Here is a 60,948-nt window from a genome sequence, read left to right as displayed (position 1 = left end):
TTTGTGTTGCATTGTGATAGTCAAAGTGCAATCCATCTCAGTAAGCATCCTACTTTTCACTCTCGGTCAAAGCACATTGAAGTTAGATATCAATGGATTCGAGATGCTATGGAGATGAAGTCATTTGTTGTTGAGAAGATCCATACTGATGACAACGTGTCAGATATGATGACCAAACCTCTACCGAGAGAGAAGTTTGAGTTTTGTAGAAGGGAAGCAGGCTTATCAGAGCCTCCTAAATTGAAGCTTACATGTTGATCGCCAGTATGGCGAATTCCTCACATGGTGCGTGAGGGGGAGATTTGTTGTGTGTGGTCCCGCACCATGTGATGGTGGGACCACCACATTAATTAGTAAGAGACAGCAAGGCAAGGCTGTCTCTTTGAATTAATAGAGGAGCTGCCACTGTAGAGGCAGTAGCAAAAACGGGAGAAAAACAAGAGAAAAGAGAAGAAGAGGCAGCAGAGCAGCCTGTGTTCTTTCTTCGATTTCCAGCTCGTTCACCGTTGGATCGGGCTGAGATTTTGACAGCAGCTTTTAGACACATTCCTCTTCATTCTGGACGGTTGGATCGAAGATTGGTGGTGTGGAAGCTGGCCGTTTTGACAGAAAACGGGGCTGTCAGTTTTGTGAGTTTTTCTCAAATAATTCTCCTTTAATCTTGTTGTAATCCGAGAATAAGTAGTTCTTGATGATATATATGTTGTATCCCTTAGTTGAATCTGAGGAAGAACAGTTGTGAACCCATTATTTGTGATAGTGGAAGTTTTTAGGTGGACTCCGGTCCCGTGGTTTTTCCCGCATCGGGTTTTCCACGTAAAAATCTTGGTGTTAATTTGTGTGATTATTTGCATTATATTTGATCATTGTTTGAATCTGTTTTTACTGCACAAAGAGGGAAAAAGGATTGGGACTTGTGAATTGTATTCCGCTGAATTGATCTGGTTAGTTGTCCCGAGTTTTCCCAACAAAATAACCCTGTCGAGAGGAGGTTACTTGCCAAGTTGGAAGCTGGAAAGAGTCTAGCTGCTAAAACTATTAAGGATTCCATCCTACCTGCTAGAGATGATAATGAGGACGATGTCAGCAGTGAGGAAATAGAAAGCAAAACCAATGCATTTGCAAAGAAGAGACCAGGTCCTCTGGTTCCAACTCTACAGGTAAAGAAGAAACAGGAGTAAGGTGTTACCTTATCAAAGAGCAAATATAACACTTATGTTTTTTATCTGCTAAATCATTTGTTATGTGCAAAGTTAATGATTGCATACTTTTTTCAATGCAAAATATATTTCAGGAATTTAGATGCTTTCACTGAGCGATCAAGTTATATAGTTTGTGAGCTAATTAGGCATGCACAATATAGCTTCTATATGATGTTTCCCCTTTAAATTTTCTTAACTGTCTTCTTAATAATTGTTGAGTCCTTCGGAAATCTCAGGCTCTTTGAATAGCCTAACAAGCCATCAGACTTGGTGGGTGGTAATCCTAAATAGCATAACATGGTCATAGACACTAGAATGTGTATAGCAGCTTGATGGGTATTGCTGTCACACATGTAGACAATTTAAGAGGAATGCTCTACTTTGATAGAAAATGAAACTTGGTGATTCTCTAATGACAAAACAAGAATATCATTACGCTCATTCCTAACATTGTATTTCCCTACCTAGTGACAAAGGAGAAAATATGGACTAGCTTACGGAGGCTGTTCAAGGAAAAGAAAGAAAGAAAAAGAATAGTCCCTCAAATAGCCCAAATCCACCAAGTTCAGCAGCTTTTAAAGGATTATAATGATACCTTCTTTAATACTTGGGGAATAGGATTTTGCTGCAACCTCATTTAGTTTCATGGAGTCCTCCTCTTAAAGGTGCTGCTTGTCAGTGAACCTAAGGCATGGGGTGGGAGGTTTGGTAAGAGGTCGTGTAAGGAAATCTGGATTCAGGGTTTTCTCAGTCTGCTAGGGATAACTTCAAAAGGGCAGGGCTATCTCTGTCTAGGCATCTGGGATTTTGGTTTCTAGATCAAGTTAGATTCAGTGGAGGAAGGTATTGGATGCATATCTAGTGACACTGATCCGTGCTACCTCCATCTCTCTTTCATTCATGACTTCTTTCCTCTATTGCACACGGACTTTCTGCATAGAGTTCTACATAAGGGACGGCAACCAGTGTATTGATTTTCTAGCTTGTATTTGATTTAGCAATCTGAATATCGTGCAGGTTTGGGATTGTGCTCACTTAGCGTACAAGTTCATCCTTGTTGCGGACAGCCCTTGCCCCTTGGATGTATAGCCAGTTTCCGTTTTTGTTTATCTTCTTTAATTTCCATTAAAAAAAAAATTAAAAAAAAGCGCACGGTGGCTGCTATCACTGCGCAGCCACCGTGAATCTTTAATGTCCGCCCTTAAACATCCTCTAATCTTGCAACAAGGATTGAGAGCACTTTGGACATTGTATTCCCTGATGCCTGGCCTCTCTTAATGGTTCGTCCACAGTCAGACTTACCAGTAGTTAAAGCCACATGGTCTCTGTAGGCAGTATGACTGGGTTCGCTTCTTTGCCCTTTTTCATCATAGTACTTGCACCCACGGATAAAGAATTATTTGAAATCCTTTTCCTCATGACAGATTCTTACATCGCTCCCCCATGACCACAAATGGCCAACAACTAGAAGAGTCGCTCATAAATTTCCAATAATATCAATGATACATGTATAAACTGGACTAGAGCCTGATAAGTTAATTAGTATAGTTTGAGAAGAGCAGGGATTGGATTCTTGACAGAAGCAAACCTAAATCCTGCTCTTATTCCTTTATCTCTGAAATCTTTAAGTTTAGGCACAAGACATCTCAAGGACGTGAAACGAGCTTTGAATATTACTTAAAAATCGGAATCTGGATCTTTGGAAGACTTGGAGTTTGCAAGTAAAAATGCATACGAATTTAGGAAAGGCATAAAGAAACAGAAGGCAGAGTTATAAAGAAAAGAAAAAAGACGAGTAAATCATCTTGCGTTATTGTTTAATCTTCTAATGTCACTGCTTATTGATATTAATAATTTGATCCTCTGACGGACCTTTCCAGTGTGAAGACTCCCTTTAGCTAATTATGCTTTTCGCCTTTCCCTGGGTCTTCGCAGTTCCTGATTCTGCTCATCTTGCTAGTTCCTACTGATCTAAAAATTCCACCACCTTGCTGCCTGCTTAATCAACATTTCTTTCACCCTATCAGTGTCCTATCTTCAAAATTCTCCTTCAGTCTTTTCCATTCAACGAGTTGCTTTTCAAATTGTGTACCTGTCCATTAAACAAGCTTTTTTTAAAGAAAAACTGTACATCCATGGAAGATTAAAGCATATTAAGATATAAAATGAATTTCTTAATCTAGTATTTCGGTTAAGCACAAGTTAACAGCTATGATGCTACTGTAGCATTTACAGCTTCTGATCGTGGTTGCAAATTCATTAGATTTCAAATTTGATAAATTTCTGGTGTCCCGGGTCTCAAGTAGCATTCTTGTAACGTCATATACTAAAATCCTTGGATTTCTAACTAAAAATATAGTTTTTATGAAATCTACAAGGTTTACATGATCCGAGGAGCACATGATCCAAGAGATCCTTTTTAACTTACTAAATATAACTAGTATCTCCTGCTAGACATTCCTCCTTCAAGACACACAACCTCATTAAGCTTATGCTACTCTCGTGTCATATATTGTTAGTTTAATGTTTTGTATCTAATTAGTTGGTTATTTATGGTATTATTATATTTATATAAATATATATTTATGATTAATAAAGTTTTAATTTATTTTTAATATTTATAAAATTAAATTAATAAATCTAAAGTATAAATAAAATTCATGAAAAAATACTTGCAAAATAAATTATAAAGTTGTTATAATTATGAGATTCTTATTGCATTAAAATATTGTTACTAAAATATTCCTGGTCGATACTCTTTTAAATACTAGACATTCATTAGAGTTGTACAAACTAATATATTTTATGTTCTTTCTTTTATGAAAGGAAGCAATCGTTCTTATAAGCTGATGTATAAATAATACTTAGAACTAATATAAAGGTTCTTGTCATAAGACAAGTACACTGAACTAACATGCATGGGAATTTCATATGGAGAGCTCATATATGTCTATGGAAAGGCTCACATTATGATTAAATAAGTGATCCTTAGACTTGTGATTACTAAGTTATCTTATATAAAGAATGTTATGTTTTGATCATGTTACATGCTATCTTAATAGAGATAACAAAATGATATCTTAATAGAGATAACAAAATGACATATATTGGATATAACATGAATTATATAAAAGTACTTGAGTGATCAAGAGAGAATTCATTACCTTAAATAAATTAGAAAAAATATTTCATCTGTTTTCAAATAGTATTGACTAAGAAATCCTTGACCAATACGGAATGAGATTTGAAAAGAGTTTCAAATATTATTCAAACGATCAATGACTATTATATAAAGAACAAATATAATTTAACATGACATACATACTCCATGCTTTGATATTAAATTAGAGCATTATTAATAAAAGAATATTAATTATAATGAGAAACTGGTCACTGAAAGGTTAAGTCAAATTACTAATGACTTTTCAAATATCTGAAGATCATGTCATGCTACTAGATGATATTCAAATATAAATTAATCGATTGTTTAATTGATAATAAATTAAATTATTTAATTTATTTAATTATAATTATAATTTATATTTGAGTCAACATATTAGAAACCTAATGGGCCCCGCATATTAAGAATCGTTTGTCAGAAATAAAACTGGGATGATTTAATTAAGCATGACTTGATTAAAATAGTTTTTAGAAATCAAGGACTAGAATATAATTAATACAGAAATTATATTTCTAAAACTAAAAAAATTAAGTAAGGATTTGATTGAGTTAATTTTTAAAATTATCATGAATTAATATATGGATATTATTTAGATGACAAATTAATATTTTGCCAACTTATATGGTTTTTCAAATTTTTTCTATAAATATTAAGTTATGTCTTTAGAGGTTTTCTTTTAGATAGACAACTATGTAAATATAAAATTAGAGCTAACATTATAGACATATTAATTTATCTTTTTTAAATATGAATTTAGAAGATTTATTAATGGTGATTTGTGTGAATTACTGTTGAAGACGGATAATTGAATAACTTTTAATTTACAACAATTAAATTTTTAAAGAATTATTTAAAATAAAAAAAATAAAAACTAATATATAGGATTAGATCCAGCTCATACAGGGATGGGCTAAAATGATCAAAAAGGGAAAAATCTAGTGATATCCAGCCTTGTACACACAGCTCTTTTCTATACAATATGTGAATATCCCTATTTACAAGGAGAGGTTATACTTGAGAGGAGGACATTAACATGTACAGGATTAGACGGTGGAGAAACACTTCGAGTGTCAGGTTGCCAAGTTGGTGTTTTTTTAATATAGGATGCCTGCTCCTCTAAGAAATATAAGTCAGTCTCTCGAGGCATTTGCTTCCTCTACCACCCTCATTCCCTCCAATACAATTCTGCCACATGTAACAAACAGCGACACTGAGTATTAGCCTCCGGGGCTGTTACACACCACCCAAATCGTCCTTAACGGCACCGGAACCCCTAAACCTGCCTGTCTCATGTGCATGGGCGCAAACACATTTCCAAGACTTCCACTTCCTTAACAGTCGTGCACCTGAAACAAACGTGAGCCTGCATTCTTGCTCTTGGGGTACACACACGTTTCCAATATTTCATGATTATAATTACTCTAGTTTCTGCGTTCTGAATTGCTTCCAAACTCTACAAAAGAGAGAACCAGTGAGCGGTCAGGCAGTTTTATTAAGCCTATGAAGTTTGAAGCGATCTGGTATGGAGACAGGATGGAAGGGAAATTCTGAGATATCACCAAGTTGTCCTCGGTGTGGTTCCTCAAATACTAAATTTTGTTACTACAACAACTACAGCTTAACACAACCGAGATACTTTTGCAAGGGTTGTAGAAGGTATTGGACTAAAGGAGGATCCCTACGAAATGTGCCTGTAGGCGGCGGGTGCAGGAAGAATAGAAGAGGAAAGTCGTTGAGGCTATCTTCTAATGACCACTCTAAGAGTATCGGTTGTGGAGGCTTGCCTAATAACTCTATTAGGCATCCACATAGCCATAAAGGAAATTCCTCCATAGAGTCCTCTAGCTCGCCAATGATTCCTGATGGTTCTCATATTGATCTTGCACTTGTTTATGCAAAGTTCCTGAATCCACAGCAAGATTCCAAGAGTGGTTGTGAAGTTCCAGAATTTACCAGTGAGTTTGATCCCTCTCTAATATTCACTAACATCTCGAACACAAATTTGGAACCAAGTTCTCGGTTGTCAGAAGAAAATGGTCTTGCTGGATGCCTCACTGTCTCCGACTTCTCGACGAAAGCTCCTTTGAGCGACAATGACCACTTGATGTACTACTATAGTTTAGACTCGGCACACAAGCATCAAGATCACCAAGATAGGACTAAACAATGTACAAGTAATGACACAAGCAGCTTCAACTTGCCAGTGTTGCCAGGGCAAGACACATCCTCTCAAGAGATACTTTGGTCGAATTCTCACCTGATGGGTAATCATAACCTGGAAATGTCTCAACAGCCAGTGCTTGGACCTGAAACTCAAGATCCTAATCTATTGTTTGGTAACTGGAGTCCCTTTGATTTGTCTAGTGATGATACTTTCTCAAGGTCTTGATGAAATTAATGTGTTACTTCATTGTTTCTTTTCCCTTGCTATACATGCATATCACTGTATATGACCTGAAATAATCTACACATAAACAAGTATATGCTACCCGTGTTTATAATAATGGCACCTTTAACTGGGCTTTATTTACTGCACCCACGAAAGTAATTATATATCAAGCTTCAAAATTTTGCTCCAATTAGAGATGTTTCCTTTTTTTTTTTTTTAATAATTCAAAATTTTATGCTCGTTTTATTAGCCCAACTCAATTTTACCTTGATTATACTGAACTAAACATACGTTAATATCAAACTACCTGAGGTAGACTACCTGGGTTCATTTTCTCTCGTAATTCTTTTCGAAGGTTGAACTAGGCACGTGTATATTGATGTGATGCTAAATGATTGTTTACCTCTTTGATTGAGTTTGTATAGCAATAAGATCACACTAATGGAGGTGGTTTTTCAAGAGGAAACCAAACGTGTATCATTTTCAATTTTCTGACAGGAAAATTTGTTTAAAAATATGGTTAATGTATATATTTGATGTCAATTTAAAAATAGAATTCATTCACTTTTTAAATTAAAACTTTTTTAGAATTTAATTTTTAATATAAGCTTTCTAACACTAAACATTAACAGAATATAAACAAATTATAAATAAATAAAAATTAATATCAAAATTTTATCATATTATAAATTACATGATTATAAACTAAACATATACGCTCACTTATCTTAATTATTATTTGCTAATAATTTTGTACAACAATCAATAACTTCCATTAGATGTTTGGCATTGCTTTATTAATGACACGTTGCATTGATTTACTTTTTTAGGTGATCATGTTTACCCTTGTAAGTTTTGAATTTCATGCTTTGAAGTTAATGAAATCCTTAGTTGAAGATAAAGAGTTCAGAGAAAAATTATACATTTATTATAGAAAATTTTTCTATCACTACTAGAAAATTATAAAATACAAATGGAAACACTGACAAAAAAAATTGTCGGTAAATTATGGTGACATTTATTGTTGGAACATAACATTGTTGTTTTCGTTGGTATTCATTGATGAAAAATTTTCTGTTGATGAACACTGAGGGAATTACATGTGGAAATCAAAGAATGAAAAAAATTAGACATGTATTCCCTTGTTATTTCTATTGAAAAATATGACGTGTCAGTATTACTGATAAAATTACCTATAAAATATAACCATTACTAATATTCATTGGTGAGTCTCTTAATAAATTTAAGTTATAACCTTCGCGATCCCTTATTCTCTTTCCCCATCTCTTCTTCTTCTTCTTAGAAAATAGCACCACCACCCTAATTTTATCCCAAATCAAGCTCTCATCATCACAAATCCAGCCACCCTAACACTTAGTATGTCAGTATCCTTATTCTATTTTTTTTTAAAAGATTGATCACCATATTAAGTAAAAAAACCAACTCATTTTTTGTTGTAACCTATTTTTTTATGTTAGTTTTTTTGGATTGTTTATGTGTTTACTTGTTTGATAACTTTTTTCTATAGAAATTTATTGTATGAATGTATGATTTATACATGTTAAGGTTGTTTAAGATTTTAAAAAGGTGTATTTATTTGTCATTTGATGAAATTGAGTTTGATTTTGTAATTTAGTTGTTTTATAATGGAATAAATAATGAGTTATTTAATGAGTACGTTTCATACTTTGTAAATTTTATTATTAAATTGAAAATTTAGGTAAACTTGAAGGAATTTCATTTTTTATGGAGAAAATTGATAATTATTAACTGGTTCTATTAAAATAGATTGAATAATTTTGAATTCAACCAATGATAGTTAAATAATTAGGTATAAATAATTTATTTAGATAACATTATTAATTAATACACGTTGTCATTAATATTTTATATAGGTTTTATTTGAGTAATGGATGATCGTTCATGAATGTATTGAGTTTTACCCAAAGAGTTGTGCATGATGAAATATTGTAATGATATTGAAGGTTTTATTAATGAACTTTATCCAATCCAAAAAATGTTAGTGAAGGTGGTATTAGATGTGCACGTAAGAGATGTAAAAATAAAAAAGTTTCTCGATCTAGATATTGTTACAATGCATCTTCTATTAAAAAAGCCCATGAAAAAATATTTGTGTTGGTTTGCACCTGGAGAATCATATGCTACTTATGAGACCATGATAAAAAGAATGGTTGGGTTAACTTCTAATTCTAGCAATGTGCATGAAATTATAGATGATAATAATATTCGTTATATGAGTATGATTATGGATGCAATGAGAATGAATTAAGGTTATGTAAATGCATGTTTAACTGTAGATGAAGAATCAAATGCACATGCAATTAAATTTTTTAAACTTTTAAAAGATTATGATGAACCAGTATGGGATAGGTGCACAAACCATAGTAAATTATCAGTCATTATTTCCTAAGGGATGAGAACCATTATGTTTAATTTCAAATGGTGGAACCCATTGTGTTGTCGTTCTAAAGGAAAGAAACTATTGTGTTGTCGATTTCAAGTGATGAAACCTATTCAACTGTTGCTCCAAATAGGTAAGGAGCAATGATGTTATTATTCCTAGATAGATAAGTATGATTATACATGTCTTCACCTTGAATGGATGCCGTGGGTTTGAAAATGATTCAGGTCTATAAGAATTCGACATGTGTCTATTATGTATATATTAGGTTTGAAGAGATATCATAAGCTGCTCTCCTAATTATGAGGAAATTCTACCATTGTTTTTTTTAAAACAATTCCCAAAAATTAGAACATGAAATAAAATTGGTTAGGGTGTTACAAACCTTAAGAAAGAGTTTAAAAACAAGACGCATGATGAAGTTTTAATATGTAAGGCTTATATTGTTGAAGATATCTCAACATTTATTTCATACTATTTTGAGTCTCACTTAAAAACAAAAATCAACTGCATCCCAAGACATGATGAAGGTGAGAAAGTGCCTTTGAGTGGAAATTTATCAATATTTTCCTATCCTGGATGGTTTTTCTAAAACAAAATGCAGTAAAAGAAAGATATTTGATAGAAATCGAATTCAGGACATGCATATAGTTATGTGTTATTTAACTGTGATCGATAAATTAAGACCTTTTTATTTAGTGAGTATAATATTAACATGTTATTTTAAACAATTTTTCTCTTATACTCTCATAAAGTGATAAATTGAGTAATCTTTGTAAGTAACGTCGTCAATTTTTACTATCTCAGAATTCACATCTGACTGAATCTTATATTTTCTAATTACAAGATAAACAATTTGCCACATGGTTCAGAACACTTGTAAGCAGTACTTAATAATTCTTGACTCTCATAATATTTAATTTCATTATATATTTCTCTTTAATTGTTAATGGTTGTAATCTTGTATTAGGTTTATTAAATGAAAGAGAATACTAGTGACAATTTTAATTTATTGTGTTTGGGTCTTGAAAGAAATGTCAAGAATTATAACAAATATTTCGTCAATGAATATGTCTTTCATACTACAAAGTATGGTTAGGGTAGAAAGACTTATAATAGTGGAGTTTGTGTTAAGCGATCAACTTTTAATGAGTTTGAAGTTGATTATTATGAGAAGTTTGAAGATGTGATTGAATTGTAATATCATAGCGAGTATAATAAAGTATTTTTATTCAAATGCTATTAGTATGATACCACTAATAGAGGAATAAAAGTAGATCTTCATCATGGTTTGATCGAAGTTAATACAAAGGCTAGATTTTGCAACGTCGATGATGTCTTTATTTTTGCCGAACAATGCTAATAAGTTTATTACACATACACTCCTTCTTATATAAAAGATTGTTCTAGGGTTAACTAGTTAGCCATAGTGAAAACCAAACCTAGTAGTTGTGTTCAAGTTGTTCAGGATGGTAATGATGAAGTAGTACGACAAAAAATATCTCTTAACTTGATGATCTAGTTGATGCATATCGAGTCGCTCCATCTATCGACTTAGAAAAAAAATCAAATTTTTGTGTGGTTGAGAATATTTTTATTGATGTTGACGCCAAAGAGTTAAATTATATGTTGAGAACCAGTGGACATACATAAGTAGATGAAGATGATGATATCGATAAACTTCAATTCAATAAAGATGATTATGATAGACATGACGATGATGCAATTAACGATGAAGAAAAAGAGAAAAAGAAAAAGAAGACAATTTTAATTAAAAAGATTTCAAACTGATTTTAAATGTAAAACATCAATATGTAATGGAATTGATTTTAAAGTAATATTTCTTGTTATTGGTCTACAATAAACTATTGCTAACACAATTGAAATGTTTATTGTTTTCATTTTATTATTATGCTATTAAACATAAATGGTGTTATTGTGTTATGATTTTACTATATTTGCAGGTTACATAAATAGGAAATGCAAAAATATTAGGGAAAAAAAATTGTTTTATACCAATGGAATTACTAAAGGAATGTAAAATATCAAAAAAATTATCATAGACTAAGTGCCTCGAAAAGTTTCAGAGAGTTAGGAAAAATCACAAGACTTTGCCACTGACAATTATAGACGAAATAACCGATGAACCAAGTCCCTTGAAAAGTTTTAGAGAGTTGGAAAAAAATTGCAGAACTTGACACTATTAAATGTAATTCTTTAATGGTTTAATTCCATTGATAATATATATATGATCTCCGATGAACTTACCAATGATTTATTTTGTTGGTAATATGCCATAATCACTAATGGATTTACCAACAGAATAGATACCTGTAATTTTATTTTTTTTGCATGCTATTTTCGTCTACAAATCCATCATTGATTATATTATTGATGGAATTATCAACAAAATATAAATCACCAACGATGTAGCTAGCTGTGCCTCGATGTCGATAGGTGACAACGAGGTTTTTATCGTGCCTCATAAGAGGGTGTTATGTTGTTGGGAAGGGTTTTTGGATTTGAGGTTTAATTATAAAATTATGATTAAGGTTTAGGAGTTGCCACCTAGTATTATGGTTACTAGAAACTTATGGTCTGCAAGAGTCTGGGTAAATGACAAGTTGTGCAAAGAAAAAACGCATCACCATCAGTGCACCATACTTAATGTAAGTTGCAACGTTATTTGATTGTTTTTCTAGGTCAGGTTTCTACTCGTTGATCTCTTCTATGGTTCAAGGTAGATCTCTTTTCATGAGAGAGTCTCTACCTTATCGGGTTAAATCTTAATTGTTCTAGAGTCTAAATCTTAGCCTCATATTATTTTACACCTTGTATCTTTAATACCTGAGGGTGTACTCTATTATGTAGTTTTAAACCCTACAGATATTAAAGTCTACTTCTAGACTCTAAAAGTTTTTTGGTAAAGAGTTTTTGATATTTTGACCGAATCCTAATGGATGATCATAAACTGGTTACGATATCCATTTAAAAAAAAAACATGAGAAAGATGCAATGTTTTTTTTCATGAAGATATGCTTGGAAAATTTTTAGGATTTGGCCTATACATTAAAATAAAATATTTTTTTTGTTTTTGTTTTTGAAAAGAGGAATTAATTTGAAAGTTTTGAGATTTTGTTTTTGAATTTTTTGAAAATTTTTAGAAATGTTTTGGAGGAAACAAGGTGTTTTAATACCGGGTTTGTATCTTATAGTGTAGAAATACAACTCGATATTATGCAAAATTAGTAGGAAACATTTGAAAAAATCATAATTTGTTTGAAAGTATTTTTGTTTTTTCTAATAATATAATATTATAACATATATTATATTATATTATAAATAAATATATATTAAATATATATAGGCTAGGCTGACCCAAGAAGATTGAGCCGATTTCGGCCCAACAAATTTTTCTTTCCTTTTCGTTTTTGATATGAGCCGGTCCTGGGCCAGCCATTTAGGCCGTGAACAAAGAATAAAGAAAAAGAAGAAGGCTACATGGCGTGGCGGTGGTCTGGTCGTGAAGGGTGATGAGGTGCTAGCGGTGGATGGCAGAGAAAGAAAAGGAGGAGGAAGAAAATTTGTAGAGGGGAAAGAGGGAGGAGAGGAAGGAGAAGAGAGAGAGTTGCGACTGCTGTTGCTGAACAGAGGTGTTCAGGCAGCGGCTTACGATGGAAATGGTCGTGGTCATACTAGTGATGAGAGTGGTGATGGCCAATAGCCACGATGGAAAGAGAAAAGGGAGAAAATTTGTGGTGGTAGTAAAAGCGAGGAGGAAGCTAATTTTTGGTGATTTTTGGACTTGATTTTCTTTATCTTCAGGCCATGAAATCCACCCCTATTTATAGGGGATGGAAGAAAGTAATATTGTTTACACAAGAAAAAAATTTTCAGCCTTTGATTCAATTGGGAACGATCCCAACCTTTGGTTCAAAGTAGACAATATGAACTGTCAAATCTGACAGTTCAAGGCTGTCTGAGCCGGTGCCTAGGACATTGTGTTGTCACTCAGCCTTAACAGGCCATACTCGGGGATAGAATGTTGTTAGGTGATCATTTTGGTTCAAGAGTTGTCAAATTTGGTGGATATATAAGGAATTAAATACACTAGAAATGTAGCCATCCGAATAGCATTTCAAGCCAAAAAAGGAAAGACAATGAACAGTGACCAGATGACGCGTCGTATGGTATTTTTTTAATGCAAAACGACGTCATTTAAGGTTGAATTAGGGATTTTTTTCCAACTTCAATTTAATCCTCTAACTTTCAATGTTGTTTAATCAAACCCCTAATTGACCCTTAAGTTTTGATTTAATGCAATTAAGCCTCTATTGAATTTCAATATCAGCCCTTAATTTACGCGTCTTTTGTCTTTTGATTCTTGGTCTCTGATTTACGCAATTTAACTCCTAATTGACTATTAAACTTTTAATTTCACCTCCGGTTTCAATCGATTAAGCCCCCATAGCTGGCCGTATTTTGCCAAATGGTCCTTGGCTGTAAAATCTTTTAATTTAATCCCTAATTGACCCCAAAAATTTAATTTTCTTGTAATTTTGTTCTTGATTTCAATCAATTAACTTGGTAAAAATTAAATTTGGTCTCTTAAAATTATAGTTTTCTCAATTAAGCTCAAATTGGGCTCCTAAACTTAATTTTTCACCAATTAAGCCCTTAATAAAATTAATTTAACCCATTTAAAGTATAATTAAGTCCTTGCACTTAGTTAAATCCTTCAATTAGACCCAAATTAATTCTTAACCATAATTAAAATTCAATTTGGCAAATGATTAAATCAAATTGGCCTATTAAAAAAATTAATTAATTATGTTCTTGAACTTAATTTTTATGCAAATTCATCCAATAATCATTTAATCTAACCTTGAATTTGCATTGTTTCTCTATTTTTGGGCATAATAGGGGTATAATTAGGCCTTGAATTTCCTTAAAAATTATAGCTTGATTTTTTTGTATTTTTTTGAAATTCTCCTCGACATGCTTTCTCCACATTGCCACCTTTTATTTTATTTTTTTATTTTTATTTTGAAAAAAATAAATTTTTAAAAATAATCCAGAATTAGGTTATGGCAGATGATATATTTTCCGACAATAACATGATTTTGTCAATAAATTCTTTTTTCTACAAAATTAAATCAGTGTTTAAATATCAATAAAATATTATGACGTGGTATGCAATATTCTGGTTATGTGTCTTGTAGTGGAAGTGAACGTAAATCTTTAAGCTAAACATGTATTCCACTTGGACTATGACCTGGTTTCGTGAGTGACATGGTGATTAAAGAAGATATAATTTTGTAAAATCACACCCCTTCGGATAGGTTATATGAATGTATGTATCAGTGAGAGTACTATAACTTGCTATATATATGACATTTTTATTTATGAATGTATGTATCAGTGAGAGTACTATAACTTGCTATATATATGACATTTTTATTTTTATTTTATCTGAAAAATTAATTAGAGAGTATTGGACTATGCAGGGGAGGTCATCCCTTCGAATGCCAAATCCCTATTTCACCTAGGGTTTAAACTTCGACCTCATAATTCTTAGCAAAAGTTTCGAATTTGAATCGCTTAATGTCCCACTAAGATAATGATAATTCGTTCTTTGTATATTATATTTCATACTCTAAGAATATATTAGAATATATACCCAAAAGTAAACCATAGAAAAACCTTGACTAGTAACATCAGCACTCAGACCATGCTGTAAGTTGTGAAAGTTGCACAAGGGCTACTGGTAATAATTATAAACCTTAAGCCATTCATTTAATACTACAACAACCGTTGGTTAGTCTCTTGATTGACGATAAAATGTTTTCTCTAAGAGAGTAAGTTCTTTTTGGGCTGTTCTTTCTGAGTTTCTAGCAGTTTCAATGCCTGAATAAAACAACCACATTGATGCCGTCGTCTATCGCGTCTCTCTGGCACATGAAAGAGCCTTGAGGGTTTGACCTTTATACGGCCCCGCATATATGCCAATCATTTTGCCCAAACTACGTACCTAATTCCTTAAACTTTAATATTTCTGGATTGACTCCTTACCCTCATCAAAAGAAAAGACGCAAAAATAGAACTCTTAAAGGCTGAAGGGGAAACCTAGCCGTCCTCATCCATCAATTTGGAGGTGCAAATTTTATAAACCACACAAGTTTCCGTTGGTCTTCGCGAGCACGCTTGAATCTTGAACACTTCAACTACTCTTCAACTGCAGAGGATCAATCAAACTTCTCGATGGTATATTTGTAAAATTAATGATTCATATGATGCTTACAAATGCATCATATGATCCAAGAAAACAGCTCCCACGATCGTATATGTGTATATATCTTCTACGACATATCAATGGTCTACACTTCAGAGTTTGATAAAATCAAATGTTTTTTAATCCTTCTTTTATATCATTTGTAACGCAACCATTTTGTTTTTCTATAAACTGTCATATAACTTTTCAGGGTCTGTTTTTTTATTAATACACTTAATTAATTATTATAAAAAAATATATGTTATTTTAATACAAATTATAGAATTAGTGTTCTTTGTGGTAGTCAAACAATGGTGGGTGTTGTGGGATATAATTTATCTATAACTATTAATTATAGCTGGTTCCTTGGACTTGTTCGAGAGACATGACCAGCTCTATACGTTGAAATATGAGAGGAGGAGAAGGTCGATTAAGGTCTAGCATTAGGCAAAGATCGTTATGACAAGGTACTATGTATCATGATTGAGGCCTTAATTAATTAGGGCTGTGTCCTTTATTACCATTTGTTAGCTCAAGGTATGTCATTAACATGGTTTGACCGTAGGGTGATGTCACAGTTAGTTTAAGAGCACCAAGCTGTCCATGGAAATTAATGGTTCTAAGTAAGCACTGCATTGATAATATTTTCATGCACCACTGAATTATTTGAGATAAAATATTCCCCCAACTTTGACAAATACTTTTCTTCAGGGCTTAAATCTATTATTAATTTATTTGATACATATATGTGTGTGTGTATTAAGATACTGGTATATTCTGTACGTAATACATGACGAAACTATGGTAGCTAAATATGAAAGCAAGGTTATATATATATATATATATATAATAGAGTAGTTAGATGATCATTGTTGTCTTAAAGGGCTGTGAGGAAATTAACCTCAAAATCGTTTATTTATTAACTATCAACAATTAATGAAATTCAGTCAATAGATTATAACTTAGCTGATGTTAGTGTTCTTCTCTTTTATAATAATAATTAAAATTAAAATTAAAATCACTGTAAAAATTGCAGAGGAATTAATTAATTGTGGGACTCATGCCAATGCTGTAGGTGTCCTTGCACATGAACTAGAGGTTGCATTTTATGCCAGAAATCACGTTTCAAGGCATGTATCACACCGCCAAAATCAATTAATTTTGACAATAGTTTAAAGTGTTTTATAACATGATACCAATTCATTTATAAATTAATAATTCCTTAATGCTCTATTCAAACACAAGAATCAAGTAAGGGTTACTGTTAAACTCAGGACTGGTTACGCTTGTGCAAGGATGGTGACTTTCTCTGGCTTCTGCCGAGGAGGGGAGTAAGTTGATGTTTAAGACTGCGGTAAATATTTTTTATTTAAAAATATATTAAAATAATTTTTTTATTTTTTTTTAATATTAGCACATTAAAATAATACGAAATTATTAATAAAATTAATTTTTTTAAAAAATATTCTTATAAAATTCAACTGAAAAATTAGATTTAACCTCAATTTCAATATGGCATTAACAGGTGCTCTTTATTGTTTTATAATAAAATCAACTAAGCCAGCATTGACCTCGTGGCTAAATTTTCGAAGAAAAGTAACACGCAATGACCTGAAGCCACCGGATGGGATGGGTCTGAATTCCAAAATGGGCGGCTGCCAGTTGAATGTATTGAACATGATATGGGACCCCCAGGTAATGCTAGATTTGTCTTAAATATTTAAGATAATCAGGTCTGAAAAAGAAATAATCCACATTCTTTAATTACATGTTCTTACCACCACCACTAGATCTGTCTTTGTCGCAGGTCAATCGCTCTTTTTATCAAACAAGCATATACTTAATGAATGTGGATTATTTCTTTTTCAGATGCCTCCCACGGTAAATTGAATTATTGACAGAAGTCTATAGATGGCTGGTTCTTAAAAAATAAATAAAAAACCTAGAATTTGTAAAAGAAGATTTTATCCAAAAACCCATCAAAATATTTTTTATATTTATAAAACCTCAAAACAAAATTTTCATACTAAAAATCCAAAATATAATCTCTCATTTAATACATTGCTAACAAAATTGGATTTTATATTATAAGATTACATTTGCATGCAATAATAATAAATTAATATTATATGCATAGTTATATTCATTAATATACGTACATACATAAACATTTTTGGATAAAAATGGTTTTTACAAGAGGATTTATTTATGTAATTACCCCTTCAATTAATTGGATCATCATCATTATTAATTATGCTAAAAAAAATAACAAACACTTGATCGATTTGCAAATAATCCTATATAGAGAATTACACATCATAATCATCAAAGAAAACTTGCAGTACTGAAACTAACATCTCTAGATCACGCTCAAATAGGCATCGATGAGGAAATTTAAGGTGTTAATTATCTAGCAATTGAACTAAAAGCTTTTATACACTCGTTCTATCATAATTCACAAGTAAATATAATGGTCAAACACCTAAAATTAATTCTGTTAATGAACAGACATTCTTACTTTTCATGCATTGATGGTTTTTATCATTGTATTGTAATATCTCAGAATTTCATTGACTTAATGGTCTAATGACCAATCAATAAAATTTCTACTATTATCAAAAAAAAAAAAAAGCCGGCCTATTTTCTTGTGAAATTATACTGATTATAATTTTGTTGCCCTACGTACAATAGCAACAGCAACATTGTTTACGACCTTCATCATCCTCTAAGAGCAATATCAATTTATCAGGAATCAGTATGGACGACACCAGCAAGAAAAAAAAAGTGTTATGAAATGTTGATCCATCATTTCGCTAGATGGAATCTTTAAAATGTTTATTGCACTAGATCGTCAAGTTTGGGCTATAAAGGAGAACTAAAAATTAAATTCAGCAACAAAATTAAAGAGCTGGTTATTGGGTCGTGGTGACTTGTGAAGATCTAAACCTCGTTAATAATCATTAATTTCCTCGAAATGGAAAGTCCAATTTGCCATGCATGAAACATGCACTGGCTAGTGGACAACACAATTTCGTGCCATTGTATATCTGTTTCTAATATATATTCTCATCAAGAATGAATTATGTACACATAAGAAAGGACAAGAGTAAGCAAAAAGGGAAGTCATGATTTTATCACCATCTTCAGGCTGGATACGAAGAAAGTAGATTTGCTGGTATGCAACGAGAACTCTTCCAAACTCTCGCATGAATTTTAAGCACCTCTCTGGCCTTGTCTTTGGTCTTGCTTCCGCAATCCACTTGAAGCACCAAACATAGCTTGGCCACGATTCCAATCTGCAACATCTCTTGAAGGACACTGGTTGTTGTCGAGTACTTTGAGATAGACAAGATAATCCTCACTGCCCTCTCACTTGCCACCTGAGAAACCCTAAGTATCTTCTTTGAAACAACTGCTAGGCCTGCACCATGTCTTAACAATTCAGCTCTCCCTTCTGCACATTGGCATAGCAAGTCCAACACCATTAGCACCATCTCACAGGTTCTTCTCTCTGATGAATCAAGTAGAAGATCAATCAAAACCGAGACTGCCTTAGCTTCAATGGCTTTGATTCTGTTTCTTCCCCATGGGCAAAGATTGATTAGTAGTTGTAATGAAGCATTTGAGGCTTTGTGAGATATTTGATCACGTAAAACTTGAACTATTTCGGAGAAGAGTTCATGTTTCAAACTGATGAGTTTCAGCGGATCAGCAACTTCAAGCATTGATTTCAACAACAAGACAGCATAAGCTCGAGACTCGTAGTTTCCACCTTGCATAACTTTCGTTAAGGTCTCAATGATCAATTCACCATTTATTCCCATAATAAGATTCTTTAGACCGGATTCGGATATTTCTAGACCATAGAGGATACTCAAGGCCTCATCACCTGGTCTTGCTATCTCAAACCCATCATCTGAAGTTTCTTCAAATGATAAAGAATTGAAGTTATTCACCACCGAGACCAAGAACTCCACAGCACCTGCAGCCTCCATGCATCTTTTGTTTGTTTCGTTCTCGTTAGCAATTGAACGTAGCTTCCTTAGACACTTAACCTGTTGCTGTGGTGACTTAGCATCATTGAGAAGCTTGGCAACCTGTGTTTTGTTGATTGGAGGCTTTGGAGTTGGGATTCTTTCAATACCGTAAGAAGCATTGAGAGTGCACCAAGACTGGATCAACCTCCTAAGAGTGTGGTTTGGTGTCACCTCGCAACCTGATATCACTTGTTTTGTAATTGGACATGTATCATTCTTGCCTGAAAACAACCATTTTTCGATGCTCTCGCGATCATAAGTTATCCCGGTTGGGACTATAACCGGGTCTTTCATGATCTGGAGAGAAATAGGGCAGAGAAAAAATGAAGGGACTTCAATATCTTCCATTTTATAGGAAATATATAAACGTAGAAGATCTTAAAATATAACACTAGGAACCAGCACTTAAGCTAAAACAAGATCAAGAAAGTAGCGGATTCAAGAAAATATATCACAAATTAATGAGATATGAAAGTAGAGGTTAATAGACAAGTAGATGAAAGTAGATTAAATAGCCAAGAATTGAAGGATTTAGAGAATTTTGATTTGAGAGTAGGTTCTGAGGAGTTGTATGGATTGGTTTGATTTGGAGAGAAGATGAGGGGTTGGGGTTATATACGAGAAGGGTTGAATATTGAGAGGTGTTCAAGATTTACAAAGTCAAAAACACGGAAGATAAGCATTGAGATGGAGAGAAGCAATTGGTTTTGACTTTTCTGAGCAATTGAAAGGCTCAAGAATGACAAACTTTACTAAGTCTATGGATGTGAAGCGGTACTGCGGCTTACATCCTTGAGATTAAGGTAAAGGATAAATGCCACTCCCTTTTGACTTTCTCTCTCTAGAACTTTCCCCCCTGGCCCTTGCATTAATGTTTTCTCGGTCTACCTCGTGTTTCTTATGCTTTGTGGTGCATGAATATTGGATAGGTGCCGACAAAAAGGCCATGGTGGGTTCCTGCAGCCTTCCGCCCCTCTCTTCACTCCATGGCTCTACTTCTAGCTCTACTCATAAATCAACATAATTACCCCCCCCCCCTATTCGATCACATAGCTAGTAAATATTATTATTACTAATAAGCTAGTATAATATGTAAAAAGACTCTGCAATGCTGCGACCTCTCGAAATTCTTTGTGGGCGGAAGATCAATAATGTTTTTTTTTAATGTTTTTATCATAAAATATTTTTTTCTTATTTCACCTTTTAAGTTATCTTCACATCACATCATTCTATACGTTGAGATTTGTGTTCTCTTTGTGTGTTTCTATGCATGAAAGGTGTTTTATCATTTAATTAGAAATTAATTTTACAAAATATAAAACAAAATGAAGTGGAAAAAAAACGCAAATAAAGACCTTTTCATTTTCACGTAGAATAACATCAATTTAGTTATGGCAGGCGCGCGAGCCCATCGATCCTCGCAGGCCTTAGACCTTTTAATTAGCTTCTTTTTCTCCTTTAAATAATACCTCCTTAATTAATTATGACATGGCTTGTAAAAGCTTTAATTCATGACGGTTGAGGTTGCTTAATCATGTCTATCACTAGGATTTATAAACATTCAAAGTACGTAAGAGAAGAAACTAAAGGGACAGCATGCATATAAGCGCCGTTCATTAGCAATCTACCTAGCACGAAAAATTTCACAAATATTGAAGGAGAAAATATATGAACGTACATATGCAACTAATTAATAAAGTTCTAAGTACGTGTAATGGGTATTCAGTTGACTTTGCTTTCGGGTTGAATATTTATGTATTCAACCCAAAGTTTTATTCAATACCGTATTTCACGTGGTAGAAAATTTAATAATTTCACTTTCATACAGTTGTGGGGTGACAGGTCGGCTGTGGATATATTTCACGTGGTTTTGTCCGAGTGGAGTCAGCAGTGATGGAAGTGGCCACCACGTCGAACAGCGCCAAGTGGAGTCAGCAGTGATGGCAGTGGCTGGCTTTATATCCCTATATTTGAAATTTCTTAATGCTACAAGACGACAAAGAAAGCAATTTCAAGGTGGAGATTGGGGATGGATGGCAATTGGCTTCAACTTGGGGCCATGTTCTTGGAAGTGTTGGCCGTGGGAATTTAGCGTCGACTCCGTTGAGAAGTCTAATTTATTACCTTTGTTGCTTGCCGTATGTGGCGGCGGCTGCTAAAAAAAAACATGCTGCAGAGTAGATGGTATATCCTGGGGCAGTATTGCAATTTTGCGTTCTTGGGTTGTTAGGAGTAAAAACAAAATCCATGATGTGAATAAAGGGAGAAAATATATAGATGAAAACAAAGGATTGCCTTTGAACTATTTTAATGGTGATTAATAATGAGGTAGTTAATTCAATAGTGTTATTCACACGTTGCCATGACTTACGTCCACCCCTCCCTCGCCTCTTTTTTAAAAAAAAAAAGAAAAAAAAAAAGAAAGAAAGCTTTTGAGCCAGTGATAAATTCCTTTTAGCCTTAACCAGCTATTAAATTTTGGATTTCTTACTTGAAAGTTTCAAGTTTAAACCTTAAAAAGAGCAAGTTAGAAATTAAAGATGAAAAAACATATCCTTATTATTAACTAAAACACTAAAACAATTAGATTTTTTTTTAATAGTGTTTCATTGTTCGTGTGAATAATGAGGCCTTTTCTCTTCTTCTTCTTTTTTATCATTTTTTTTTTAATTTTATCTTCAATTTTTTTTTAAATTCTTTCATTTAGGCGTTCGATGATGGTTGTTTTTTTTTCAAAAACATGACAAAAAAAAAGTAGATTGGAGCCTATTTATATTTTTTTTAATTTTGTTGATTTTTATTTGAAGTGATTTTGGTATGTTTTGGGTTTAGTAAGTGGTTTGTGGAGGTATTTTTTTTGTTTGTATGAGAAATATGAGCTTTTCATTTAAGTATTTTATTAGAATTAATATTTTTTCATAATTTATCAAATATTCATATATATTTTTTAATTTGTTTTATTAAGTGTAAATTTCATCTTTGCATTTTTCAATTAAAACAAATCATGATACAATAAAATAAAATGCATTCATAACATTGATACATTTTTCTACTATGATAAAAATTAATTAATTTAAAATCCTACTCACAATGTAAACAACATGCTATATGAAATATTATGTTTGTATTTTTTATTTTTAAAAAAACATATCATGATATTTTAAAATATATCTACATTATTAGTACATTCTTCTATCACATAATTTTATCTGCGGCATGGCATAAGTGATAAAAACTAGTATAACCAAAACTCAACCTTATTACTATAATTTTATCTGAATCAAGAATTTTTTTTATTTTTACACCTCTTATATTAACATCTAATATCGTCTATACTAATATTTTTCAGAATAGATAGTGCATGATTAATAAAACTCTCAACCCTATTATAATAATGCATCTCACGCAACATTTCGGGTGAAACTTGATACATTTAAGAATGCTCATCCATTACTTATATAATATATATATAAAATATTGATGACAACATGTATTAATTAATAATGTGAACTAAATAAATTATTGGTACTTAACTAATTAGCTATCATTGGTTTAACTCGAACTTATTCAATTTGTTTTAATATCACCTTTAAAACTATAAACAACATATAAACAAATTACATATAAAACATAAAAATGCTAAAAAATAACATTTTAAAAATGAATTACAACAAAAAAAATAGATATTTTTGCTTACTTGATGTGGAGAATCTTAAAAAAATTTAAAGTAGAATAAAGATATTGACAAACTGAGTATTGATGCGGCTATATTTATAAATGGGACAAAGGTGCTATATGCTATTTTTTGCATAATAAAAAGGAAAAAAAATAGAAATGGGAAAGGGGAGATGAGGGTCATCTTTCATATTATAACTTAAATATTACCAAAGGATTCACCGACGAGTATTAGCGATAGACATATTTTATCAGTATTTCTTTTATCATAATGACATGTCATTTTTTTTATTCCTTAATTTCCAATTATAATTAATTTCCTCAGTGTTCACTAACAAAAATTTAATGTTAGTGAATAATAAGGAAAATAGAGATATCATGATCTCTCAGTAAATTTCACTTTAATTGACCGATAATAATTTTTCATTTGGTATTCCCATTTGTATTTAAAATTTTTCTAGAAGTAGAAATGAATAATAATTAAACAAAAAATATGATGGTGAAAGTGCAGCAAGGTATGGCTATAAGTAAGGTTATCAATCCTATTTCGATTGGTGTTCTTTTTTTTTTTCAATTGGATTGGAATGTTTTGGTTTTAGAGCATTTCGACGTGCCATTTCGGGGGTTGTGGTGTTTATATATATATATATATATATATATATATATATATATATATATATATATATATATATAACATAATTTCAATTCAAATCCAAAGATAAACTAAGTTGAAATTATGCAATTCAAATTTCAAATATGAGTTAAAAAATGGAAGTTGAACCGATATGACTCAATTGTATACTACTATTTGGCCAGAATGGAATAACTAGAATGGAATTGGAATGTTCCGGCTATAATTTGGGTGGAATTTTCAAAACATGTCAAGATTCCGAATGAGATGAAATCTGTTCCAGTTTGTTTTATTTTTTAAACTGGAATGAGATATACTAGTCATTACGAACCGAATAAAATAAAATTAATAACCTTAATCATAACAATTTTAATTATGGTAACAAAAGAGTTGTCATTAAGATATTTTTATCATAGGGGTGATAATGACAATAATAGAATTGATTATATTGATTAAGATGATGGTTGAGGTGATAACTAAAATGGAAGTGGTAATACTTATACTATTAATCATATGTAATAATATATGAAATTCTAAAAATTTAAATGCCACCTGTGGTGGTGAGATTGAAGAGCTTTAATCTATTCATTTAAACGTTTCACGAAACATAAATTTAATTAGGAAGCGAAAAAAAAATAGAAGGAAAATCACTATAGCATGATTGAAGAAAAAAAGTAGAGAAAGAATGAATTAAAAGCTTTAAAAATACGTGCAGCCAGAGGTACTGCAATATATTGGGTATTTTTCTATCTTTATTTCTTATATATAAAATCTGTATTTGATAGTGTAGTGTATTATGTTTTTTTTTAATTGAAAATATATTATTATATTTTTTATAATTTTTTTTAGATTTTTAATATTAACATATCAAAATTATAAAAAAAATATTTGAAAAAAAAATATTTTTTTAATATTTTTTTTACAAAAATAAAATTTAAAAATATTTTAAAAAACAAGTCTCACATCATCATATAATCACTTTAATTTTATTTTTTAAATGTACATAAACGTCCCTTTCCTCTAAGCTAGGTAGGTTCTCTAAATGTTAACAACCCATCTTTTTTAACAGTGTTTGGTATTATAATAATGATTGTTTTTAAAATATTTTTTATTTAAAAATATATTAAAATAATATTTATTTTTTATTTTTTAAAATTTATTTTTTAAATTAATATATTAAAACAATTTAAAAATAAAAAAAATAAATTTTAAATAAAATAAATTCTAATTTGAGCAAACATGCGCTAGCTTAGCCAAAAGATGCCTTAATATAATACTTTGTTATACTTTTACCGAAATTGATCACATCATCAATTATTATTATTATTATCAGCAGCTGTGGTTTTGGGCCTAACAAATGGTCTGCTTCATCTAAATTAAATCACGTGATCATAGGTAATTAAAACATGAGCTCCACGTGCTGTATTAACATGTGTACGTAATTCTCAATACCTTTTTAGATGAGTTGGGTGCGAAAAGATTTCTCTTTGTTTTTTCTATTGTTGGATTCTAACTGATATCAGAACGTTTTCAGATGGAAAAGAAATAATCTGATTGTGTGCAAATCACTCAGCAGGTGGTGGGCCCTTTTAATTTAGAGTGTATTTAGCAGTGTGATTACAATTATTTTTTTTAAAAATTTTGTATTGAAATGCATGTCAATTATACTTTTTTATTTTTTAAAAATTATTTTTGAAGTTAACACATTAAAATGATTTAAAACATATAAAATATATTAAATTTTAACAAAAAAATAAAAATTTAAATTTTTTAACAACGTGGTTTGCACCATATTCCCAAACATATTTTTAGAACAACCTCTATTATTTGTCATGATTTGAAGAGCTCTTTTTCTTTGTTGAATTTAGGACAGTAAAAAAAATACAATAATTAAAAAAATATTTAATAAAAGATTACAATTTACATATAAAATCTACAATTTGCAAATAATATGTGCCTTGCCAAAAAGAGAAGAAGGTCATAACAGTTTTTTTTACCTCTCAACTCCTTACTATAAAAAATCAACCTAACAATTCACAATTCATAAATATAATTTACAATTCATCTCTTAATCACAATTAAAAAAATCAGCACATTTAACAATTCATCTAAATTAACAATTTATAATTAAACACAATAAAAATTCACATAATATTTTTTAAAATTTAAACTAAACTCAAAATTCTTATAACATTAAACCATATAATCTAACTACTTCTAAAAATTATCCTAACTCGTAAATGGACCTAGAGCGCTTATGTATAAGCTTACTCCACCTTAACTTGTTCAACTCGAGAAAAGGTATGTAGCGCTCATGAAAGAGTCAGCGCTGAAATTGCCCTAGCTAGTAAACAAGTCTACAATGCTCGTGAAGGATCCTGAAATACTTATTGATGGACCTGCCTCCCTATATACATGTCATCGTTTATGATAATCAATATCATCATCCACTAAAGCTATTTTGAGAAGTATTATGAAAAAAAATATCATTTTATATAGCTGTCTAAATCAATTATCGGATATTGCTCCATAAATATCCAATCTCTATTGTCATACTAAAGATCTAGGTAAGCTGTATGACTCATCAACCAATTCCCTTCACACCTGCTCTGATGATTGATGCTATACAACTTATCACCAATATCAACATAATCCTAGATGTGTTGAGACAGGTCAAATTATAGCATTACCCAGTTAAGACAAAACATCACAAGGATATCAAAGCAATGCAACATACTTGTGCGAACCACAAATCATTTCCATCATTGCAAGGATATCAAAGCAATGCAACATACTTGTGCTAACCACAAATCATCTCCATCTTAGCACATCGGTGAAACTCCTAATATCAAATTATCGATGTTATAACCCATTTTTTACCTCAAAATTTTTTATGTGCTTCAAAAAATTATATTTTTGGTCTAATTTAATTTAATTTTTATAATGATGATAATAAAAAGAAAAAAATGTTTAGGGAGTGAAACAAGAAGAAAGGAAAACAATGGATTAAGGTAATTAGAGACTAAAAATAATAATGAGAGATTATGCAAAAGAGAAAAATAAATAAATAAATAGGAGCAAGAAAAATAATTTTTTTTATGATAAAAATCCTACACATTAAGAAGAGAAAATTTAATTAATTAGAAATTCATGGTCAATAAGGAAACAATATAATTACTTAACATTATTTTTTTAGTTTAGTTTTTTTTCTATTTTGCAGACATTATAAATTGGAGACATTCAAACAAAGACATGATGCACACATAGAGATTTAAAGGAAATGCTCTTGCAAAATAAACTAACGAAAAACCTAGGACAAGGAAGAAGAAAAACTAGAGGAAAAAAAAACACAAGAGTCCAATTTGTCTAGCAGCAGAAGCCACTTCTCGATGTCTGATCTCTTAGCATAGTAGGAGGTGATAGACACCTCTCACACTAATAGAAAGAAATGAGAGTCTTGCATGGAAGGGAGTGGTCTGCTCACGGCTCACCTCTTTGGGCTAGGAGCACATGGAACGACACTCTAAAAGTAAATATGTCAGCATGCGCATACACCCCATGCGACGAGTTATTTTGTTTTTTTTTTCTTTAGTAATTTTTTCCCATTCCATCCATCTTCGTTACTCCTAAAGGTCACTTTAATTACATGTATAATATATTTATTGTTCAAATAATTGTTTTTATTTGTTTTATTAATCTTTGAATCGCAAATGAATGTTAATGTTGATGTTGTTTTGTATAAATTAACGATGTGTTCATGATTTTCTTTTTATGTTTTTTTTTTAATTTATGCTCATTTATATCAATTAAGTTGGGTGGTATGCTTGTGATTATTTATAATGAATATGCATAGTAAATTAATTAGTTTATGGTGAGTTAATATATATTGGATAATTAAAGGAAACAATTCAAAACCCAAGTCTTTGTTAATTATTATTTACAATCTTGCCCTCCTAATAATAATAATAATAAAAGGTGAGTTAGGTTTCATTGTTAAGCTAAAATCCCAAATCACTAGCATATTAATTTTTACCTAATAAACATATCTATTTAGTTTAAGTATGTGTGACAAGTATTTTTATTATAAAATCAAATAACGATGCAACTTATTTTAAATAAAATATTTTAGGGTAATTTTCATTTTCTTTTAGCATTACTAACCCCCTATTCAAAAATCTTTGAAAAACAAGTTTTAGTAACCATAAAATTAGATGATAATATTTTTTTTTCTTGTTTTTACCCATTTCATAATAACTCAGATCATCGAGATGTCACTTGCAACAGAATAATTACTTTACTAGAGATTTGGGGCTAAGTTTTGAATGTTTGATTTTGTAACTTGACATGTTTTGTATATATTTTATGCTTGATTGACTAAACTAATTAATGTGTTTTTTATTTCTTATTTGCATGCTCTATGTTCTTATATATATCTTTGACTATATGATTTTTTATGTTGTATTTTATACATCATTCATCTTTATTAATCGCATGAATCATTCTTTGAATTGGATACGGTCTATATTGATGCCTTTATTATATAACATTTTGTTTTACAGACATTTCCTCTAAGTTTATTTTATAAGTTTTATCTTATTTATAAAATAGGTTAATTTTGATCACTAAGTACAAATACTTTTATTTTTATATATAAATTATACAAATATAGCTTATCGATCTAAACTTTACGAGGAAAAAATTCAAAGATAAATTATAATAATCTCTTTAAAGATTATAAAATTATAAAAATAATTAAAAATGTTTTATTCAAAATATTACCATTTTTTTTAAAAGTAAACTAAAAATTTTTAATAATGAGGAAGATTATATTAATTAATAATTAAAATAAAATAAATTGATTAAAAAAGAGAGAGGCCAGACATGGTAGGCTAGTCCAACTTGCTTGGTTCAAATATTTCTTTTTTTAAAACAAGATGATGATGTGTCATTTACTTCAGTATTTTCTTTTAAAAAACATTAATGGATGACATGTTGTTTGTCATGGTAGGAGCCCAAACAAATTCATTTTCAGATTACCTTCTACGACTGAAAATCAATGTATGAGATTTTTTAACCCCAAAAATCCATTTTAAAATTATTTTTACTTGAAAACATTTTAAAAATATTATAGCAACCCCGATAAACCTAACCTTCTCATCTAAAATAGAAAAAAATAAACAAATAAAAAACATTATTCGTCCTGATCTACTTTCTGTTAGCTTGGTTAAAGGCAACACCAACTTCATTGAACTCTCTACACAAATACGATCTTATTAACACTAAGATTGACCTCTTTTTCAATTGTTAGAATGTGATCTCCCAAAAGGTTTTTATCTCATCTTTCATTTTATTGACTTTCTTTTTTCTCTCTTAACATCTAGGGGCTGAAATGTAATAAGAATGAATTTAGAATTGAAATGAAAAAAAATCTAAAACAATAAAGATCTAATAGTGCATACATTGAACTTTCAGGAATTAAATAGAACTTTGTTTTTCCTTTCAAACATTGACAATGAAAAAACCATATGATTTTTATTATTTGTGTTGGCTTTGATCCTTGTTCTTTTAATTATTTTTTAACTATAACCTACAATTTTGTTTTGTAGTATCAATCTTTAATTTAACATCCAAACACTTCAAATTATAAGTTTATTTTGTAACATCAATCTTTAATTTAATGCTCAAATACTTTGTGTGTGTGTGTGTAAAGCAAAACAAATTACTATATATAAAACCATGCTAATATATCATGCGAGGATAAAATTATAATGAAATATGTATGGATTAGTGTTGCCTAGTTTGCTATGAGAATATAACATTTCAATTTGAATATAATTTTCGCATAAAAAATCCTATTAAGAATAGAGGATAGACATCAAACACCTCTTCGTTGCTCTTTCCTTATGCACCTTCATTATTTACAAGAATATCATGTTGGAACATTCACAACAATAAATAATAAAGTTCATTAAATAATTGTTTATTGCTTGTGAATGTTGAGTTTATTATAATACAAGAATGTAAAGAAAATAAAGAAAAAAACTAAAGTTAAATTCTAATTATCAATTCCAAGATACATTTATCATATGAAGAGTGTACACATGCAGAGCATTTTTATCTAACTTCAATTTTTATACTTGCCAACTTTGCTAAGGAAAGAAGACGGTGCCATATGTAGAAAATTAATAAATCGACGGCAAGCAACCACCATATCCATATTTCTTCAATGGGTGTGGAACTCATTCTATAATACAAGTGAGAGCCCATTAAGAAAACGCACAAAACACAGTCACAGTCTTGAATCCTCAACATTCAAATCCTTTTTGTTAGTGGCCCAATCTTCAACCCATACAATTGTTTTTTTTCTTTTTTAGCTAAAGCATTAAATACATATCAATCACCAAATTTGGGAGGGAGCAAGTAGAGAACTCAAGCAGCCAATGATCCCAGATTAAATGATAATTTTAGATTCAACATCAGTAGTAGTAAAATTTTATGTGTAGTAATGCGAAATGCTCATTGTCGACTATAAAACGAACTTGTTTTTATACTCATTCCAAAAACCAAACTAAATGTAGCAGAATGGGTTACAATTGTGAGATCCATCGTCGAAATCACTCTTTTAAAGGTGGAAACAATCCGGTGTAGAATAATGCAGCAGCAAATTTCGAGCAGGCATATATTGAGCACTGTCCAGCAAGAAGAATGCTCGATTCGGTGGATTCAATTGTCCAAATTGCTTCATTATGAGAAAAGGGATTCTGTGGCGCAATTATGGTCGTAAATTTTGTCAAGAAAAAAGAGGAGTGGCGGCCGGTTCTTTAGAAGTGAAGGCCTCCGCGGGGCTCACCCATCGTTACATATTTTTGAAATAATTATTATAACAGCCTAGAAGTTAAAAGGAAGTCAAGACTGAATTGGATTTGCTTTCCGAATTAAACTATTTAAATCTTGTATAAACTTTAAATTATTTGAAAATTAGTTTATGTATCTTTTGATGTAATAGACTTGAGATAATAGATGATTTTAACAGTTAGGTATGGATCTACTACAACTAAATAATAATCTATACTAGATAAATTACATAAATAATCTAGCATAAGTATTTATCAAGTAATAAGAGAGATCTAGACCAAAAAGAAGTTCTGTTTGATCTAAATCAGAATAATAGCTTAAAACTCTGGATCTGATCGTTAAATCGGGTGTAAATTTTTATAAGAGTTTTCTGAACTATCAAATATTAAAATATAAAAAATCTCATTAAAGGATCTCGGTTTGAGAAGTTTTATTATTTTCCTTGTCTTTCTTGGATTTCCTGCTTCATTTTGGATTTTATGGTTATTTTCTTTATATTTTTGTATTTTTATTTTGTTTCCTGAGATAGAATTTTTGGTCTATTTTAGATTTTGCAAACCTTCCAAGAAGAAAAAATCCATTAATATTAGTTTTAGAGAAAATAAATCTTTGAATTTGAGGTTCTAATCTTCAGCTCTTTTTGCTTATTAATTTTTTTTTGTTCTATATTTATTTATTGTTCTTAGTTTTTATTTATGTCTCTATTATTTTTAATTTTACATTTTTATATTTTAATATATTTAAAATCAAGTATTTTTATTATTGTTTTCAACATTCTCACAATATTTTACATATAAAACTAAATCTCTCTATATTTTATATATATAACTATCTAATAACTTAAATACTCACAAATTTAATAACCTTGAATCGATTTTAAAGTTTTTTTCTATGATATTAATTTTGATTTTTGGAATTAAAATTTTAAGATCATAACTTTAATTCATTCTCCATCTAGAAAGTTTGGTTTTAAAATATAATAAAAGGGAGGATTTTAAAGCTACTAGTGTTTTTTTTTTTCAAAAAAAGTATAGCATACATAAGCACTCACGTGTAAATCACATTGAATCTTACGGACCGCTAATTAAATTGGACCTTTACACACATTTTTTTTGGCTGTTTGACCATCCATAATGATTTAAACTTAAGAAATTAGAAGTTGATAGTCACGAGTTGATCATAATGTGAAGGATTAGTTGGGAGAAAAGAGATGCTCCCCCTTGCTATTTTTAGCTGGAGAGTTACGTTCATGATACACCCTTCTAGTCATTAGTAGGCTTATGTGCTCCTTCGTAATTTTAAATATTTTGTAACTTCCTTCTAACTAGGTTAAAGTTACATTTCTTTCTAATTAATAAAAATTAAATACAAAATAATATAAGTTTGTATAAATTATAATCTTAAAAATCAATGAATATGTTAAAATTTAATGTAAATTATATATTAAAATTTCATCTTACACCTTAAATTAGGTCAAGATAGATTTTTTATTATTATTATTATTATAAACTATTCTAGCTAGCTATGAGCTAAATCAATCAAGATTGTGTGTGTTTTATATATATACACCATTTGCAGCCCCGCTAGCCTACTTGGTAGGAAGTATAAATTAATTGGAATTGTCCCATGCCATCACCAATATGTAGAAAGTGTATCCTTAATTAAGCATTTGGAAATTATATAATTAAAAACAAAAAATAGAAATAATCACAATATGGAACCTTTGTGCATCACATGGCAAGTTTTCCTGTAGACCAAACATGGTCCCGAAGCTATTAGCATTTTCGTTAGTACCGGGGTTCACATTTGTTTGGTCCAAAATTGTATTACTAATTAATAATAAGAAACGGGTAGGAAGGAGAAAAATATGCAGAATTCGAAATCAACTAGCTGGATACCTGGAACTCAAGACTCGAGAGAGAAGAAAAAATGCAAGGAGAGTTCTTCCACTTGTCAGAGTGTGATCTAAGGATTTCCCTAGCTTTGTCCTTCAAATATGTTGCAGAGTCTGCTTGAAGCAACATACATAGCTTTGTCACAGCCTTAACATCTGCCATTTCTTGGATCACCAGACTTGTTCCTGAGAATTTACATATCTGTGAAAGGATCAGAATGGCTCGATCATCCACCGCTGGAGAAACCCTCAATATTCTCTTTGCAACCACAGCAATGCTACCTCCATGGCTTAAGAATTGAGCCCTTCCCTCAGCACAACAACATAAATGAAAAAGAACACCCAAATTGAGCTCTGTGGTTCTTCTTTCAGGTGATCTCAATTCAAGCTCAATAAGCTCAAAAACTGCACCGGATTCCACCATCATTTTCCGATTTCTTCCCCACGGACAAGCATTTAACAACACTTGCAAGGCGGCATTAATACCTTGATGAGTGATTCTCTCTCTCAAAACACCAACAATCCTCTCAAAGAATTCAGGTTTGAGCCTCTCCAATACACTAGAACTCGCTTCTTCAAGTAGCATTTTCAACACCGAAGCTGCATGGGATTTAACTGTGGCATAATTCTCCATTTTGCACCCTAAAACCCAAGTCAAGGATTCGATAATCTTATCATCATTTTCACTAAAAAAGGCCCTTGATTCACTTCGAGGAATTCTAATAAAACATAGTATACTAAGAGCTTCTTGAATACCAGAAACTTGACCTTTCTTGAAACATGCTGCTATAAACAATAACATGGCCTTGGGCAGGCCAGCATCCACCATGCACTTCCTGTTTCTTTCATTCTCCGCCGCAAGTAATTCCAATCGTGTAAGAGTTTTAATTTGCAACTCGTGATGCGAAAGATTTTTGATGAGTTTAAGGACATGGGCTTTGTCAAGACAAGGTTTAGGGGTGGGGATTCTATCAACACCATGGGATGCATTCTCCGTGCACCAAGCTTGGATTAACCTGCGTAAGGTGTGATTAGGGGTTAAATCTGAATCTTTTTGCAAGGGCTGTTTGGTGACTGGACAATCTGTGTTTTGACTAGTGAATAACCAGTGCTCAATGCTCTCTCGATCATATGTGATGCCAGTTATGGTTGTAACCGGGTCTTTCATGATTTGGAGAGAAATTGGGCAGACAAAAAACTTTGGAACTTCAATATCATCCATGAAAAATTATCGAAAGTAAAATCTATGTGTAGTGAAGGATTAGCTAGGAGGCTGCAAAATGGAGAGATTGATGATAAATGATCAAATGTGGAGATGAGAATTTGTTTTTGTCTTGAAGATTGGTAAGAGAATGCGGCTAATTTATTGAGAGAGAGAGAGAGAGAGAGAGAGAGAGAGAGAGAGAGAGAGGGCATTGGTCGTCTCTCTCACTGGTCATATTCTCTCGGGGAATTTTAATTGCAGTATATTGTAGGGAAGCATTCGGCGGTCAAAGAAAGAAAAGTTGTTGGCTATATATGAAATAAAGATTGCACGTAATCGCCTTTATTACAACCATCTATAGAAAATTATTAATGATTACTTATAGTGTATTTGAACATAATGAAAGCTTGTACCTGACCATGCACGAGGAGGCAAAAATCTATGATTATAAGAACTCAAAAGCATTGTTTTGATTGTTATACAACACTCAAATGAGTTTTTTTTTTCCATTCAAAATTTAAAGAAACTACTTAAAAATATTAATAAATATATTCTTCTAAATATACCATATAGATGTAATACTACTAGGAAATTGACATGAAAAATAATTAAAGGGTATTAATTTGAATAAGTTTGAATTGAACAAATGATGGATAATTAGTTGGATACCAATTATTTGTTGTTAATTTGATTGTTTAATTCACATTTTGATACTACATTGTATTTGTGTAGAAATAATAATTGGTTATTGGTTATTGGATTTTGAATTTATTTTTAATAAAAAAATAAAATTTTAATTGATGGTTACATTATTAATAAATATTGTTATCAATATTCTATATAGGTTTATAAGTAATGAATGATCATTCTTAGATGTATCAAAATTCACTCAAAGAGCTGTAAGGGCAAGACTATTTTCAAGGGGTTAAAAGTTTTATTAATATTGCATTTTCTAATCCAAAAAAATATTAGTGTGGGTAAAATTAGATGTTCATGTGTGAAATGTAAAAATAAAAAGTTCCATTATAAAGATGTTGTGATGATTCATCTACTTAAAAAAAGGTTCATCAAGAAATATTTATATTGATTGGCACAAGAAGAACCCTATGTTCCTTACAAGATGATGTTAGAAAGAATGATTGGCTTAACTTCTAGGTTTAGTAATATAATTAGGTTTATGCATGAAAATAGTAATATTTATCAGAGTATAATGATGGATGCATTGAGAATAAATCAGAGTTATTTAGGTGAAGGTTCATGTAATATCCCTTTAGATAAAGAACCAAATATAAATGCAGCTAGGTTTTTTAAACTTTTAAAAGATCTAAATAAACCATTATAGGATGGGTACATAACTCATACAAAATAATCAGCCATTACAAGAGTATTTTCCATCAAGATAGATTATAGGCTGAGTGAGATCGATTATGATAACATCGTTGAATGGATTAAAAGCATGTTACTTAAAGGAAATAGGCTAAAAGAGAATTTTTATGCTGTAAAATCTATGATGAAACCTCTTGGATTAAGATACCAGAAAATTGATATGTGTCTAAGCTTTTGCATGATATACTATGGTGAATATGCAAATTTTACCAAGTGCAAAACTTGTCACCATTCTCGTTATAAACCTAATAGTGGTAGAGAAAGGGCATTTTTCACATAAAAAATTGAGATGTTTCTCGGTCACTCTTAGGCTGCAAAGGTTTCTTATGTCTTCAAAGGCTATTAAGTATATGACATGGTATTTTTCATATGATACAGTGGATAAAGTCATGGTGCATCCTTTCGATGGTGAAGATTAAAAGTATTTTAATAGTCTGCATCCTCATTTTTCAATGGAACCACAAAACATACATTTTATCTAGTGTATAGATGAATTTAATCTATTTGGATCCTTTGTTTCACCATATTCTTATTAGCTGATTATACTAACAACTTACAACTTACCTTTAGAGATGTGTGCGAAGCCAGAATTCATGTTCTTGTTAGTGATTATACCTAATCCTTATAGTTCATGTATGAATATAGATGTTTGTTTTCAACTATTAATTGATGAGTTGAGTTAATTATAGTCAATTAGGGCTTTGACAGATGATGTCATAAGAAAATAAAATTTTCAGATGAAGACAACATTGGTGTGAACTATAAATGATTTTTGGGTTAGAGCACACATGAAAAATTAACTTGTCCATATCATGTAGAAAATAATAAGGTATTTGCCTTAATGAACTGTGGTAAAGCTCTTTTTTTTTTTAATTGCCACTGAAGGTTCTTACCAAGTTGTCATTGATACAGAAACAACAAAAAAGACTTTTTAAAAGGTAAAGCTAAAAGGAATGATGCATCATCGATACTTTCGAGTAAAGAAATTGTATAATATAGTTTTGCAGTATAAGGGCATTATATTTGGTTTTTATTTTGGTAAGCAGAAGTTTTCTGGTTTTGATATGATCTATAATTAATTAAAACATATTATATTTTGAGATCTTTCTTATTGAAACACCAATGTCATCCATCATAGTTTAGATGTCATGCATATCAAGATTAATATGTTTGACAATATTTTTAACATAGTCATTAACATGAAAGGGTAAACAAAGGACAATATATGAAAGCTAGAATGGATCTAGCTTTGAGTTGTGAACATTAGAATATGGAGTTGCTTAATGATGGATTATGTATCGCAAAACCCAAATCCATCTTCACCTTATATACTAATACACAACTTCTTGTTTATAAAAAATTTAAGAGTTTATGATTTCTTGATGGATATGCATCAAATATAGCTACATTGGTGAATTTGAGAGATTACAAATTATATAAAATGAAGAGTTATGATTATCATGTGTTTATGTAAATACTCATTGCAATTGCTTATAGAAATTTATTGTCGAAAATGATATGAGATGTACTGACAGAAATTAGTTATTTTTTAAAAGATATTTATTCGAGCAAGTTGCATATTTACTATATGGAACAACTTGAAACAAACATCATTGAGATAATCTACAAACTTTAAATGATCATCCCCCTCCCCCCAGTTTATTAGATTTAATGAAGCATCTACCAATACATTTAGCGTATTAAAAAAAAAATTAGAGGGCTTGTGCAATACTTATAGATGTATCCATTTAAGATGTTAAGGACTACATACATCATAAGTAACCATCCATTATTTTTTTTTATAAACATTCAACTATTCATCTCTAATTACTTGTATGCAGATACTTGTTCAATCTTAAAAAAGAAATTAAAAAAAAATACATGTTGAGGCTTCAATATATAAAGCTTATATTGTTGAAGATATATTAATATTTACCTTATATTATTTTGAACCTCACTTAAAAACAAGAATTAATTACATTCCAAGAAATGATGGTGTTGGTAAATTGATATTATAAAATTTTATTGTTCAATTAAAAGCTTCAATTGAATTTGTCCCATTTTAGGAGGAAAAAAATAAAAAGTATTGTAATTCATTGTAAAAATAAATACTCTTAAAATTATCCAAAAAAAAACTTTCTCGGGAGTATAAATCATCATGACTAGGTCGTGATGAGCTCCTAATGGATCAGAATTTAAAAAAAAAAAGGAATATACCATATTAGTCCTGATTGATCACGTGACTAAAATAGAAAGTGACGGTTTTAACCTCATACTGATTTGGATGTGAAGAAGAAAATATGCTTTGTTAATATTCCAGGATCAAAGATATATATATATAGACACATGAAGGATAAAAATGAAACCAATTTTTATTCTTTCAAGAAAATACAACCAAGACATGTCTCTAGGTTGACATGAACTAAAAAAAAAAATCCTTAAAATTATCCCTTCAAAACAATCACAATTCCAACTTATAACCATTAAATTTCCAAAGAGCTAATTTGGATCTTAGACTGAAACCTCTAAAATAATATATATATATACACACACACACACACACACACAAAAGAGAAAAAAAATGAAGGGAAGAGAGAAAATTATATTACAATCTTCTTCTTCTTCTTCTTCTGTATTTTTTCAAATGAATATTGAAGAAGATTAATTACGGAACTAGAATATGTTTTATTTTATATTTTTTTATCATTTATAATAATGAAACAAATAATTTTAAAAGTAAATTAAAATCCATTTTAAAACTTGGAAATTTTCTTAAAAATCAAAGGAAGAATTTTTTTTCTAAACTAATATGGTTTTTTTGCACACTGTTAATATGGTTTTTTTTTTTGTTGCACATTGCTAAAGGTAAAGATTTTAGTGTTAATAATAAAAAAGTAAAATAGAATTTTTCATATATTGTACTATATATCTTGTTCTCATTCAACTAAATACAACTTTATGATCTTGATTTCCAGTTTCGTCTATTATTTAGCCTTATCTCTCATGTTACAATACAACATTCAAAAACTATATATTAACTAAAATTTCAAGTCAGTCCGCAAAACGAAAGGTAAAAAGTGCATTTCTTCTAGAAAGGCACCAACCAATACATTATTTAGACGTTAACATGGGATCTTGATAGTCGTCTTTTCCATAAGATTAACATGCAGATGCTATGCTTACTCGGCAAGAATTCCAAGGAGATGCAACGCCATGGAAGTGGCTCTTTATTGAGTAAAAAAAAAAAAAAAGGCACAGGCAACGGGTGGTACGTTTTACTGCGATCAAGCGCCTAGCAGTTATTTTTTAGAGGTTCAGATTTATTGGTGAATCTCGGTGGATAGTGAAAACTGAGGGAAGAATCTATTATTAATTAAATTGTCTAAGAAAAGGAAAGGCTTTTGAAGAGCTTGCATCGCCTTGACCACCACCACTGGTATATTGATCCATCCAATTCAACTTTTTTAGGCACATCATGATCAAGGAATTCATTGCTTTATACCATCATTCCTTGCTAATCTTTTACGTACAGGATGTTAAGGAGGAGCTCCATCGTAGAGTAGAAATAGATTGATGCAATCGAAATTAAAGCAATAGATCAAGAAAAAGGGATTTAAATTTACAAATAAATAATCATTTATCGATCAAGAAATTCTTTCCTTTACTATTTTATTGGTAGAGATCAATATTTAACTCTTTAGCTGAATCAGACACAATTATCGAGTTTTTCAAATGCCATCATGCCTAAATGAGAGATAGTCAACACATTTATTTGGATCCCATCATGCATAAATTGGAATGTTTTAGGTGAATGCGTGTATTGTCTTCAAAAGAAAATTGGATCACATGCAGCATTCCATGCCTCTTAGCTAGTGAATGTTGATAAATCTTAAGTGAAAAGGTTAAAAATCTACATAAAAGATGTGAGATTATAATCTCATTGTACAAACTCTAACCTCAAATATACAAAATGTTTGTTATTATGATAGTAATTATTTTTTAAAGTGTTTTTTTGCTTGTAAATACATCGAAATAATATCTTTATTATTATTTTTTAAAATTTAATTTTGAATGAACATGTCAAAACGATATGAAAACATAAAAAAGTAATCTGAAGCATAGAAAAAAATTAAAAAAAATTAAAAAAATACTTTTAAAATGTAAAAATAAACATGTTCTAACTAGCTATTAATAAGAAAAGGAAAACAAAAATGAATATGTTATATAATTGAAAAAACAATTATACATCTATTGCTTGTATATGTTTTAAATTTTGGAAAACTCTGTAACCTAAGTCGAATATCTTTACTATTATAGCAGGAATCACTAATATTACTTTGATACTTTAGATATTTCTGTTTTTAACATGTGTTTGGTATTATAAGTAGTGTAGTATGATATTTTTTAAAAGTATTTTTTATTTAAAATATGTTAAAATAATTTTTTATTTTCTATATTAATACATTAAAATCATAAAAAAAAAACCTAAAAACAAATGTTCAATCTAATATTTTATTCGCTAAATAAACTTTTAAAATACACTCATGATGAAACAAATGGTGTTTTAAACTAAAAGAGTTCCCACAGTTGGAACTTCTAAGTCAATCCACGCGGATTCCGTCGAGCAATTAGCTAGCAGCTAGCAGCTATACCTAAAAAAACCATTAGGCAAGTCAAGTCAAATTTCTAAAATATACAAATTTGTAATTTGCAGCACATCACCAGTCAATCCATTCGCACGCAGGTCTCCGCCACTCGCTTTCATGTATAAATAGTTAATTTTCTTACAAATAATAAAATAAATATGAATAACATATCCATGAAATCTTATATATAGAGGTTGATGGATCGGTGTTTGGAAGCGCTATTACTCCTGTTTTTAGATATATTTTTTAATATTTTTAATACATTATTAATTAAACAAAACAATATTCTAAAGAATTATAATTCACTGGATATATATATATATATAAAACAATGGATGTCTGCATACAATAATTCAATGTTCATACTTTCAATAGATGGATTTGGTAAGTCATGAACTTTGCTGAAAATGATTATATAAGAAGAAGTCAATCCAAAAACAAAATACCGTGCTTGATTGATTTCTATTATCTCAGATTTGTAGTCTGGCCTAAATTGTCGGCTGGTCCCGGAGTCCTTTACTACTTTGAATTCCATTGCTTCTAAGTCCACCTCTTTTGTCCGTTTTCTACTGCTTTTTCTCGTAAATGCCAACTTGTCCATCCATCTGTCCTCCGCATGCCCTCTCAAACTTTAACCCAAGAACCTGCATTATATTGATAAACGATATTAATTTATATACAAAATTATAAATAAATAAATTATAAAAATAATTTTTTAACCATTCTACTATTAAAAAATAAAATTAATAAAAAAAATTTAAAACAGATTTATCCTTGGATTACTAATGTGTTTTATGATACTAGTCACGTGCTTATTAAAATAAGGGATGAATGATTAAAATATAGATGTTTGTTTATATGATTGCTTCTGCTTTTGAAGCAAACCATATAAAATACATGTTTGGTAAAATATGAAATGTTGTTTACTGTTTGTGAGACCTAGTTAATTTTGCATTGAAAACGCAGGTGAATTAAAAACAGCTCCAAACTGCTTCACGGGAAGTGCGAAGTGAATTTCACTCTGCACCGTTCACTTTTATAAAGTGAACAGTGTAAAGTGAATTAATTCATTTGCACAATTTACGTGAACAGTGGATAACATCTCCACTGTTAATAGTTAGAACGGGTCCAGTCCAAACCTAAATGTATTGGACCGGATCCGACCCAGTAAAAAAATTTCAATTTTTTTTTATTTTTAACTATGTTTTATTCAAAAAAACTAGTGTTCAACATTATTCAATGATACTAAATAAATTAGAAGGAGGTTGCATGATGACGTCGTACTTGCAGAATTTGATCGTAATCCCAATTTTGTTTCTGATGATATTTTACCTGATTTCGTTGCACGCTCAAAAAACCATGAAAACTATAGTCCTTATTAGATAAATTTCGTATGTGATAGAATTGTAGATAATTTAATAGAACAATAAAAAATATTTTATATAAAGTATTATTTATTTCAAGATGTAATAGCAATAGTTAAATCTACAATATTTAAATTAAAAACCATTAATATTAATATATATCATTTTTAGTTATTTTATAACCTCAATTTAAAAAACATTCTTAACCAAACACATTAAACTATTTTTTGTTCAACCTCAATTTCAACCACAGTTTTAACCAAACATATATAAATACCAAACCAACCTCAACCAAAAGTACTTTTATAAAATAAATTTTTTTCAAACCACAACTATAATGGTCAGACAAGTAAACTAGAAAAAATAAGTGGTGATCCAAGCTCCCATCAATAGCTTTCTTTAATGATACAACTAATATAATATAAAAATATATATTTAAAAGAAATAGGATTTAATTGAAGAATAAACATTAATGCTTATAATACAGTTTAATACAATATATGGATACAATATATATTGATATACTCAAGATACACATGTACACTTATGGGTCCATTATCATAAAAGAAAATGGACATATTGAATACTTAAGCTTTTCTCCATTAAACTAGTCACTTGAGAAAACTTGGTTGGATAAAAATGCATAACCCGAGCATATAAAAGAACAAGTTAGCAATAGATAAGCCTGCCACGGCCTGGGAAGCCTGACCTGTCTCCCACGTATAAAAAACACGAATGGTATACTTGTTACATGTGTGTGCATCCTTGAGATTACTTTAGTTCCATAAGTAACAACGAAGACATCATCATGTCTACTTAATTGTTATTCATCAACATCAAAGACATTTATCCACTAATTAGTCTTTAAAGATATTGGTGGCAAAAGAAAGGATGATTATACCCCTTTTCTCTTAGTAATTTTAGCAGATCTCGTAACTATATAAATATTCCTAAAATTTAAGGTTAGATAATCATCTTTTCACTAAGACTTCCATTTTATTCTTTGCATTATATTTAACATCATTTTTGCTTTTTCAAGCATACCTCCTCCCTTGTAAACTAACTTAATCATTGAATGGTTTTTTAGCCAATATAAAAGACTAGTTTTGTAAAAACACTAGATATCATCCTCGTCTTTAGTTATTACCCATCATATTCACTTAACTTGCAAATAGCCATAACATCTTTTAAGAATTTATAACCTTATCAATGGCATTGTATATGAAGACTTAAGTAAAAAGCTAGTTCTATTCTTTTTTTGATCAAAACGTAAGTATATATAAAAGATAAAAATATACAAGGTTGAAGAACTAGTAAAGAGAAAAACAACAAAAACGTTCCATTCTTTTTTTCTCCTCATCTAAGCATTTTTTTTTCATAGTTGAAAACCTAAAAACACCAAGTCTAGGGGTTTTCTTAAACCTTATAAGGCATTAGTTTATAACCTATAAACATTCTCCAACAACAATAGTGAGAGAAAAGATTGATAAAGGCCTTTTTAGCCATGCAATAGCAACTAATGGGTTTTTCTATTCCATTAGCACTACTAATGCCACCAATCATTCCTCTTTAAATGAAAACCACCCTTTTGAACCTCTATTAAAAGTGCATAAATAATTTTTTTTAGATAAGAATGTAATTAACTTGATAATGAGAACAGTGAAAGAAGAAAAAGCAATTACTCCATCCCCTACACAAGTTCTTATTATTGTGAAAAAAAGTTAGTGAGTCAAGGTTCGGAAAAAAAAAAAGGGTGAGTGAAGAAATGGTTGGAATGTCATTGCAATTGGAGAATCGTCAAAAGGGATATCATGTAAAAGTTTTACACTTTTATATGAATTTAGTTAGTCTTGAACCTAAATGCCTCTACTAAGGTATAAGGTCAATAGTGGTTTAACATCTTGAGCATAACTATTATGACCACCAAGTTCAAACCTCTGTTCTTGTTCCATATATCTTGAACATTAAAATATCTAAGGAGTTTATCTTTATAAGATGAATTTAAATAGTTATGATGGTTTGAGTGACCTTTGATAACACATGTAAAATATAAGTTGTACTGTTAAATTAATAATCTAAATAATGAATACAAAGTGAAAACACCTCCCCGTTATTTTTAAAGGTTCAACGAGAAAATGGTATAATAATTTGCACCCTATATCCATACATAGTTTTAAGGACCTATGTTTTGAACTTGTTACTTAACACTGCCAAGAAAAGTTCCATTAATATTTTTTTGTCATCATATAAATGAAAAATAAGAGTACCAAAGCTTATCTCTCAAGATTTATTAATAAAATACTAAGAATTGCTAGCTTATGGAGTTAATGGTCATATAAACCTCGAAAGGCAAGAAGTATTATGCTTATCTATAAAGTGAGTTCTATACTTTTTTAGACAAAAATCTCTTTCAAGTAAATTATATAATAAAGATCTAAATTTACTTAAAAAATATCAATGATGCAAGATAGGCTCACCTTTATTTTTTAAGGTTAAAGAAGAGAATCCAAAGAGACAAGTCTTTATATAATTTCCAAATCCCAAAGAAAACCTCAAAAGGTTTATTCAAAACCTCATAGATTATTTAGTTTTAAACTCTCTCTAAATATCACTCAAATGGAAATATATGTTATCATATAAAGAGAAAATTATATTATTATTTTTTTCTAACCTTGCTTGGATAATGGTAGCATCGATCATAAGTATTTTCTCCAAATAAGTCTTTGGCCTAATAAAGATTAATACCTCCAAGTTATTCTCAATCAATACTTTTTTAATACGGATAAAGAGGGAAAAAAGGTAACTATAAAGGGAGTCATTAAGATACTAGTTACCACGAGCACATACCCTTAGTGTATAATATTCTACTAAATCTTCATGGTCATTAAAATAAACCTAGCATACAATATCATTATTAGAAGACCCCTCCATGCCATTAATATAACCATTAACACTAAGTGCTCAACTTTGAAGTTCCCTACAAAGGACAACATGGTTACTACTAATAGTAACCAATTAACCTTTTATAAATACACTTTTTCGTGTCTAAAATGAAGAAAATCATCATATTTAATAACTAAAAAGGTTTGACATTAAAGAGAAGAGAAAGTTGGACTAAATTTATTAGAGAATTACAAGATATGGTTTTAAAGGAGGAAGATCTAGACTCTTTAATGAAGATTGGTTCAACTTTAATGGTTGAATAAAGTGAACTTGTTGAGATCCTAAAAATTAAAAGATTGATTTCATTTTAGGTTGGTGGATATTCCTAGAATCATCTAAGACATGGTTTTTTATTGACTTAATATCAATTATTTTTTTCCTTATATTTATTAGAAGAATAAGAGTTTTGAAGAGGAGAAATAAAAGATGATATCCAATGAAGTTGTAAACTCCTAAAAGCGAGAATCATTAAAAAAGTCATATACCCTTATTTGGTTTGCCAATGTCACCGAATTCAAGAAGTCTTGCACGAAAGGTAACTTCTTTCTTTTTAATATTGATATGATATTGACTCAATAATTAATTTTGACTTCTTTAGATGAAAAATCTAGATACCATAAAATACTCATATATCCCTATGATGAGAAACAAAAACTTATTTCATCATAAATAGATGAGCATATTATTATAAGGTCATACCTTTCAACCTCAAGAACATAAGGAAAACCTATTAGATAATGGTGAATAAGGTATTTAGTGATAATTTAGGTAGGAATATTAAAGCTTATGTGGATGACATGCTAATTAAATATAAGAGTTTTAAAGAGCACATCTGAGGCCTACAAGAGGTATTCTTAATTCTTATAAAAATACTAGAGAAATATAAGTTGTTTTAAGTATGTGTTTTTTATATGTAAAGTAAATTATTAGGGTTACTCATGAGCATCAAAGGGATTAATCCTAACCTCGAGAAAGTTTAGGCCATTCTAGACATGATCATCCTTAATTATTGAAAGATGTATGAAAGCTTCCTAACCAACAAGTTGTCCTGAATCACTTTGTTTCCTAGATAGAAAAACAATGTCTTGCTTTCTTTAGCATCTTTAAAATATCAGTAACTTTTAATGGACTCTAATGTGTAAAAAAGTATTTTAAGAGCTAAAAGCCTTCCTATCTTTTTCATATAACTTATCATAATCAATGGAAAAGAATATTATTTTATCTATATTTAGAGGTATGTGATATTATTGCTAACACCACCCTAGTTTGAAAAGAAAAGAAACCATAAAAATTGATTTATTATACTAGTTAGACTTTAAAACATATAGAAAAAAAAAGTATCTAAAGGTGGAAAAAATGATCTTCGTATTGGTTAGCACATTTAGGAAAATCATCCCTACTTTTAGGCTCACCTAATTATAGTGCTTACCGACCAACTATTCAGATATATCATCTATTAACCAAACATACAAGGGCAGTTAGTCCATTAGACCATTAAGTTGGTAGAATTTGGACAACAATATGAGATTTAATTAATCATTAAGGCTCAAGCTCTCATTGACTTTAAATTGAATGTTCCTTCAATGATTTTACTATAAAGAAATAAACAAGCTCCAATTATTTAGAGAAAGAAGTTGTTTATAAATGATTCCTCTAACATTCATAAGAGTGGCACGGATGTAGTCTTTATTTGTTCAATATATATATATATATATATATATATATATATATATATATATATATATATATATATATGCTTCTCTTTTAATAATATGATAAAATGAGTTCAACCCAATATAAGACTTAAAAGCTTACACTCTTCAAGTGTATAGTGACTCTATATTGATAGTGAGAGAATATAGGAGATAATATATAGTAAGGGAGCCATCTATATATAAGTCCACTAATGGGCATTAAAACACCTCAAATCACCTAAAACATAGGGGGGAAAGATCACAATCTCATAAATCCTAATGAAAAAAAACATTTAGGAAGATCTCTTGTTAAAAATTTAGTAACACTAATCTTATTGATTTCTTATTGGGATATATATATATATATAAGTCTTGGATAAGCCAAACACCAAAGATAAAATGACTTGATAATCTACTTCATGGCCTAAAATTCTTCCCTAAAAGATTGATGAGTTTCATTATAGAAAGACACTTAAATGATGAAGAGATCTTATCAGTCACGATAAATATACATTTATATAGAAGGTTTATATATATATATATATATATATATATATATATATATATATATATAAAGTCTACTAATGGACAATATTAATATAACAACTATCAAAAAGTTTATTTTCCTTGCTAGAATCGAGTATTATTTGATAAATAGCTATACAAAAGGTCTATAATAACACCTCTATAAGAATATAACTCTTGCACTCAAACCAGTTACTAGACCAATATAAAAAATATGATCTTTTTTAACATGCTTAAAAAAAATTAAGAAGGCAAAAAAAAAATGAGCTATACTTTTATATGAGATCTTATAGGCATATAAAGTAACATGAAAGACCTCTATAAGGACAATATTATTCTTGTTAGCCTATAGGAGAAATGTCGTGATCCTAATAGAAATTGGTTGTCATAATTACCAAGTACAAGGTTATTTAGGCATAACAAATAAACAAAAAATATGGACCAATATTGATATTATAAAAAAGATTTTTCTAGCCATCATTGTCATATATGAGGCTTATAGATGGAAGGTAAATTAGTATCATAATACTCTAATAACAAATAAATGTTTCTACATTAGATATCTCTAATTGAGAAAATCAAAAGCACATGAAATATAAAGGGTAAATGAAAGCTGGAGCTAAGTGGGATAGACCATACAGGGTCATATACACTATCAAGGTAAAAACTTGTCATCTATAAGATATAAATTGAAAGATTTTACCTTACCCATGACACTCTAACCATCTTAAGATGTATTAGTAATAAGCATAACTTAACTAACTTGTAATTTAAATATCTTAATAAAATTTTAAATTAGCTAATTCTTCAAGTTTAACTTTAATAAATCACACTCCTAACATAGTCATTTTACCTGGCTGTAAAAGTCACTCTTTCTTAGTTATGTGGTTTTTCCTTGCCAAGATATAAAGTCATACCCTACCTAACTATAAAGGCATGACATTACCTAAAAAAACCATGTTCTTTTAAGAATGAACCACCATTTTGAGTAAGATAAAAGAACCAAAAAATATTAGTATGAATCCATCTTGGGTATCAATGTTCTAGTAACAACATAATGTGTTATAAGGGATTTAATATGAATTTGGTTAATGCTTAATCAAACAAAATATCATTTACCTAACCATGCATTTAATAGTCTTTAAGGGCTTTAAATCCCTCATTTGATTCAAGATAATATATTTGATCGTGTCAAGAGTCTTACTCATTCCCAGCCTTAATAAAACACCAAGAAATTACCCTTTGACCCATCTAAGTTTTAAGTGAACATGATAACTCTATTTTGATCATGACTCCATAAAAAAAAAAAATTGGATCCTATATATCTTAAAACCTATAGGATTTTAAATTTTATATATAAGAGCAAGAGGGAATTTAACCCAAACAACCAAAAATAAAGAAAAAAAATGAAAGGTATAAAAAGAAAAAAATTGTAATAATAAAAGGGCAACGAGAGATAAATATCTATAAATAAAAAAAATTAACCTCATAAAACTAGGTTAAAAATTATTGGAGCTTAGTTTATCTTAATAATATCTCTAAGCCCTGTATGGTTTCTTGGTGCTCTCATTGATAGTTGGCTTCATCCAAGCTTTTTAGACATTAATCAGCTAGGGAGGGAACAAGTCAGCAGCTGGTAGAATATCAATCACAAGTCTATCCTTCTTAGGGGTTGGATCTTAAACAAAAAACAAGAAATCAAAATCAAGTACCTCACCATTATTGAAAACTTAAGAGAAGTCTATAAAGATATTTTAGGCCTTATTATAGAAGTGAAATTAGTTAGAATAGATATCACTCAATTATTAAAGATGTCTTTCGATCTGAGAGTACTTTAAATAAATATTAGAGAACTCTTTTGGCCTTATTATGAATTTTTTTTCCAACGCCAAAGACAGGGGAATCATATTTAACCACTACTTAGTCGTTGCTAGTATTGAAACCTTTGATTGTGTTAAGGATACCATATAAGAATTGGTGGGTTAAGAAACAACAATGTTCTCTGGTCTATGTCTTTCAATCGGGGTAAAATCATCAGAAAGCTTCATGTTTTTCCTTTTGCAAGTTTCATGCTAGCATTCTCTATACTGATTATACTCTGTAGATTTACCTATTTGATAGTGGACACCTCTAGAGGTGGTTAAATATGAATCAGTGATAGATAAAAATTATTGGTCGTATAAATCCACACTCTCTAAAAATGTAAAAGTATCTTTATCTAGGAATGACTTATACCATCTTCCTTGTACTCATTACTCTCTTTAAGAGCTAAAGGGATCACCTTCCTTTGCAGGACCAACTAGTTTAAAAAGGTCAACGTTTTTAATGTCTTCTACAAATCGAGACCATTTTTAGTACCAAATACAAACAAAACTAAAACAACAATAAAAATTAAGTATCATACCCATAAGACAATGGTTTAACATCCATTCTCAAGCTAAAAGGTAGATCCAATACATAACACCTCTCTTCTTAACTATCTCCTAGTAGTTTGTCCTTATTACATAGAAGAGGCATGTTATTGTGATTCAACAATGGATTTTTCTATTTTAAGGAAAAGACACATCACGCACACCAATCCATATAGAGGTATAAATCGTATGTACTTAACCACAAATCATTCACTTCTCTATTATTTCATATCGTTGGTTTTATCTATAATTATCCCTTAAACATGACTCTTCTTCTTAAATAAAAAGAAGCCTATAGGAAAGGGACTACACCAAATTGTTTGTAAAAATTCTTGAAGGTAGCTATTATGACCCAACCATTCAAATGCAACTAACTAACATATAGGTTATAGTAATGGAATGTGTCCATCATAAACCATTACAAAAACCTTGCACACAAGCACATTAATCTTTGTATGCCATCATTTTACCTTGGTCGGATACTTGCTAATTCTATCTAGTAGATGATGATGATAATGATAATAATAATAATAAAATACTATATTTTTAAGTTCTTATTGAATGAGACTAGTCTCCCTACATATACCTCACTTGTATAAGTATCATCTAGGGATTCCTAGGCTTTTTAACTCAAATACACATGGTGGGTCTCCTATGACATGTCTAATCTTGGTTGGACAATTGCACTAACTATCATTCTTGCCTTTAATTAGTATCCCGTCCAGCGACTTAACTATGCAAAGAGCCATATTATCCTTCAAGAATTTACAACCTTAGCATATTTAAGTTGTAACCTATTTTAGTGGTGAGCAAGAGTGTTGGGGATTAATTTTTAAGATTATCATCTTATTTCTCCTGGAAGAAGTTTGTTGCTTGAGGTGGTTTTTTCGAAAGCATTTGCTGGGAAACTTGTATTAAAAGCCATCGAAACTCCCTACTGTTTCTATTCCATGCAGGCTATTAGGGCAAAGCAAATATGTGAGGGCCTGCGGCTGCTTGCCAAAATTAAAGAGAAGAAAGAAAGACTAGCTTAGCTTGCTAGGTCGGGCTAATACCTCATCCATTATTAGCCAGATAGGCTCTTTCAAATCGGCCCATAGAAATTGAGACCTAACTTTAAACAAAGGCTGACTTACTTGCAACGAAGAAAGGAAAACATTTTTTAAAAAAAGAAAAAAGAAAAAAAAGAGGAACCAATGTCTTCTCGACAGACAGAGCAGAGGAAGGGAGAGCTTTCCCAGTTTATCTTTGAATGCGAAATCAAAAGAAAAGGAAATAAAAGGTTACGAGGTTTTTTATTTATTTATTGTGACTTTTCTTTCTAATTCGGTTTAATTTTATCTGCCTATCTATCTGCTACTTCACTATCTTCTGTTTAAATTTCCTTTTACCTTTGCTTTTGCTGCTTCTCTTTTGCATTTCCACCCCCACAAAATTTTAGCTTTTATTTCTTTCTTGTACAAGAATCTAGAATTTCACTTCTTTCTGTAAAATCTCCATTATCTAGAGGAGATTGTGCAACTCTTGCGTTTTCTTTCTTCATTCCTGTTGTTTCTTTACCTCAAGAGGTTGCTTATAGATGATGTCAACTTGGTGAAGTGGGTAGCTAGAGAAAATGAATTAAATTGTGGGTTTCAAAGTTGACGGTCAAATTGCATGCGTATTTCATATATGGGGCTGTTTCATTATGTCCTGTTTTTGTATAATTTTGTGGCTTTTTTAATCTTTAATCTCTTTAGATGAATAATGAGTAGCTATGGAACTAAATTTGTGAAACCTGTTCTTGTAAAGATGATCCTTTCATGTTTTTGTGTCAAGTTTGAATGATCTTGGATCAATTTAAGCTTTAGACCGTCAAGCCGTTCTTATTTCTGTTATTTGGGTTTTAAATTGGTTAGGTGATACAATTCTTCTATTATTGAAAAGGATTGATGTATGTAACTTAGTTGAAAATACTCGTAGAGTTCAACTAATCAAGTTTTAGACCATTTCAATCTGCAATTACTTCTAGTTACTCGGGTTCTAATCTGGTAGTTTGGATCAATTAAGCATGTGATCTTAAAAGTGACAGCTAACTCAGTATATATAACTCTTAATAGCGTTTGATTAGTTTTGTGTTTCTAATTATTGCTTTCAATATTCCTAAGTTCTTATAACTATGCACTTGCATTTTTTTCTCATTTAGATTCTCATTCGTTTGCAGGAGCCATAATGGGCAAAAAAAATACTTATAAGTGCTGATTGCTTTGATGGAATCTCCAGTAAGTTTTCTCACTTGTCCGTCATAGTGATTTTCTTCATTTCAACATGCATGTCAATTCTTGATTCCGTTTAGCTGTTTATTCTTGATGAGAAAAAAATAACTGATAATTCTTATTCCTTCCTTTGCTGGGAGAGGATCTTTCACTTTGCGTGATCATTGAGTTTTGAGAGTACATAAGAGGCGAAGTCCAATGCTATGTGATTTTCTTTTGAGAGGTTGTGTGCCGACAATCTGAGTGAACCATGCTAATATTGGGTGGTTTCTGTGTGTTAGTCTTGCCATAGTTCAATGCTGCATGTAATCTTGCTGAATGATTGTAAATGATTTGTTTCTATTACGGCTATACAGGATTTCCCTTACAAGTATCGCCATGTTTGAGAATTCTTGGTCCCTCAACTATTGCTGATTTTTCTTAGTTGCACATTGCATCTAACTCTGCTTATGGTTTTTCTTGATGCATTATTTCTTACATGAAGGAGCCAAGTAGGATTGGTGATCGTTCAACCAGTGATGTTGTTGTCCGACTCCGAACACATGAAGGCCGAGATGATTGGTTTTATTGCCATTCTTTTATCTTGATAGAAAAGAGCAAATATTTTGGTGACCGCCTTTCTGAGAACTGGCCTACATGCCAGATCCTTGACTCACGGAACTGTGTTGAAGTTTACTGTGAAGAATCAGACTTTGATCACCATGTCAATTTTCTACGACTTCTCTATGTTGTTATAGATGGTTCATTGGAAGACATATGGCATGGTGTGAAGAATGCCCTTGGCATTCTGCGTGTGGCTGTGGAACTTGGGTGCCCACAAATTGTTAATGCTTGTGTGAACTACTTGGAAGCAATGCCATGGGAAGAAGCTGAGGAGGATGAGATCCTAAAAATCATACCAGGCATGGGATCAAAAGCACAACCAATTCTTGCCCGTGTCCAACCAGTCAATCCGTCAGCCGTATTGAGAATTTTTCTGTCAGCTATTAAATTTGCCACATCATCACCTCCTTCACCCATGAATGACCTTAAAACTACTGCACAAGAGCAGCTCGAATACATGCTGACTGAAGATGATGATGCCCCTCTACTAACAGCTGATCAAGAGGTCAAATTTGAAGTAAAAGAATGTGTGAAGGGACTGTTCACCAGATTTAACAATATGCTAGAAGCTCTGTTATGTGAGCCTATGGAATCAGCCAATGAGAAAGGGAAAATGCAATCTTTTCAATCATATCTATCAGATTTATCGTGGGCTTGTCAGATACTGAATAAGTTGGAAATCATGAAGGAATTTGTCAATAGTTGGGTAGGCGCATCAGATAAGATAGTTCTGGTTGTTGAGCAAGCTAGTTCGGTAGCTGAAATTATTGAGACAAAGTCGAAGGTTATAGAGGTGGCAGCAAAGGTTTTAGAAGCAATAGGATATGGTAACGTTATTCTGCCTACTGCAAAACGGTTTCACATGGTCAAGGTTTGGCTTCCATTTGTGAGGGTTACCAAACCTTTAATTGATTCTGCCACGACTAATGCCAAAGATGCTCCAGAACTTAAGATTGATGGTGAGCTATGGCAGTCCTTAGAATCCACATTTGTTTCTATGGTTCTTACACTGCCATCAGAAGACCAGGCAGAGATTTTGACAGAATGGTTAGGGAATGAACATATTCACTATCCAGACTTCACTGAGGCATTTGAGGTGTGGTGTTACAGGTCCAAGGTTGCGAAGAGAAGATTGGCAGACATATTGGGCAACCACGGTATGGCCAATAGCACACTTTGACCATCTGTTTTTTCATCTTTTTGGTAAGAATAGTTACATCGTGCTTGATCATAAATCATTTTCCTATCCTTTGCGAAGATCAGGCTTGGTTTAGAAAGTGTTGTTGACAAGAGGTTCCTAAACTGGGTGCACGAACTTTTAGCTTCTTGTCCAAAAGTGATTGCATTCTAAGGTTTGTAAATGAAGTAATGTTTAGGCTTCTGTTTGATTGTAAATCCGTAATTGTGAATGTCTAGCGTAATCAAACTCGATAAATCCTCTGGGCTTGTGCTATCTTATTGTCCAATTTGCTCATGCCAATTTTCATGTGTATATTTATTTGTTTACTAGATTATTTTCTAGTTAAAGTCCTGATGCTTAATCAATTTTATTTTCTACTCTAAGGAGAGGGAAATGGAAGTCCGCAGGGAATGCCTGGGTGAAGGGCAGTAAGCTTAATAAATGCTTTGTACTTCATCTTAACTTAATAAATACTTTGTAATATAATGCTATTCGCCTATTCCCTCCGTTGTACAGGGCAAGGAACTACCAAAAGAACATGATACATGATACGAGAAAGCCTTATCCATGGTGGTCAATTGTGGGCAGAGGTTAAGGTCTTAAGGATATCAGTATCCTGGCCAAAGAGGCACTCCTTCAAAACAAAGAAATAAACATGGCCAATTTGCACTTTATGTCCTTTTATCTATTTATATCCATTAAGCAATAGTTTCTTCACTTCTCTCCTTCTATTGAGCAATGATTCTGGACCGTTTGGATTGGTTATTTTTTGCATTCGGTCTTGCACCTTTTGACTTTATTTTTCTACCCTAGCTAGTCTTTCTCCAGACTTTTCTTGAGCAGAGGACCTTTCTGGGTTCCTCATCTAGTCATCTAATTTCCCAGCATTCATGCATCAGAAAACTATATATTTGTAACTATTGCTGACTTTTCTTTGAAAATGTTGTTTGAATGGGACTTGTAATGTTTATGGTTTCACTAAGCTCTCCCCTTATAGAACTTTGTGTGGATATAAAGGAGGTTTTCTTCCAATGTATCGTTTCTAGATCTTGATTTGAAGAAGAAAAAAAAATTATCGTTGCTGATGTCTGCAGTCTCCCATTCTTTTATCTTCGTTTCTTGCGGGTAGCTTGCAATCAATTGAGTGTCACACTTCATACATACTTCTCTTTATTTGATGAAATACACGATGACATCATGATTTCTCACAATCAATATACTACGTTGGTATACCCCAATAACTAACTGTTATGACACCAATCCATCTATCCATCTTCAGAACTTACAAAAATAATATACAATCCTCAACCATATACTAAATCCTAAGCTGTCTTAGAACTCAATGGTTCTATGCCAAGTATAGACCTATACTAAGTAAATTTTCTTCTTTCTTTACACTACCATGCATCTTCCTTGTTCCTTAGCAATACATGGAACAGTGAAAAGAGATTCTGAAGCCTCGGCCTCTTTGTCCTAATGTATCAGGCCACAAAGTCTGGCAACAGTTGTGCTATAAACCTCTTTCGGTTCTGAATGTCAATGCTCTCGTATGCAGTTGAAGAGTGAGGCGTGGATGTGTTAAGCGCTCCATACTCATTTGGTTCGCCGATCTCTACTCTTCTTCCCAGTTGAATGTTTTGGTTAGGAAGAAAAGTTTGATGAGTACCTGATAAGGAGAGGTTTTCACAATGGGGCAGCCCAAGAGTGAGAGAGACACCATTGCCAGAAAACCTTGGCGTGAACTGCTCTCCATCAAACCTCCCAATTTCCCCCATTGGGTATTGCCCAAAACCTCCAATGAAGTTGGTTTGGCCTCCCATGAATGAGTAGCCATCCCTACTCTGCCTCTCATCGCCGAATTTCATAGAAACCTGCTCATTGTTTGCCTCGCCAGGCTTGATATCCATGTTAATGGATGGCACACTAGTTGGGGATTGTATCAAATCATGGCTTCTTGGTTTCTTTGGGCTCCCTTGTGTGATCCCGTCTAATTCTGATGACCCCATAAAGGAAAATCCAGACTGGTTTCGGAGATTTCCTCCAACAGGAGATGTTGAAGATGTGGGTATTGAGATTGCAGAAGGAGCATCCGGTGAATTGTCCAAGGACTTGAAGCTTCTAGTTTGATTTCCGTTAACTGAACCTTTCTCTTGCAGAACTGACCTTGAAGCAGCATCTTCATTGTGTTCGCTCTTGCTTGTTTTGTCCTCTGATCCATTCTGTTCTTGTTCCTTAATTTCCTCCATGTACATTTCTTCTACCATTGGCTTCCAAAGTCGAACTCGAGCATTTATGAACCAATTAGACACCTGTATATAACAAACACATAAATATAAGAATTTCCTCAACTGCGATAGGAATGCTGAGAAATTCAGGAGTTGGTTCATACCTGGCTCCTCGTGAGCCCTGTTTGTTTTGCGAGCATGTGTTTGTCTGAATCCTTGGGATAGCTGAAACATGAAAGGTTCACAAATCAGATATGAACAAAAACTAAAACCCAGGGATTTATGTGGGATCATGACAAACAACTATGATTATCTACATGAAAATAGTCATCAATAGGAAAGGGCCAAAAAAAATGTAATTCTTAGAATTCTGAGGGTGCTTACGGGTGGAGAAAGTGTTCGAAGAGCCAAGCACGGAGAACTGAAACTGATCTTTCAGGCAATCCTCTCTGGGGTCTCCAAGCATTGTGCTGGATCATTCCCAACTGCTGAAGTGCACGCTGTTGTCGAAGGTGATGATCGACAAATTTGAGCCTTGAACCTTCAATCTTTCCTCCTAAGCAATCCTCTTCACCTAAGCTTTTGTTTGCAGCTTTAATTTGACCTGTTATTGCATCTTTCAAGCACCTAAACTGCTTGGAGATTGTTTTCAATGCAAGGGCTGTGTATGTCTTTGCTGAACCAATTCCTGCTGCTTGCTCAAACGAGGAAATCACTATCTGCATCTGGTGATGATACTGCCTGTACCTCTGCTCCACCTGCAGATGATAAAAACAAAAATGAATAAAAATATCCCAATTATCTGCTGTGACAACAGTGAAAGCCTCGAGACTCCCTCTGTTCCTATCTTGTGAAAATTGAAGTTCTAAACTTTAAGAGCATATAGCAAGGGTCCAAAAAGATTGAGAGATTTGAAAACATTACGAGTTGAATACAACACCAGACTGAAATTCGGACACGGTTTCCTTAGATGGGTTTCTTACAGTGATAGATACCTAAGTCAATCCCGTGTGATCTCAGCCAATATTTTTGGCAATACAAACAAGAACGTTCCAAGAAACTATCCTCAGTTTCTTTAAACGAACTTAACTAAACCTCACCGACACAAATGATCAACACACAAATTGAAAACAAAGCATAGTTGAACATATAAACTGCAAGTGCGTACCTCATCGAGCATGCTAATAAGCTTAGCCTTCTTCATCTGAATTTCCTGCCTCTCTGCAGTGGAAAGCTCCGGTCCGCGCTTCCCACTTGCTTCTCCTTCGCCAGACCCTTCTCCAGTTGATGACTCTCCAATCACCTTATTGCTATTATTACTACTAATCCCGTTACTCTTCTTTGACAATTCACTCTTGATTCCATTACTATTCACATTCACAACCTCATCAAGTAGCTCTTCAGTGGCCTTCAAGTACTTTGAGCTCAACAAGACCCCTTGCATACCCGGTACCCCATTTGTCACACCCGAACCTGGTGACACCAACCCACCAGACACCCTTATATCTTCACCAGACATAGCTTGAGCCTGTGATCCAAAACCGCCTTGCTGTTGTGAGGAGAGGCTCAAAGACAGGCCTTGTTGGGCGCGTGGTGTTTCACGCGCAGTCGATGTAGAGTCAATTGGATTATAAAAATTGTAATGGACACGGGGAATAAGTCCATGCAAAGTAGAAGCCTCATGGGAGTTAGGGTCCAAAGGGATACCGACGAATTGTTGGGTGTTCGATGGCGCGTGGCCCGAGAGGTGCGGCGGAGGAGAGAGGCTGTTGGCAGCAGCAGAAGCAGCGGCGTTAAGGAATACAAGGTTGTTGGATTGTGGTGGTGGAGGGGTTTCGGAGTATTGGACATAAGTAGGGTTCATAAGCACAAGAGTTTGAAGACCTTCCGCTGATGCAGCAGCTGCTTGGATTTCAGGATTCCCATGAAAGTATGTCGCCATCGGATTGGTTTTCTCGAAAAACTATGTTCAGTCTTGTATCTACACTTGAAAAGAGACTACGTTAGTTATCAGCCTTCACATCCAAATATCAAATCCAAAGACACGTACAAACATAAATCAACACCACTCCTCATCTTTCTACATGCAGACAACCCCATATATGTATAATTCAATGAGTTTTTTATGTTACCTTTATGAGAGTGGAATTTGTGATCAACCCATCAAAAACGAAGTGTTAGAAACAGATGGGATCGAGTTTTATAGAAACTGCGTTGATCTCTTCTTACTGTAAGCCTGTGAATCAAGAAGAGGATGCATGAGGAATCCAGAAAAAATTGAAGTGTAGATCATCAAAGAATTTCTTGTGCGAATTCATTTGAACAAGATTTTAATAGTACTATCAAATCAAGATTTTAAAAGAATTCTTGTTTGTTAATGTTTATACGTTTCCATCTTCTACAGCTTGAAAATCAACACAACACCTAGAAACAGAAGAAGAAAGAACTAGAAAAGAAGAGGGAAAGGGAGTGGATTAAGGAGAGGTGTTGTTTATATATATAGGGATAGAGAGAGAGATAGTGCAGATTGATAGAGAAAGAGAAAGAGAGAGATAGAATTGATTATAGTATTAGTTTTTATATAATTGGAACCTGTTGTGATGGAAAACTGAGTGTGCACGTGCTTCATGATCATCTGCACTTCAAGCGGAAAGAACAATTTTTCACTTACAATGACCTAAAGCCCATGAATTTTGAGAGAGAGAGAGAGAGAGAGAGAGAGAGGGAAGTATATACAGTTGAGGCTAAAAGACATGAGATAAGGAAAGGGGAGGACACTTGTATATGTGTGTGTTTATATATACTTGAAAAACACAAAGGAGCACGCACACACAGCCACCTGTTTCTTGTATGATCTATCTATGGATTTAACAGTCTCTTCACTACTTGAGAGGAAAGACCTTTGTTAGACTCAAATCTCTGCAACTCCCTCTTTGAGAAGGAAAGGGAGTTGTAAAGAGAAAGATGGGGTTAAAAAGGCTAAGAGAAAGATACCCTTCTTTATTCACTCATATTATCCAAACATACAAGTATTTATGAGCCCCCATTTTATTCACACAAAGGAAGAAAAATTTAAAAACTGCGCTAACAGGAAATCACTTGACTAGTTAATTCATGTGCTAGTACATATATATTGATTGTGTTCTTTCTTGATTGGTGGTGGGGGTACTGTGGTGTGTAAGTATATCTTCTATATCATTAGAGGTTGTTATCTATCAGTTCTGCTGCAACTCCATATATATCTTTCTTATTGTATACTTGCAGAGACACACCTTCCTTCTCTTTCTCTTTTATGGCTTTTGAGTGAGGTACCTGCGAATAGATCAAAACAAGGGAAGTTGTGTGATTTGACCTTCCCTTTTCATATCATTTGATGCCTTGGGCATCTTTGATGAGCCACAAGGAACCTTTTTCTTCTTATTTAGAGTGCGAGTCTGTGAGAAAGAGAAGAAGAGGAAGGTGTGTGTGTTGTGTATAAAAAGAGTGTGGAAAGAAAAACAATAAAAATTAAGATTTCATCGGAGGGTGTCGAAAGATACACACAATCAGCTGAAAAACGAGAAAAACGTCTCCCTTCCAAGACCCAAAAGCTTAGTAAACGAAAAATATAATGAAATGATGACGAGAACTGTATGTGGGTGGTGGAGGGGAGGGGTCCCTGTTGATGAATTCAATAATAAAAATATCTCCTTGTCCTCTTCGCGTTTTTGTTTGTTTGTTTTCTTTATTTATTTTCTTATTTTTCATTTCTTGGGTATATTTTTTGTGGTTGGATGACAGAGTTTGAAGATAAAGCAATTAAATCACCAAGGAACATAGAACCAACCACCACAGCACCTACTTTAATGTTCAAAAAAGCTTATATATACTCAGTTATCTAAAATCTTAAACCACCGTCTCTGTGCAAGGAATATGTGTATATCAAAAACTCGTATATATCTATCTATATATATAAATATATATACATATAAACATCAAAATATGAGAAATTCAATAGTGGAACAATTCAAATGCATGCATTTGCATCGAGGTAGCCAAAATACATGGGCCCTGTCTACCCATAGGATCTCACTGTTTTTCTTTTTCCTTCTTCTGGGTGGGTAAAGCATCCAACCTGCTATCTAATTATTAAGAGCAAATTAATTACTTGTTTCTTAATTATGGATGAATTTTCTTGTGTTTGCTCCATACCCTTTTCTGTCTTCACTATTTTTCCCACTATTCTTCTTCGAGCAACACCTCTTGGGAGGGGGCCTCCAAACCACCCCCGTATTGGAAAATACAAAGCAAGGGGTCGATAGCTAGCTGTGTAGCTAGGTTTTTTAACAAGATAATGACTATAATAAATAAAGAAGAAACGGTCTTCAGCGCAGGACCAGTTCATCAATTCTCAACAGCGATCTTTAGCTCTTGAATCTAAGTCTGATATCTTAGAATATCAGAGAACAGTTCCATCACCATCAGAAACAATGATAACACAAGAATATGAGTTTTGTGAAGTCAATATACAGGACTAGTGTACAAACAAACAAGACTCATTCATGATGTTCATCAGGTAAACAGTGTGTGTTGCAGGGCAATTAATGTATACATTATAGGGTTTATTATAACGTGAAAGGGGATTTGTGTGATTGTATTCAATTCCGAAGTCATCCTAGGATTCTCTAAAGAAAAATTTGTACGAACTTTACAGTTTAGTTTCTCAGGCCTAACTCACTTCCAGTGGAAAGAAAAAAGCTGCTGCCATATGAAGTGTGCTTTCTTAATCTCACCTATCTGAAGTACCTGTTTGGGCAGTCAGGTACACCTTGAATATATAACCAGAGATCTAAGGGTGGTAACTTTCATGGAAGATCAGGTCCCTCCAACGTCTATTGATGCTGCAAGGTAATTACAATACATATGATAATTAATATTTACTTCCTCTAAGGTAATTAATATATATGTCCCATGCGAGAGTCTTCGAGTTTGAGTTTGGTAACGTGGTTATGAATACTTTTTAAATAATTTTTTGTATTAAAATACATGTTAATAATATTTTTTTATTTTTTAAAAATTATTTTTGATATTAGCACATTAAAAAAATTCAAAATATATAAACCATATTAAATTTTAAAAAAATAAATTCAAATTTTTTGAAAATACTAAACATGCATTTTATCATAATTAGAAGACCTCTTCAATTTGAAAGCCAAATAATTCAAATTGAGGATTGCCATTGGAGGAAAGCAAATAAGTTTCTTGACAAAATTTCCTTGGAAGCACCCTCCAAATTAAGTCACTTCATTGTCCAAGAAATTATCAACTCCAAATAATGTGCCAATAATTGTCCACTGAGTTTTTTAATTATTAAAATATATATCGATTGTTCACCTGGTCATTTGATATTTCAACTTTATTTATACTTTTGGATGTTAGTTTGTTTCTTCACACTATCATTAAATTAAAAAATTACTATCAGAAAATCAACAAATATAAAAAAAAATACTAATAGAAATAATTTCGTTGATAAATTATGGTGAACTTCACTGATTAAAATTTTCTATGGAAAATTTCATCAACATATTGATTTTATCAGTATTTTCTGATATCAAAGGTGTTGTTACTTAATTTTGGACCCCACGTGCTGGAGACAGTGTATACCTCTTTTGAACAGAGTATAGGAGTTTAGCTCATATTCGCCAGAAGATTGACAAAAGCACAGAAAGAAATATTTTGTTTTTTGAAACCTTGTTTGAGCTGTTTTCTACTCTTTTTTATCCTTCCCCTTTACTACCAAAATCATCAGGTTTTCTTAGGTTGATCAGGAGTCTTCATAATGCTAAATTCGTTCCTTTTTATCTAGTCTTTAAGGTTGAATAAATCCCTTAGAATTTGCACCCAAAAAAAAGTTATGCTGCTGTCACAATTTTTTGTTCCAACTTAGGCTCTGATTCTCACCCAATTTCGTATGAT

At 31.7% G+C, this 60,948-nt stretch overlaps 5 protein-coding genes across 10 annotated transcripts; 2 read left to right on the top strand and 3 right to left on the bottom strand.

Annotated features, from left to right (window-relative positions):
* The first annotated feature begins 5,854 nt into the window (after window positions 1-5,854).
* LOC133688347 (dof zinc finger protein DOF3.5-like) lies at window positions 5,855-6,801 on the top strand. The gene has a single exon (XM_062107808.1). The coding sequence runs from the start codon at window positions 5,906-5,908 to the stop codon at window positions 6,770-6,772; it is 867 nt and encodes a 288-aa protein (XP_061963792.1). The 5' UTR covers window positions 5,855-5,905; the 3' UTR covers window positions 6,773-6,801.
* An 11,590-nt stretch (window positions 6,802-18,391) lies between these two features.
* LOC133689232 (E3 ubiquitin-protein ligase PUB22-like) lies at window positions 18,392-20,106 on the bottom strand. Its single transcript, XM_062109023.1, has one exon. The coding sequence runs from the start codon at window positions 19,848-19,850 to the stop codon at window positions 18,609-18,611; it is 1,242 nt and encodes a 413-aa protein (XP_061965007.1). The 5' UTR covers window positions 19,851-20,106; the 3' UTR covers window positions 18,392-18,608.
* Window positions 20,107-32,304: 12,198 nt separating this feature from the next.
* LOC133689273 (E3 ubiquitin-protein ligase PUB24-like) lies at window positions 32,305-33,964 on the bottom strand. Its single transcript, XM_062109079.1, has one exon. It carries the CDS (start codon window positions 33,777-33,779, stop codon window positions 32,550-32,552), a length of 1,230 nt encoding a protein of 409 aa, XP_061965063.1. The 5' UTR covers window positions 33,780-33,964; the 3' UTR covers window positions 32,305-32,549.
* A 15,893-nt stretch (window positions 33,965-49,857) lies between these two features.
* LOC133689600 (BTB/POZ domain-containing protein At3g05675-like) lies at window positions 49,858-53,068 on the top strand. Of its 3 annotated transcripts, none has more exons than XM_062109519.1 (3): window positions 49,858-50,012; window positions 50,934-50,991; window positions 51,470-53,068. In XM_062109519.1, the coding sequence occupies exons 2-3, from the start codon at window positions 50,980-50,982 to the stop codon at window positions 52,766-52,768; spliced, it is 1,311 nt and encodes a 436-aa protein (XP_061965503.1). In that variant the 5' UTR covers window positions 49,858-50,012; window positions 50,934-50,979; the 3' UTR covers window positions 52,769-53,068. The 3 variants fall into 3 exon arrangements, with proteins under 3 accessions (XP_061965503.1, XP_061965505.1, XP_061965504.1); XM_062109521.1 differs by lacking the exon at window positions 49,858-50,012 and adding an exon at window positions 50,033-50,357; XM_062109520.1 differs by lacking the exon at window positions 49,858-50,012 and having other exon boundaries at window positions 50,033-50,991.
* Window positions 53,069-53,908: 840 nt separating this feature from the next.
* LOC133689599 (BEL1-like homeodomain protein 1) lies at window positions 53,909-58,624 on the bottom strand. 4 transcript variants are annotated; one of them, XM_062109516.1, is made up of 6 exons: window positions 58,266-58,624; window positions 57,126-57,229; window positions 56,162-56,974; window positions 55,378-55,751; window positions 55,158-55,218; window positions 53,909-55,077 (listed from the first exon to the last, which is right to left on the bottom strand). In XM_062109516.1, exons 3-6 carry the CDS (start codon window positions 56,933-56,935, stop codon window positions 54,250-54,252), a joined length of 2,037 nt encoding a protein of 678 aa, XP_061965500.1. In that variant the 5' UTR covers window positions 56,936-56,974; window positions 57,126-57,229; window positions 58,266-58,624; the 3' UTR covers window positions 53,909-54,249. The 4 variants fall into 4 exon arrangements, with proteins under 4 accessions (XP_061965500.1, XP_061965501.1, XP_061965502.1 ...); XM_062109517.1 differs by lacking the exon at window positions 58,266-58,624 and adding an exon at window positions 57,586-58,200; XM_062109518.1 differs by lacking the exon at window positions 58,266-58,624 and adding an exon at window positions 57,381-57,540.
* Window positions 58,625-60,948: the final 2,324 nt, after the last annotated feature.

The sequence above is a fragment of the Populus nigra genome, chromosome 3 (assembly GCF_951802175.1).
Source record: "Populus nigra chromosome 3, ddPopNigr1.1, whole genome shotgun sequence".
Taxonomy (NCBI): domain Eukaryota; kingdom Viridiplantae; phylum Streptophyta; class Magnoliopsida; order Malpighiales; family Salicaceae; genus Populus; species Populus nigra.
This window is presented reverse-complemented; position numbering and strand designations above follow the sequence as displayed.

Coding starts and splice junctions, on each gene's coding strand:
- LOC133688347 (XM_062107808.1), top strand. CDS start 5,906: ATGGAGACAGGATGGAAGGGAAATTCTGAGATATCACCAAGTTGTCCT.
- LOC133689232 (XM_062109023.1), bottom strand. CDS start 19,850: ATGGAAGATATTGAAGTCCCTTCATTTTTTCTCTGCCCTATTTCTCTC.
- LOC133689273 (XM_062109079.1), bottom strand. CDS start 33,779: ATGGATGATATTGAAGTTCCAAAGTTTTTTGTCTGCCCAATTTCTCTC.
- LOC133689599 (XM_062109516.1), bottom strand. CDS start 56,935: ATGGCGACATACTTTCATGGGAATCCTGAAATCCAAGCAGCTGCTGCA. Junction 55,752..56,161: donor TTATTAGCATGCTCGATGAG/GTACGCACTTGC, acceptor TATCATCTGCAG/GTGGAGCAGAGGTACAGGCA. Junction 55,078..55,157: donor CAGGGCTCACGAGGAGCCAG/GTATGAACCAAC, acceptor TGTTATATACAG/GTGTCTAATTGGTTCATAAA.